Here is a 72,089-nt window from a genome sequence, read left to right as displayed (position 1 = left end):
TGTTGGCCATGCAAGAGGAGCTCAACAACTTCAAGAGAAATGAAGTTTGGACGCTGGTGCCTCGTCCCAAGCAAAATGTTGTGGGAACCAAGTGGGTGTTCCGCAACAAACAAGACGAGCACGTGGTGGTGACAAGGAACAAGTCACGACTTGTGGCAAAAGGTTTTGCCCAAGTCGCAGGTTTGGACTTTGAGGAGACTTTTGCTCCTATGGCTAGGCTAGAGTCAATTCACATATTGTTAGCCTATGCTACTCACCATTCTTTCAGGTTGTTCCAAATGGATGTGAAGAGCGCCTTCCTCAACGGGCTAATCAAGGAAGAGGTGTACGTGGAGCAACCCCCTGGCTTCGAGGATGAACGGTACCCCGACCACGTGTGTAAGCTCTCTAAGGCGCTTTATGGACTTAAGCAAGCCCCAAGAGCATGGTATGAATGCCTTAGAGACTTTTTAATTGCTAATGCTTTCAAGGTTGGGAAAGCCAATCCAACTCTGTTTACTAAGACTTGTGATGGTGATCTTTTTGTGTGCCAAATTTATGTCGATGACACAATATTTGGTTCTACTAACCAAAAGTCTTGTGAAGAGTTTAGCAGGGTGATGACTCAAAAGTTTGAGATGTCGATGATGGGCGAGTTAAGCTATTTCCTTAGGTTCCAAGTGAAGCAACTCAAGGATGGCACCTTCATCTCCCAAACGAAGTACACGCAAGACTTGATCAAGCGGTTTGGGATGACGGATGCCAAGCCCGCAAAGACTCCAATGGGAACCGACGGACACACCGACCTCAAAAAAGGAGGTAAGTCCGTTGATCAAAAGGCATGCCGGTCTATGATAGGGTCTTTACTTTATTTATGTGCTAGTAGACCGGATATTATGCTTAGCGTATGCATGTGTGCTAGATTTCAATCCGATCCAAGGGAGTGTCACTTAGTGGCTGTGAAGCGAATTCTTAGATATTTAGTCGCTACGCCTTGCTTCGGGATCTGGTATCCAAAGGGGTCTACCTTTGACTTGATTGGATATTCAGACTCCGATTATGCTGGATGTAAGGTAGATAGGAAGAGTACATCAGGGACATGCCAATTCTTAGGAAGGTCCCTGGTGTCGTGGAGTTCTAAGAAACAAACCTCTGTTGCCCTATCCACCACTGAGGCCGAGTATGTTGCTGCAGGACAATGTTGCGCGCAACTACTTTGGATGAGGCAAACCCTCAGGGACTTCGGCTACAATCTAAGCAAAATCCCACTCCTATGTGATAATGAGAGTGTTATTCGCATGGTGGATAATCCTGTTCAACACAGCCGCATAAAGCACATAGACATCTGGCATCACTTTTTGAGAGACCACCAGCAAAAGGGAGATATCGAAGTGTTTTATGTTAGCACCGAGAACCAGCTAGTCGATATCTTTACCAAGCCTCTAGATGAGTCGACCTTTTGCAAGCTGCGTAGTGAGCTAAATGTCTTAGATTCGCGGAACCTGGATTGATTTATAGCATACATGTGTTTTATGCCTTGATCATGTTCCTTAATGCATTTTGTTGTTTATTTATGGTGCTCCAGTTGTACAAGCACTCCCCGGACCTCACAAGTCCATTTGCAAGTGATGCACATGTTTACGGGGAGATGTGCTACAACTTGACCCTTTGAGACTAATTGTGTGCTTGAGTTTGCTTAATTTAGTCTTAAGGGAGGTTTGAAAGGGAAAATGTGAAATTGGACCATGCAAGACTTCCACTGCACTCCGATGAAAGAGTAACTGATTCCAAGTTCATCTTTGTACTCTTATTGCCTTTTGACTCTTAGTTGAAGATTTTGGTGAGGCAATGGGGTTAAAAGGCCACGATTGATCCCGTTTTGGTGCTTGATGCCAAAGGGGGAGAAAATAAGGCCAAAGCAACAAATGGATCAGCTACCACTTGAGAATTTTGAAAATAGTAGAATAGAGCTTTTGGTTTGTCAAAAATCTCTTATTGTCTCCTTTGTCAAAAGTTGGTCTCTTGTGGGGAGAGTATTTGATTATGGGAAGGAGTTTTTGAAAGCTTTGAATCAATTTGTCTTTGAACAATTCTCTTTATGCCTCAACAAGTGTGTTTGACTTAGAGATAGTGAATTGAGTTTTATTTGCAAAAACAAAACCAAGTGGTGGCAAAGGATGATCCAAATATGCCAAATTTGAAACAAAACAAATTTGTGTTTTCATTTGCATTGATGTTGCACTTCTTTTAGTTGCTTTTTGTTGTGTTGGCATAAATCACCAAAAAGGGGGAGATTGAAAGGGAAATGTGCCCTTGGACCATTTCTAAGTATTTTGGTGATTTAGTGTCCAACACAAGTGCTTAAGTGATAAATTATGCCAAATTGTGGATAAGGTGCAAATCAATACAAAGGTATGATTCTAGACTTAGTACATTGGTTTTTGTGTACTAACATGTTTGTCTAAGTGCTAGAATCAGAGAAAATTCAATTGGAAAAGCTTGGCTCGAAGCAGCCAAAAGTCTGCTCAGTCTGGGTGCATCGGACTGTCCGGTGGTGCACCGGACAGTGTCCGGTGCGCCAGGCTGGCGTCTGCGAACTAGCTGCTCTCGGGTCTTCGACGACGGTGTACGGCTATAATTCACCGGACTGTCCGGTGGTGCACCGGACTGTCCGGTGAGCCAACAGTCTGTCGGGCCAACGGTCGGCCACGTAATCCGCGTGCGACGCGTGGCAGAGCCAACGGTCAGAAGGGGGCACCGGACTGTCCGGTGTGCACCGGACAGTGTCCGGTGCGCCAACGGCTCTGAACCGCCAACGGTCGGCTTCGCCAAAGAAGGAAAGAAATCCGCACCGGACAGTGTCCGGTGGTGCACCGGACTGTCCGGTGCACCAGGCGACAAAAGGCAAGAATTGCCTTCCTGGAATGCTCTCAACGGCTCCTAGCTGCCTTGGGGCTATAAAAGGGACCCCTAGGCGCATGGAGGAGCACACCAAGCATTCTCCAAGCATTCTCTAAGCATTCCTAAGCACCAAGACTTCAATTCCGCGCATTCGATTCTTTGTGATAGCATCTAGAGCTCCATTTGAGTAGAGAACTCTTTGAGTTGTGTTGAGAGCTCGTGTTGTGACTTGTGTGCGTATTGTTGCTCTGATTTTGTGTCTTGTGTGCGTTGCTCATCCCTCCCTTACTCCGTGCTTCTTTGTGAACATCAAAGTGTAAGGGCGAGAGGCTCCAAGTTGTGGAGTTTCCTTGCGAGCGGGATAAAGTAAACAAAGCAAAACACCGTGGTATTCAAGTGGGTCTTTGGACCGCTTGAAAGGGGTTGATTGCAACCCTCGTCCGTTGGGACGCCACAACGTGGAGTAGGCAAGTGTTGAACTTGGCCGAACCACGGGATAAACCACTGTGTCTATCTGTGATTGATCTTCTTGTGGTTATTGTGTCTTGCGAGAACTTCTCTCTAGCCACTTGGCTTTATTGTGCTAACTCCTAATCAAGTTTTTGTGGCATTAAGTTTCAAGTTTTACAGGATCACCTATTCACCCCCCCCCCCCTCTAGGTGCTCTCAGATATAGCACCAGATAAAAATATGTTAGGCACCAGTCTAGTGAAGAAATATAGAGCCACCATTTAAATAAGTGAAACAGAGAAAGTTTTAGAAAATCATAGAAAAAGAATCCAGAGGTGAATAAACCCCAACTTTGAGAATGATTGTGCTTCTGCTAAGAAGTACTTAGGAAAATTACTAGTTCCGTTGTTTGATACTTTTCAAATAGCAAGTTAGTTGTAAGTACCCTTCTAGCCATAAACTTTAGAAAATCACTAATAAAATGCCTCTGAGTATCACCATGTCTAATTTGGTGTAAGTCCCTAATGTTACACCTAGATACAGGAAAAATACTCATTAGGGCCGTAGCCACTTCTAGATAAGAGGTGTAGTGTAATGTGCCCCCTCTGCCCTATAATTTGTTATTTTTGTCTAGAGTAGACCCAAATTAGTTTTGACCCCAAATTTCACTAACAAGCTCTAGTAATCGGTAGGAAGTCACTGTAATGTTTGCAAAAATTTTGGAATTTTCTAAAAGAATAAGTTGTAGTTCAAATCACCCTTTAAAAGCTTAATAGAAAAAGAAAAGAGAGGATTAAGGGATAACTAATGTTTAATTAAGTAACTTAAGCTAAACCCATCTGAACCTTAACCAAGTCTTAAGAGAATAGTTCAAGACAAAATCCACCCCTTTCCTATTGGTAAAACCTTAATCTGGACCCTTAAATGCAAAATACTATAAAGACTTATTCTAACAAGTATAAACCCTCACTTTGTGCTAAGTAACTTAGTGTTACTTCACAATGCATCATCAATAAACTTTTTTTTGTATATTATAGCATATATATATCTCATACATTGCATTCGTTGGATTGCAACCTCGCTGATGAAGAGTATGTGCTAATCCTGGAGCAAGGAGTTGATCAGAAGGAAACCCAAGAGCCTGCTCCCGAGCCTACCACACAGGATCTTCCTATAGCACCAGCACTTGAAGGCAAGTCCCGGTTTTATGCATAACCATTATATATGCTATGTTACTGCACTTATGGTTGTAGGTTTGTATTGTGCACTTAAGTGTAGAAGTTGTTTGAAACCCTAGATGGATGAACTCAGGTTCCTTTATGAATTGAATACTAGTATGCTCGAATAGTTGATGCTAATTAGGGATCTCGTAGAAGTCGAGTGTTTTTTCTAGCACTCCATATCGTTCATTCTCTCACTAGCTAGCTCTGATTTAGCTGTGTGGTGGCGGTAGACAGGTAGTAGTAGGTATTTTCTATATATTGCCTACTGGCTAGACCCCATAGGTACTACTATACTGCGCACCGCTCCCTCTGGAGATTCACCTGCGTCTTGTTTGGTTAATAATCCGTCTAGAGTTCCTTGATTATGAGAGATGTGCTGGCTCTGGCTACATGCTTCTGTTGCTTGCAACACAACTTCATGATGCTCTACACACTCAGCATTGTGGCTACTTCCTTGCACTAAATCAGTTGCCCCATTCATAACAAACCCTTGCTGCACCGGGCTAGACAGAAGCGACTGGATCTATTGGTACTCATGCATAGCCACCTGGACAGAGGCCGTCGATATTTCTGTGTCTTGTCTCCGATAAAACATCGGGACAACTACAACCATTGTTATCTAACACGCCAGCTGCAGTTTTGCTTGATGTTGGTTGTGTTGCTACCACATAAATTGGTCCTACCGCCAGCTGCACTCCAGCATCAGCACCAGAATCTGCTTTTGGCTCTGTTTCTGTCACTGCTGTCACAATGTTAACTCTGATAGGTTCACCAGTCGTAGATCATTACAACCAAAGTGATTCAGAGAGGGATAGCAGGTAGGAGGAGGAAGAGAGACGAGACTTGGGAAGGAAGAAGGTTCTGTGTATTTCTTACATGCCTCACGCGGCAGCCAATCCCTCCTGCATAAACCTCTCGGCGCCCACTAGTTAACCCATTCCGGCCCGTAGACGATGGCATTTTCCTTCCTGGGCCTTGACGAGCGACGCAGCCCAGCCGCACTGCTGACATCCCCTCCTGCTTTGAATGCTGGTTGTCCCCAAACAGCGGCATGCGGAAACTGTTGTTGCAAGGCCTGTTCATCCTCCCAGGTAGCCAACACCGGCGGCATATGGGACCATTGAATCAGCACCTGAGCACACGGAGTAGTTCCATGAGTCACGGTACGCCGTTGAAGGATCTTCTCTGGCACACTGAACTGGTAGTATGCAGTTGGTAATGAAGGAGATGCCAGACAACCAGTTCCCAATGCTTTTTTATGCTGCGAAACATGAATAACTGGATGAATTTTAGAAGTAGAAGGTAACAACAACTCATACGCAACCTCCCCCACGCGGCGGCTGATCTGAAATGGTCCAAAGAACTTGAAAGACAACTTCTGGCTAGAGCGTTGAGCGACGGATGACTGGACATATGTCTGCAACTTCAAGAAAACCCACTCTCCAACTGCAAATGAGCGTTCCGATCGTCCTTTGTCTGCTTGACGCTTCATCCGAAGTTTGGCTCGGTCCAAATGTTGTCTGACCAGATCAGATATGAGATGCCTGTGTTGTAACCATGAAGCGAGATCTGAGGACTGAATGACAGTATCTAGAGCAATCCCAAACTGCCGAGGCTTGCACCCGTATAAAGCTTCAAAAGGAGACACACCAATGGAAGAGTGTTGTGAAGAATTGTACCAAAACTGGGCAACCAAAGCCAATGGATCCACTGAGTAGGACAAGCGTGAACAAAACAGCGCAAAAAGGTCTCAAGACACTGATTCACACGCTCAGTCTGCCCGTCCGATTGGGGATGATACGCCGAACTCATACGCAGGCGGACATCAGCCAACCGAAATAGTTCTTGCCATAGCTGACTGAGGAAAATTTGTCACGATCTGATACGATCGATTTTGGAAGCCCATGATGTTTATAAATCTGATCATGAAACAGTCTAGCCACTGACAGAGCTATGAAAGGATGTTTCAGGGGTAGAAAATTAGCATATTTAGTAAAAGTGTCCACCACCACCAATATGCAGGTATAAGACTGAGAAGAGGGCAAGGCTTCAATAAAGTCCATGGATATAATCTCCCACAACGCAGTAGGGACCGGTAAAGGTTGTAATAACCCAGGCAACTTGGCCCGATCAGCTTTGGCCTGCTGACAGATCACACAGGAAGTCACCAAATCATGCACCGCTTGTTTCATTCGTTTCCAGGCGAACAATTGTTTCAGTCTCGCATATGTAACTGGCACACCAGAATGCCCTCCAACAGCCGATGAGTGAAAAGCAAGAATCAACTTATGCTGCAAATTGGGACTGTTACCCACAATAACTCGATTATTGTATCGAAGAATGCCATCCTACCAGGAATAAGGTGGTAGAGCCTGAGGATCCAAGGCCAACTTTGCAATCATATCCAACACTGTATGGTCATTGGCATATGAAGAAGCCACTTCAGTAACCCACTGTGGAATACAGGATGACAAAGCGCAGGAACCCGCTGAGCTAGCTGGACGACGCGATAACGCATCTGCTGCACCGTTATCCACACCTTTCTTGTGAACAATGCGATATTGCAACCCCAAAAGACGAGTAAATATTTTCTTTTGCCAGGGCGTATTCAGTCTTTGTTCATCCAACTGAACCAAGCTATGATGATAAGTATGGATATGGAACTCTTTCAATTGTAAATAGTGACGTCAATGATCCACAGCTACTAGGATAGCCAAAAATTCCTTCTCATATGTCGATAAGCCTTGCAACTTCGGCCCCAATGCCTTACTCAAGTATGCAATGGGGTGTCCAGCCTGCATAAGGACAACCCCGACTCCCAGTCCACTTGCATCAGTCTCCAAACAAAATGGCAGCGAAAAATTCGGTAAGGCCAGGACAGGTGCTGTTACCAGAGCTTGCTTGAGAGTCTGGAAAGAAACCTCATGATCTTGAGTCCAAATGAAAAGTGCCCCTTTCTTGAGTAAGGATGTAAGTGGTTTCGCTATAATACCAAAATGTCGAACAAACGCCTGTAGTACCCAGCCAACCCCAAAAAACTACACAACTCCTTCACATTGCTAGGTGTGGACCACTCGACCACTGCTTGAATTTTGCCAGGGTCCGTCGCCACACCCGCAGCCGAGATGACATGACCCAAATATGCCAGTTGAGGTTTAGCGAACGTGCACTTGGACCACTTGATGCACCACTGATCCTTGAGTAATAATTGCAACACCGCATACAAATGTTGAACATGGTCTTCAAGAGTTGCACTGTACACAAGAATATCATCAAAGAACACCAAGGCGCAACGACGCAACAAAGGGGCCAAAGTTGCATTCATCGCGCGCTGAAATGTTACTGGTGCCCCGGTCAACCCAAAAGCCATCACACGGAATTCATAATGACCAGAATGCGTTTGGAAGGCGGTTTTGTGAGTATCATCAGACTTCAACAAAATTTGATGGTACCCTGCAGTTAAATCCAAACTGGAAAACTAGGAAGCCTGACCGAGTTCATCCAACAATTCTTCAATCACCGGAACTGGAAATATGGACTTCACTGTTCGAGCATTCAAATGACGAAAATCCACACAAAACCGCCAGGAATTGTCCTTTTTCTTGACAAGCAATACAGAGGAAGAAAATGGGCTCGAACTCGGTTGAATCAACCCGGACTGCAACATCTCCCGAAGTTGGCGTTCGATTTCGTCTTTAATAGCTGGAGGATAGCGATATGGCCGCACATGAACTGGTGTCGCTCCCGGCAACAGGGGAATGGCGTGATCACAAGCCCTCGAAGGAGGCAGCCCTTTCGGTGGTGCAAATACCTCAGCAAATTCCTTCAACACTGACTGCACTGACACCGGTAAATTCAAGTCATCCAAAGAAGGAGTTACAGTACTCACCATGGCCACTTCAACCATTGACCCTGGCAACAAGGCTGCTGACAAGCCTTGGAGAAGCACTGGCAATTTGTGATAAGTGATAACCATCCACTTATGCAACCAATGCACCTTCATGGGGCTATGAAGTGCCAACCAATCCATACCAACAATCAAATCGTACGAAGATAACCCCAAGACATGAAAATCTGTGATAAAGGAGCACTGTTGGACAGACCAAGAAGCCCCCCAGCAACTGTTGTGAGCAGCGCAGACGACCCCCATCAGCCACTTGGACCATAGAAGGATTTGGCAATTCAGACAGACCAGATAATTGAGCAGCCAACTTAGAAGAGATAAAGGAATGTGAACTGCCCGAATCCACCAATACCAATACTTCCCTATTCTGAATAATTCCAGTGAACTTCATGGTATGCATTGCTTCAACGCCCTGAACCGCTGCTATAGAAACAACAACAAACACTTGATCTTTAGGCTGTTGTTCACCGTCAGGAATAGTAGCTGTCTCTTCATTTTGTAGCTGATAAAGGTCCCACAATTCTTGCAATGCATGTAACTAAACTGTGGCAGAACACTGATGATCCTTAGACCACTTTTCAGCACACCGATAACAGAGACCGCGAGCTCGCCTGTAAGCACGCAACGCCGCCAACTTGTCCTCCATGACGCGAGGACAGAACTGCTCCGCCTTGCGACCATCACCTTCTGGAATAGATTGTTTCTCCCCTCTTGGTGGTAAGGGTAGAGGGAAAGGGCCCTTGGCTGGCCCTTTGACCGGCCACGATGATTCCAGCCGACGAGCATCCCAGCGTTTGACCGGTACCGCCACTTCCTCCTGTAACAGAGCGAGCACACAAGCAGTATCCGAGGAAGTGGGACGTTGTACAATAACAACAACACGAATATCCTCCCGAAGCCCATCGACAAAACGCTGAATGAAATACATGGGATCAGTGTGACGCCCATAGGACACCAGATTGTCCACCAGCACATTGAACTGGTCGACGTACTCCGAAACAGACGTTGTTTGCTTAATGTGAAACAACTTACGTATGAATAGTTCGTACTCATCTTTCCCAAATCTCTCTAACACCATCCGAGAAAATGATGACCAACTCCAGGATTGAAAATTGTCATCCAAGGAGGACAACCAACGTGCTGCAGATCCAGTGAAATGCATCGACGCTACCTTGACCCACAAATGTGTTTCAACTGAATACATATCAAAGTAGTCATAACTACGCCTGATCCACAACTTCGGATGTTCACCATCAAAGACAGGAAAATTGAACTTGGGAAGACGACTACTGGAGGTGCCGCTCGCGTGACTCACGAATTGTGGTGCAGACACAGGAAACTCAGGCAGACGATGATCACCCCCCAACAGAGAAGGAGATGGTGGAATTTGCAGACACGTACCCTTGAACGGGGGATGGAGAAGGGTGGTGACCGACCCAAACCCATCCTCCCGGTTGCACATCTCGAAGCGGTGCCCATGGGGCGAGTTGGCTGTAGCTCCGGCCGATGGGCGCTCGGCAGCCGGAGGTGTCGGCGCGAGGACACCCATCATCGCCGTGGATTTGTCGACGACGTCCCGCTCCCAGTGTTTGGATACCTTGCCCACTTCGAGGCGCAGGTCGTCGACGACTCCTTCCATGCTCAGCCGCCATTCCTCAAATACCCCAGAGGCATTCTCCAACGCCTGAACACAGGTTTTCTGGTCCTTGGCAAAGTCCGTGAACGTCGCCGCCCAACGCGAGTCCTGCCCGGACAAGCGTCGATCCCACTTCGCCTCATGATCGGTGAAGCGTCGCGCGATCTCGTCGAGGATGACTTGCGTGTCGGGGTTCATCAACACTTGCTGACGCCGCAAACGAGTAAAATGAAGGTGATGAGCCGGTGGCTCCAGATCTACGGCCCCAAACAAAATCCGCCGAGGATCGTAGGCTCTGGATACCAATTGTTAACTCTGATAGGTTCACCAGTCGTAGATCATTACAACCAAAGTGATTCAGAGAGGGATAGCAGGTAGGAGGAGGAAGAGAGACGAGACTTGGGAAGGAAGAAGGTTCTGTGTATTTCTTACATGCCTCACGCGGCAGCCAATCCCTCCTACATAAACCTCTCGGCGCCCACTAGTTAACCCATTCCGGCCCGTAGACGATGGCATTTTCCTTCCTGGGCCTTGACGAGCGACGCAGCCCAGCCGCACTGCTGACACACAAGCGCCACTTGTGCTTCAGGCATGGTCACCTGTTCTTGCTCACAGCTTGTAACCACTTCCCTACTTGAAAGTTCAGGTACATCAGCCTGTAGGTCTTGATCAATTTCTAGCGCAACTTTGCGGCTTATCTCGTCAAGAAAAGATTATAGTGCCATATCAATGGCACTTTTCACCAGTGCTACTTGATCTAATGGTGAGAACTTGGAACTGCCATGGTTGCCATTGCTTGAATTGCTTTCTCTGTTTTTGTTTTATGTTTTATGGGATGACTCTTTCTGTTTCTTCCCTTGGAGCATTTGTTGTTTCATCATGAAGGCCGACATCTCTCATCTCATGATCCTCTCCTTCATAATCTAGATGATGATCATCATCGAGGTTCAGGTCCTTGCCCTTCTTGTCCAAGTCACCTTCACTTACGATCTCATCAATATTGAAAAAGATCTCATACATGCAATCACAGTAAACTATGTCTGCATCATTTGGGATTTCTTGAGCGTCGAGAACCACCACTAGCAATCTGACAACTCATGTCTGCTTCAAATAAGCCATATCCACCCTAAACCCTAAAATAGAGCCAATAGCCCATAGAGATAAAAAAAATTCTCATCTCATACGGGACACCATAAACATGTACCCAGACCTTGTGCGATTTTTCTTTGGTTTTATCTCTTGATTCCATTCTTCAAATGCCATAACTCCTTCATTGTTATCTGTGGGAACCATTTTATGTAATTCCACAGGATAGGGGAGGGGACTATGTATGCATTGTCGCCATGTGGCTGGACTATTAGAATCTAATATAGGTGAATTGTCCATCTCCTTTTATCAACTTAAGTTTTTGGTCTGAACTAGTTGGTGCATGCAACTTAATATGGTATCAAAGCCATAGGTCTCGAATTCGAATCCTGATTAGCGCAATTAAATTAAATAATTGTTGCTCGCACCTATATTCCACGTCAAATACCAAAAAGAGGCTCGACGTGATGGGGAGTGTTATAATATAATATAATTGAATTGTTCACCTCCTTCTATCAACTTATGCTTTCGAGTTAAAATGGTTGATGCATGCAACTTAATATGGTATTACAGCCAGAGATCTCGAGTTCGAATCCTGGTTAGCATAATTAAATAAAATAATTATTGTTCGCTCTTATATTCCACCATAGAACCAAATTCTTATTAGAGCAGTCCTGACACTCTTGAGGTGTGGCTTGCTACTGAGCTTTGCCTAAGAACTGATATGTTGAAAACCCCAAGACCCTCACCTGCCAGACCACAAAACTGCGCTGATGGCATGTAGAAGTGGACACTGATTTGTGAAATGATCCTCATCACAGACGAGACAACACAGAGTCTTCTTCTTTTTGGCAACAGGATCAATAATCACTACCGGAATCCAAGGCTTTGCCGAGTGTTGAAATCTTTGCCGAGTGCCTTTTGTCGGGCACTCGGCAAACAAGCTTTGTCGAGTGCCGCACTCGGTAAAGCTATACTCTCGGCAACGAGGCTCTTTACCGAGCGCTGGACACTCGGCACAGGCCGACACTCGGCAAAGACTAGTTTGCCGAGTGTCAAACACTCGGCAAAGGGGGCTCTCGGCAAAGGGCCGTCAGCGGCCGTCCCAAAGCTGACGGCCGTCAGTCTTTGCCGAGAGCCAGCGGCTGGCACTCGGCAAAGAGTATTCTTTGCCGAGTGTCACACATCTAGCTCTCGGCAAAGACCTCTTTGCCGAGTGTCATCCATAGACACTCGGCAAAGTATATTTTTATTTTTTTGATTTTGTCTCCCAAACTTTCTATGGTATGTTCCTACACTATGTAGACCTACATGTATCATTTGTGGACAATTATAACAGAGTTTCAATCGTTAGTAGATTTAGTTCGTTTATTTGAATTTCTTCGGAAAATTCAAATTTGAACTGCAGGTCACTCAAAACTTGGAAAACCGTGCATGAAAAAATGATATTCATGGTACTTAGCATAAGTTACGACCGATTTCAGAAGCGTACCGGAAACTTCGAGCAACATGCTCACTAAACATGGCCGTGAACTTGGCATCCACGTGTTTAAAAATTGTATAAAACACAAATAAAGTCAGAAAATCATGAAACTTGTCCCTGTGTCATGATATCATATGTATAGGCTGTGATAAAAATTTTAGAGTATTTGAAGAAAGTTGTGAGACACTATGTGTAGAAACCTAAGAGGACTACACATGAAATCATAGAGTTTCAATGTGGATCTCTTAGGTTTCTACACATAGTGTCTCACAACTTTCTCCAAACAGTCTAAAATTTTTATCACAGTCTATACATATGATATCATGACACGGGGACAAGTTTCATGATTTTCTGACTTTGTTTGTGTTTTATACAATTTTTAAACACGTGGATGCCAAGTTCACGGCCATGTTTAGTGAGCATGTTGCTCGAAGTTTCCGGTACGCTTCTGAAATCGGTCGTAACTTATGCTAAGTACCATGAATATCATTTTTTCATGCACGGTTTTCCAAGTTTCGAGTGACCTGCAGTTCAAATTTGAATTTTCCGAAGAAATTCAAATAAACGAACTAAATCTACTAACAATTGAAACTCTGTTATAATTGTCCACAAATGATACATGTAGGTCTACATAGTGTAGGAACATACCACAAAAAGTTTGGGAGACAAAACAAAAAAAATTAAAAAGTACTTTGCCGAGTGTCAGTAGGTTGACACTCGGCAGAAGAGGCTTTGCCGAGTGCCCACTTGGTGACACTCGGCAAAGAAGTGTACGTTAGACTTTGCCGAGTGTCAGCTCGTCGGCACTCGGCAAAGGCTCCTTTACCGAGTGTCCCCGATCTGGCACTCGGCAAAGCTTATTTTAAAATAAAAAAAAATCTTTGCCGAGTGTCAGATCACGGGCACTCGGCAAAGCGCGTTTACATAGCGCTGGTTTCTTCTTCTTTCTCTCTCACTCTCTCACTCACTCATCGCGCCGCCGCCGCCGCCGTAAATCGCCGACGCGACCCCGCCGCCGCGCCGCGACCCTGCCACGCCGCCGCGACGCCGCCGCGCCCTACCCCGCCCATGGCGCGCGCGCCCACGCCCACGCCACGAGGCCCTTGCCGCCGCAGCAGCGACCGCGCCGTGCCCTCGTCGTGCCCCCACCGTGCCCCCGCCGTGTCCCCGCCGTGCTTTCCCTCGTCGTGCCCTCACCGTGCCCCCGTCGCGTCCCCGCCGTGCGTGCCCTCGTCGTGCCCTCGCTGTGCCCTTGCCGTGCCCCCGCCGCCTCGCCCCGCGACCCGCCGACTCGTCCGCGACCCGTCGATTCGTCTGCGACCCGTCGTCCCGCCCGTTGGGTATGATTAAGTTTAATATTGCGTTGATTAGATTAATATTTAGTTTTCTTGTGTTAAATTTATGTACGTGTATGATTAGGTTAATATTGAGTATTGATGATTGCCGGCCATCGTGCCGTTGAATTATGTGTGGATGTCAGCCATCGTGCTGAAAATTTAATTTGCAGGATTTCGAAACCTCCCCGTGCAGGGGAGGTGCTGCCGAAATTTCCTGTTATAGGATGGAGGACCGTGAGTGGATGTACACGGGCCGTAGAGGAAGAAACGATGTCACCACTGAATGGATTAGAAAGACCGATGATTTCGTGGAACGGGCATACGGCGAAGCTGCTAAAGGAGCGAGTCTAGTCCCATGCCCGTGCAGCAATTGTGACAACCGGAAAAGAAAACCAAAGAAGACCATGGTAGAACATATTTGGAAGAATGGATTTACGCCGGGCTATACTTGGTGGATATTTCATGGTGAAGCGCATCGTACGAGAGAGGAGGTGCTGAGACAACGTGTCGAGGATTATGACGCGGATGCGGGGGTAGCGGATATGTTGAACGACTATCAGGAGGCACAGTACACGGGAGGATGTATGGATGACGAGCCAGAGCCGACTGCAAAGGCGTTCTACGACATGTTCGACGCGGCACAAAAGCCCCTTCACGGCCAGACAAAGGTTTCTCAACTGGATGCCATTGGGCGTGTAGTGGCGTTCAAGTCGCAGTACAGCATGAGTAGAGACGCATTCGATGGCTTGTTGACGGTTATTGGGAGTCTGCTTCCGGATGATCACGTTCTGCCAAAGAGCATGTACGAGGCACAAAAACTACTTCGTGCACTCAAGATGACGTATGAGCAGATTCATGCTTGTCCGAAGGGCTGCGTGCTATTTAGGAAAGAATACGCGGAGGCAAAGTACTGTCCCAAGTGTAATGCGTCTAGGTTTATGGAGGTAAACTCTGGTGATGGACAGAAGAGGCAGCTCGACATCCCCTTGACAATCCTACGACACCTTCCGTTCATACCGAGGATCCAGCGTCTGTACATGACAGAGGAATCCGCGAAACAGATGACATGGCACAAAAATGGAAAACGATACAATCCTGACAAGATGGTGCACGCATCAGATGGTGAAGCATGGAAACACTTTGATGACATTCACCGTGACAAAGCCGAAGAGGCTCGTAATGTACGTGTTGCGTTGGCCACAGATGGGTTCAATCCCTATGGAATGAGCGCTGCCCCGTACACATGTTGGCCCGTGTTTGTTATCCCAATCAATCTCCCCCCTGGTGTGTGCTTTCAAAGGCAGAATATATTCGTGTCGTTGATAATTCCCGGACACCCGGGGAACAAAATGGGTGTGTACATGGAGCCTTTGATCGATGAATTGGTACGTGCCTGGGAGGAAGGGGTATGGACGTTTGACCGAGCTACGAAGACAAACTTCAGAATGCATGTTTGGTACCAGTACTCCATGCATGACTTACCGGCCTATGGGCTATTCTGTGCCTGGTGTGTTCACGGTAAGTTCCCATGCCCAGTTTGCAAGGAAGCTCTCAGGTTCATTTGGTTGAAAAAGGGTGGCAAATATTCGTCCTTCGATAAACATCGACAATTTCTTCATGCTGACCATCCATTCCGCCTAGACATCAAGAACTTTACGAAAGGTGTCGTAGTGACAGACCGCCCACCTGCAACGATGACTGGTGCCGAAATTCGTCAACAGATAGATGGGCTCGTGGCCAATACAGAAGGTGGTTTTGTGGGATATGGTGAGCAGCATATGTGGACACATAAGTCTGGCTTGACTCGGCTCCCCTATTATGACGACCTGCTCCTTCCACACAACATTGACGTGATGCACACTGAAAAAATGTTGCCGAGGCACTGTGGGCAACAATTATGGACATTCCTGATAAGTCAAAGGATAATGTGAAGGCAAGAGTGGATCTGGCAGCGTTATGTGATAGACCAAAACTAGAGATGAAGCCGCCAAGTGGCGGAAAGACATGGAGAAGGCCTAAGGCCGATTTCGTCCTAAGCAGGGCCCAGAGGAAGGAAGTACTTCAGTGGATCAAGATGTTGATGTTCCCTGATGGGTATGCAGCTAACCTGAGTAGGGGGGTGAACTTATCTACTATGCAAGTCTTAGGGATGAAGAGTCATGACTTCCACATATGGATTGAACGGATTCTTCCTGCGATGGTTCGAGGCTATGTCCCTGAGCATGTCTGGCTAACGCTTTCAGAGTTGAGCTATTTCTTCCGTCAGCTTTGTGCAAAAGAGTTATCTCGGACCGTGGTTGCAGACTTGGAAAGATTGGCCCCCGTGTTACTGTGTAAGCTTGAGAAGATATTTCTACCCGGCTTCTTCAATCCAATGCAGCATTTGATTCTTCATCTCCCCTATGAGGCACGAATGGGGGGCCCCGTGCAGGGACGTTGGTGCTATCCAATCGAGAGATGTCTAAAGACTATTCGAAAGAAATGTAGAAATAAATGCAAAATCGAGGCTTCCATTGCAGAGGCATACATTCTAGAGGAGGTCTCAAACTTCACAACAACTTATTATGGTGACAAACTGCCGAGCGTGCATAATCCACCCCCTCGTTACAATGATGGCGACAATGAATCGAACCTTAGCATATTTCGAGGCCAACTCGGAAGCGCAAGTGGCTCGACCACGAAGACCTTGACACATGAAGAGTGGCGACATATCATGCTATACGTATTGACCAACCTTGAAGAGGTGACACCATACATGGAACAATTTCTTCATGAATTCTGGCGTCGATCAAGGGACCCCACTCCACAGGAATATGACGCTCTTCTTAGAAAGGGTGCGAGAAATGGGTTGCCCGATTTCATTTCCTGGTTCAAACGTAAGGTACGTGCTTAGTTTGTAAAAGAGATACGTCTTTGAACTCAATTTAGCGTCTTTTAACTTGCGAATACTTGCAGGGCCAAAGAGATCAGTCTATGAGTGCCGAGTTGAGACAAGTAGCCAACGACTTTGCTTATAGGGTCAAGAAATATTCTGGGTATGACGTCAATGGATACCGTTTTCGCACAACACACTACGACCAAAGTCGGCCCAATCGGAAAACAACGTGTTCTGGAGTCTTTACGCCGGGCCTTGACAATGTCGATTATTTTGGACGAATTGAAGAAATATATGAGCTCAATTTTTATGGTTCCAAACCTCTTACTCCAGTGATATTCAAATGTCATTGGTTTGACCCTCAAGTGACGAGACGGACACATTCTAATCTTGGGATAGTCGAAATTCGACAAGATTCCACCTTAGCAGGAGACGATGTCTATATCGTGGCCCAACAGGCCACACAAGTGTATTATCTCCCATATGCGTGTCAAACGAAAGAACATCTTAAGGGTTGGGATGTTGTGTATAAGGTATCGCCGCATGGGAGGTTACCTGTTCCTAACGATGAAGATTACAACTTAGACCCGGACACATATGATGGAGAGTTCTTCCAAGAAGATGGGCTAGAAGGGCGATTTGAGATAGACTTAAGTGAAGCTATCGGAATGGACGTAGATATTGAAATGGTTGTTGATGAGGAGGATGATGAGGTGCAAAATGATAATGACTTAGTAATCCTTGAAGGCAATGATGAGGTTGCGTCTTCCGATGGTGTTGAGATTGAAATGCTTGATAGTGATGATGAGAGTTATGATCCGGCTAACCCCGACACATATGAAGATTATTTTTAATCGATGTAATGCTATATGACTTTTTATTTCGCACCTGTTTTTAAATACATCTTTTTATATGTGCTTATTTGTTTACTCTTAATTGCAAGTTGTTGGACAAATATGGTGGGCGGTTTCCTGAGGAGGAGGAGGGGAGGAGGAGTAGGACGGCGGACGATGCAGAGCAGGCAGCGCAGCAGCACGAGGCAGAGCAGGCAGCACAGCAGCAGGCGGCGCCTCAGGACGACGACGACCAGCAGCAGGACGACGACGACCAGCAGCAGGACGCCTCAGGTTCAGGCGGCTCTAGTTCGAGGAGCATCTACCTGCGAGGCCCCGCGAGTCTCCCGCCGCGTCCCATACTTCGGGACAGACGGTCGTTGATTCGGCCGGAAGGGGAGAGGTATGTAACTTTATGTTCTTCATTCTTGTTCATATTATGTGTTCAAAATCATAATATAAACTAATACTTTTTATTTATCACTTGGACAGGTCTTGGACGGTTTTGGATTATGCTGGGGGTCATCGTCGCCCCCAACAACATCCTCGGCCTGCTGTGCGGGGAACACTTCCCTGGACTTGTGGAGTACGCCGGAGTGACGGGCCCAGCCTTCACCTTCGACCACTACGCCGTCGCCCCCGATGCAGTAGACCGGGACGGCAGGGAATTCAATAACAAGGCGGAGCGGGTGAAGCAAGAGCTGTGGGTAAGTCTTAGTATAATATAAAATATGTCGCATTCGTTGCAAATTCTTGAAATAATGTATGGATACATCGTTTTTGTATGCAGGATTTCTTCAGATGCGATGCTGGATACGAGGCTAGGGCGGATGTGGTGGCCACCACGTGCTGTAAGAAGCTCGTCGTGGACATGCACTATGAGGCCCGCATCTAGGCCATCATCACCTACCACGGCTCCGTCCTTGGGGAGAAGGTGACCAAACCTCAAGCCCGAACCATGTCGTTGACCAGGGAGCAGTACCTGCAGGTAAAGTCATGCATGTTTGGTACCAGTACTCCATGCATGAATTTTATTTTATCTTCTGATATGCACTTTATGTGTTTACTTTGCAGGTGATTCCACATTGGTGCGTCGCACATCCTTTGTGCTGGGAGCAGATGGTGGACAGGTGGTGTTCGGCTGAGTGGGACGAGGCGCACACAGCTAGCCGGGAACGGCGTTTGCAGATGCAAGGCCCCTCGCACCACCAAGGCAGCCGGAGCCTGGGCCAATATGCCGAAGCATGGGTACGCCACCTTTTTTATTTAGATATATAGCACTAAGTTAGATATTATTTCTAACTATCTCGTTGGTTTTCGTTGCAGTCGGCGTCACATGGTGGCAGGCCTTGTTCCACCTTCTCGGCCTATGCTATGGCCCATAAGGGTAAGGCGACGTCCGACGTCACCTACAACCCGGATGACGGGCCCGAGGCCTACACCAACCCCGTCGTCTACAGCCGCCTCCATGACTACACCACCATGGCGCAGGAGGTCCATGACCCAGACTATGATCCGAGCACCGAGCCTATCGACCCCGATGTGCTGATGAGGGTCGGAGGAGGCAAGAGACATGGGCGGTACTGGATTGCCGACGGGGCAATCGACTCGTCCTCCACTCCCACTCTGTCTCAGGTGAGAGCAAGGAGCACGGGCTCGAGCCCAGCCATTCGACCTCGGCACGACAGCTCACAACATCGCATACAGCAACTCGAGGTTAGTGCTTCTGTAACTCGTCCTTCCTTTAGTTATATACCTAGTCTTTGAGTTACTATAACGTTGGCTTGTAATATTACAGACCCAACTAGAAGAAGAGAGGAGGGAACGTCAAGAGATGGAGGCGAGGATAATGGCGGAGCGGGCGGCGGCTGATCAGAGGATGGCGGAGATGTTCCAGTACATGCAGAGCCTTGGCGCCGCACAGGGCATCGCTCCGCCACCTCCATTGTTCCCCCCAGTTGACCCTACTCTCTTCCACACTCCTGTGAGTATCAAAATTGTAGTTAGATGTTTGTAATGCATCTGGTATAACACATGCTATCTCTTCTCTGTGCAGGGCCAATCTGGGGCGGCATCCAACAACCCTCCGGAAGGGTTCAGCCCAACGCAGCCCCGGCCAAACCGCCCACCTCCATGAGTGTTGTGTTTTCATTGTTTTAGACTTCAGAACTTATGTATAATACTTATGTTTCTGTTTGATACTTATGTGAGAGCTTGCGACGTTTGAGACTTATGTTTGTGTTTAATACTTGTGTTGAACACTTATGTTTGTGATGGATATTTATGTTTGTGGTGACGGTTTTATGTTTGTGTTGGCTATTTATGTCTGTGATGATATCTGTGATGTATATATGTGATATATATGTGATATCTTCTGTTTGTGTGGATGGAAAACAAAAAACAAATAAAAAAGGTATATACTGGTCACTTTGCCGAGTGTAACACTCGGCAAAGAGCACAGACCTAGGCACCGGCTTAGGGTCTTTGCCGAGTGTTATGTCTCTGGCACTCGGCAAAGAGGTCGGCTTTGCCGAGTGCCACTTGGGACACTCGGCAAAGAGCCTGACATGGGGACCCTCCCTGGCGGTCTCTTTGCCGAGTGTCCCAACTGGCACTCGGCAAAGAAGGCGGCTTTGCCGAGTGCTGCCAGGAAGGCACTCGGCACAGATATCTTCGTTGCCGAGTGTCACGTTGACACTCGGCAAAGCCGCCGTCTCCGTCACCCGGCGCCGTAACGGTCGCTTTTCATTGCCGAGTGCTCCCTGGCACTCGGCAAAGAAATTTGCCGAGTGCCCGAGAAAAAGTACTCGGCAAAGAAGTCTTTGCCGATGCACTGTTTGCCGAGCCTTCTTTGCCGAGTGTTACACTCGGCAAAGCCTTTGCCGAGTGTTTTTAAGGCTTCGCCGAGTGCTTCAGGCACTCGGCGAAGCGATTGATTCCGGTAGTGAATCATAGGACCCTCGTGCTTAGCGTTGCTAGTATTCGAGGAATTACGTTGCTCTAGGTTCTGGCCATCACCATCAGCACTTGCTGGTTGGTTTGTCACCTCTCATCGTCCACCAGAAATGCCACGACTTCCTGTGAGGACTGGCGGCAGCATATCATTTCCAGGAACACGCCCTTCAGCAGTCTGGCCACAGAACGGATTGAGCGCTTAATTCATCTCAATTGAAATGCTCATTTTCAGTATTTAGTAGCAAAATTGGATTGACTCCCGTTCACTCTCACTCTGATCGCCTTACCGGTCCTTCGATATAATCATTGTGCACTAAAATTTTATCGAATATTTTATATACCGTTGTAATTTACGGGTAGTAAATCCTATGTAGGTAGGCTTAGCAACCAATCCCGCCTCTATGAGTACTAGGCTCTAGATATTTTTTTGAAGGAGGTTTTACTCAGCTTTTAAGAAAGCAATAACAGAGGTAGCTACATAGAGCACACCCCACAACGTTGAACTGGGAATACCAGTTAACCAGGGAAGCTCCACACTGACGCCCCATGACCACAAAAAAAAACGGTCCCTCCACTAAACTAAAGACTAACTCACCAAAGCTCCACGTTGATAGCATCAACCTGACAAAGTTCAAATATCATCAACCAGAAAGCTTCACTCGATTAAACAACCTAACAGAGCTAGAAACAAGCTAAGCACAACAAAAAAGAACCCTCATATGACATCCATATCAGCAGCACCAACTCCACGCCTGGGATAAAAAGAAGGGACATCTTCCACTTCAGATCACTCCAATGTCACTGCAATTTTCCTCAACCGAATGATGTTCCCCAGTATATCTTCCAACATCGCCTGTTCCCTTGTCTTGAGTAGCACGCTCCAGCTCTGCAAGAAAGACATGGTCTCATATATGATCGCTGTCGTATTGTTAGGGAATTCTTTCATAATCGCCATCTTATTTCTGTTACACCAAAGGGACCAAACCAGCCCGGCAACAATAAAGAGATGGAAAGAACAAGCAGCATGGCAGGATCCCACTCCCCAATTGCTAAACAGACTAGCTATAGACCTGGGGACACGGTCCCAACCATCAATATTTTTCATTCTTCCCCAAACATATTTCGGAAGGACACAGTGAATAAAGATGTGATCAACTGTCTCTTTGTCCCCATACAGAGAACACAACGTTCTATCCTTCTACCTTTTTTTTCTAGCACTACGGCCGCTTGGATTTTCTCATTGTAAATTTGCCAAAGAAAAACCTTGATCTTCAAAAGCACCTTGCAATTCCAAATTTTTATACATGGGGGTTTTGACACCACCATCGGTCCTAAATCTGTAAAGGGATTTCGCAGTGAATCTGCGAGAGTTGTCCAGAGCCCAAAACACTAGGCTCTAGATATTAGTGGAATCAAAGATATTGAGAGTGATTTATTATTAACCATACGTTATATTTATATATGGCATCGGTCAGTTTGAAGCGCAGTTGAAGCCGTTAAATCATTTGCAAGTTAAAATCCTTTTCAATTTCTTCTTCCAATACTCAATAGGCAGGGGACGGGATTATTAACCAAACAAGACGCTGCTACTATTACCACCACCACAATACCTAGTACCTGTGGGTCCAGCCAGTAGGCAATATATAGAAAAGACCTACTACTACTGCTACTATCACCAACACCACAACACCCACCCAGCTACATCAGAGCTAGCTAGTGAGAATGAACGGTATGAAGGCCGCCGCCGGAGCTGTGGTGACCGAAGCCACGGGTGCCTTTGGGCCCGTCCTGGCGAAGCTCACGGCCTTGCTGACCCCTGATCAGGATGGGGACGACGTGGAGGATTCCATCATGTCCCAGCTGGAGCGCGTGCAGTCGCTCCTCCTCAGGATATGGGAGAGGCAGGATCTTGAGGCAGCATGCGAAGATTGGATGGCGGAGGCACGGAAGGTGTCCTACGACATCCAGGACGACATCGACGGCTTCGAGCTCGGCTTGGAGCATCATGGTGGTGGTTCATCATCAGCTACCAAGAGCCTCCTCGAGAGGATCAAGGCAAAGGTCAAGGGCCTGATGCTGGATAGCCAGAGCGGCTATAAGGAGTGCTGCAGGGCCATTGGCGAGCTGTCTTCGGCGACAGCCCTGCTAGTTGACCATCGATCTCGCTTCTTTCACAAGGATGCGTCCGAGCTTGTGGGGACGATGGAGGAGAAGAAGGCTGAGGTTACCAAGTTGCTCCAAGAGCACGAGGTGGTGTGCATCCATGGTTCTGCAGGGATGGGCAAGACAACTCTTGCTGACTTGGCGTACCAGGCGATGTCGATAGGAGACGACGGACTCAAATGCCGTGCGTTCGTGTCGGTCTCCCCTAGCGCAACCATGGTGCAGATGCTGAAAACCATTCTAAGTCAACTAAGCCGCCGCCACCATTTGCTGTATGGTGGTAGCAATGAAACGTCGTCAGACGAAACGGCTGACGACAAAAGGTAATACTCTATGCCGCCTGAACATCCATCCATATAGCCAAGGAACAGTAATGGATCTTTGTTTCTTTCTTTCTATATATTCCACCTAACACTCTCAGAATTGTATCTGAGGTCGCACGACATGCGGACACGGATATAGCCAAGGAACAGTATCTCATCGAGAGCATATCAAACTTACTCGTGAACAAAAGGTACGCGCCAACATATGTTCTTGCTTCGCAATCAATTATTCATGCATGGTACACTTGTGAGTTACGTGTCTGTTCTTTTTATTTGTTGTTTTTTTAGTTTAAAAATAAACTAGCAGACCACAAATATTCGTGGGAACTTCTCACTCTTCTTTAGTGGAACTAATTTGTTGTAATACCAAAGGTGCAAAAGTTTTGAACTTGAATTAAGCTTGGATCACCTCTAGTCCTATAGCCAATCCCTGATCCCAGCATAAACAAGGGAGTATCAATCTTCGAGGCATACAATATTTGTATGGGGAGGAGAGAAATGAGAGAGAAAGAGAGAGAGAGAGAGTACTGTTAAGATATTATGCAAACAAATTTGGCACATGGGGCCCTGAGCTGTTTTGGCACGGTAACCCGAGATTTGATTCCTCTGAATTGCATTGACCACCTGTGGATATAGTGTTCGATCGTAAGCCAGTTTTCAAAATACCGTGACATTGCACGCCTCCTCACAGGACCTAACTGCATGTATATACACCGTTGTACGTTTTTTTTCAATGAAATTAAACTAGAGAAATTTTGTATTAAAATGTGACCTAGTAGTACCGTATATGCATAATACCTACAACTAATTTTGGTTCATATCTCAAAGTTTTTGAAATTAAACACTTGTGCAAAATTGTTACCATTATAATTCATTAAAATAAAACCATACAATCTTGCGCCATGTCTACCGATCAGGGTGTTCCAAAGAGCCAGCACAAACGTTGTCCAAAAATGTTTAATAACAAAATTTCCAATATAATAGCACTCCCTTCTTTCCGAGAAAATTGTATTCTATTGTTCAAATCCTGTCTCAGAAATAATGCAATAATGTAGCTTACTACCTACTATCTCCATTCTTTTTTATATGTCGTCCGGCAATGTAATTTTGTGTTGATTGGCGTCATATAAAAAATCCCAAGGAAGTATCTTTTTTAAGGTGTATGCACATTTAGGTTGAATCTTGCCAAGAATCAACTTTTTTATATGTCGTCTGGCAATGTAATAACAAGCGAACAAGGCCCAAGAACAGATCGATCAGCTCTCACTCAAAAACCACGAGAGGGGAGAGAGAGAGGAAAATCTAATGAATCTTACCAAGAATGAAAAAAAATACTCATAAGAAGCAGTGCGTGAGGAAGAGGAGGGGCTTTGGTGCTCTGCGTGAGGAAGATGAGGTTGCCGCGCGTGAGCTGAAGAGGCTGTCGTCCGCAAGGAAGAGGAGGGAACTTCGATGCTTGGTGCGAAGAGGAGGAAGCCACCGTTCATGAGCTGAGGAAGCCGCCGGGCGCGAGGAAGAGTAGGGGCTGTGGTGCTCTACGCAAGGAAGAGGAGGGGCCGAGCGACGGTGGGTGCGCGAGTGAAAGGGAGGAGGCGGTGGGAGGCGATGGATTCGACAGGGAGACGGGGAGGCGGTGGCTTAGCGAGAATAGAGACAAGGAAACCCTTTCCGACCCTCGGAGGCCGGGGGCAAAATCTCCGTGCTGCCTCATGGATCGGGTTGAGGTGTGTGGTCACTAAATGAAAACGTTTCTTTGCCGAGTGTATTCTTTTCGACACTCGGCAAAGAGCTTTTTTGTCAAGTGCCTTTTTCCAACACTAGAAAAAATGTTTTTTGTCGAGTGTTTTTTTTTCCGATTGTAACACTTGTCAAAGGTTTTGCCGAGTGTGTGGGACACTAGGCAAAGAAGGCAAGTCCAGTAGTATCTGCTAGAGATAGCTTTAAGGTGAGATATATGTGAAAACTACAAAAGAGCCCCTATTTTTAATATATTTTGATAATATAGCCATATTAGTACATATAAATAGTATGTCTATCTACAATGTATGTATGTATGTATGTATGTATAACTCTGATCCATTCTTCTTATATATATTTCAGGTACCTCGTCGTAGTAGATGATGTGTGGCACTGGGAGCAATGGGAAATCATAAGGAAATCCCTTCCGAAGAATAATCTGGGAAGTAGGATAATAACTTGCACTCGTGTTGAAGCAGTAGCCATGAAATTTATGATGGAGAGTGATGCGTGTCTCTACGAAATGGCTGGCCTTTCTATGGATGCCGCCGCAGCTTTGTCGAGGAGGATATTTGAGGATGGCAGCGTGCGTGCAACATCGGAACTGCATAACTCTTGGTCTGCTTCTATAGCAAAAATGTCCGGTGGCATGCCGTTGGCAGTAATTTGTATGTCGTTGGCAGTCGCGCGCGCGCAGCTGACACCAGAGGAGGCAGTTGAAAGATTGACAAATATTCCTTGCTTGAGGCCATTGGTAGAGAGCTTGAGCCTCGGGTACCATGGCCTTCCGCTGCATCTGAAGACTTGCCTGCTGCATTGCAGCATGTATCCTCCCCAGCACATCTTGGACAGAGATGGCCTTGCCAGGATGTGGATCGCTGAAGGGTTTGTCTATGAGGAGGAGGAAGCTCGAAGCTACGTTGACCAGCTTTTCAAAATGGGGTTGATTCGGCGGTGCTCTTCTGCTCTTGTGCCGTCTCCAAAGTTTCAGATCGACGCCATGATGCTTTATTTCCTTAGGTGTAGATCACAAGAAACATTTTACTATTTGGGTTGCGGTCGTCGTCGGAATGGCGCCGGACGACGGGTGCATCATCGGCTATCTATCATCTCTGCCCAGAAGAACGGGCCGGCGGGGGGTACTTCAACACTGCCACACGTCGACGTCGTCTCGAATAATAATACTCGCTCCCTGTATGTTTTCGACCGCTCATGGAGGGTCCCTTTCAACGAGTTTGAACGGCTGCGGGTGCTGCACCTTCACTGCAGCTCCAGGAACGCTGATCTGGTGGATATATGCGGGCTGGTGTGGCTGAGATGCCTCAGTCTCAGTGGGTCACCGATCACCATGCTCCCAAAGCAAATTGGGAGGCTGCAGCTTCTAAGGACTCTGGATGTAAGCAGCACAGGAATCCTGTGTGTACCAGGTGAGATTGGGGCGCTGCAGCAATTGGAGATTCTTGACGTGAGCGACACGATGGTCCAGAAGCTTCCGGCGGAAATAGGGCAGCTGAGGCGCTTGAAGGCTCTGTACGCAAGGAACTCCAGCCTCAGAGAGCTGCACACTAGCCAGATCAGAGAGCTGCAGCTACTGGAGACGCTTGATGTAAGCAACACGGTGCTTGCTGAGGGTGGTGGTCTCATGATGTTAATTGGAGATGATGAGAACTTGAAGGTCGTGGACGCCGCAGGTGGTGGTGGAATGCTGATGATGGCCGAGGGGGGAGGGTCAACTGCGACCGTAGCCACTGGTGCCCTGGGCCCCGTCCTAGCAAAGCTGCGCAAGAACGCGGCGGACGACGACGGCGGGCGATATCTTGGCGACATAGAGTTCATCATATCAGAGCTCGAGTCCCTGCACTCCTTCCTCACAAGGATGTGGGAGAGTAGTGAGGGCGGCGGCATTGACGAGAATGCGGCATGCCAGAGCTGGATGGCGGAGGCACGAGAGCTGTCCTACCACATTGAGGACGACATCGATCGCTTTATGCTCGATTTGGAGCATGGCGGCGACAGGACGACGACGACGGCACCTTTTAGGAGAATCAAGCTACGTATCAAGGGGCTGGTGGACCGGTACCAAGAGGAATGGAGGATGGCTGCTGATTGCCGTATCAAGGCGCCCCAACTTGGTCCTCCGTCCCGGTACTACTCTCGCAAGGATGCCTCCGAGTTGTTGGAGATCGACGACAAGGAAACTGAGGTCAAGGAATTGCTTCAAGAGCATGAGCTGTTATGCATCTTCGGATTTGCAGGAATGGGTAAGACGACTCTAGCCAACCAAGTGTACCAAGCAATAGGAAAGCAATTCGAATGCCAGGCCTTCATGTCCATCTCCCCACGCATGGACGCGTCGCAGATCCTGACAACTTTTTATGCCCAAGTAACGGCTCAACAAAGGTACTACGTACGTACAACATATGCATCTCTATTCTATCTATACGTTGTTGATTAATCCTAATACCAATTAATTGTCGCTCCACAGAGAAATAATAGCCGCGAGTGATTCATTGTCGGACCAACAATTTATGATCGACAGCATCTCAAAATTCCTCTTCAACAAAAGGTATGTTTAATTGGCGCCCCTGCAACTCCTCATTGCTAAGTCCTGCCCAAAAAAGTTATCAAAGCACATAAAAGCTAGATCACCTCCGACGGATAGTGTATCGGTTAATTTCTTTTCAAAACAAGCTTTGTTTTCTTGCTTTCCATACCTAGTAGTGTCCAACATATATACATACAACTGATACTCCAAGTATATATATGCACTCTTTTCCCTTGTGGCATTATTTTGGATAACCACTCTTCTCAAGGAATGGTGAGGCAAATTTTGCTGCTAAAAACTGAAATTGAACACTTCACTTCAATTGAGATAAATAAAGCGCTCCAACCAAAACCGTATTAGCAAACCAATGATCTCATGATTTTAAAATGTTACTAATACTCACACAAGACCACCAAAATGAACAGATCGCAACTCTGACACCGAAAAGTCCGGTCGCTCCAATACCGTGTTGCAAACTATTGCTGATTTCAGTAGCTCGAAATTTAGTTTTCAAATGCGAAACTGAACCAAACCGACTCAGATTGAGTTGAAATTTTATACACAACTTGAAAAATATGTTTCCAAGGTCTCCACAAATTTTGAGCTCAATCGGACTTGTAAATCAATCACAGATCAGAAAACACAGATTATACTGGGTTTTGTTGGGGTTTTCAAAACAAGTTCAGATCGAATCACAACTAAAATCTGCTTGAACCAGATGTTCGTAGAGGTCTAAAGAGGGATATTCACTCCAAGGCAATCCACAACACAAGAACTCAAAGATCCTCACAAAATCCACCAAAAGAAGAAAGGGAAGAACTCAAGAACCAAAGGACTAAAATTTAAATTTCAGCAAGACACAAACTGTGATTGAAGCCAACCAAAAGCTGTGGGCAGAACCAGCCACTCTTTCTCGGATTACACGGTGAAGCTTACAAATCACAAACGCAAAGGTTTCAAGTGTTGTGGATCCCTGGCGACAAAACTAGAGTCTAGGTAATGGAAAACCATAAGTGCTAAAACCCTAAGCCAAAGAGATGGTTGTAACAACCTACCATTCTATTTATAGAGGGTTATTACTACTTCCTAAACTACCCATATGTACATAGAGCCTTTTCACTCGGCCAGGGGAAAAATGGACCAACTCCTGGATATTGATTTGAGTACAATTTTTGTTATGGATCCTAGTTCATAACGGGATAAACAACGAGAAGATAGCCGGTCGGAGTTGGCTTGGGGAGACTAGAGTATTAGAGAGAACTAGGATTAATTCTTCTTCATCGATTGATTCCCCCTTAAGGAGCTACAACCCATCATTATATAGATATGAAGCCTTATCTAATATAATCCCAAGTGACTAACTCAATCTTATCTAATTTAATCCCAAGTAACTAACTCGATCTTATCTAATCTCTATCCACTAATCCTAACCCTGAGCCTATCCCTATTGCCTCCATGCTCTGGGCTGCCGCCCCATGACATTCCCCCACCCTTGAAAGACAGCTCGTCCTCGAGATGTAATGGGGTGCTGGTAACAACCTTGGTGTCTAACTTGGTCTGCACATGAAAGTGCAACCCTAACTAGAAGCCTTTTACATCTCGGCTTTAATTTATTTGCAAATAAAATAAAGAACCTAATATATGCCAAGGTTGGTCCCTTGGATCCCATGGGAACAACCTCATCTAGGCTACAAAGGCCAAGACATGGCAGATGTAACACCCCGTCCACTCCCGGACTCGTGGTATTTACTCCTGGCATCCATCAAGGACCATATATCATCCCCACAAACCAACATGAGTTTTTTTGTGCACACTTTGTACTCACTCATGCGCACCCGAGAAGACTTCCCGGTCGATTACCCATCCAAGATTGCTCTAGGTCAAGCACGCCTAACCCCCGAGCTACTTTCGAGACAGGCTTCCGAAAAAGATGCACCTTGTTGATATGAGTACTCTATTAATTCTATTAAGCCTTGGGCCAGGATATCACACAATCTAGTGAGGCCAGGATATCACAGCAGCTCACTAGTCCTACGGTCGGAGCTGACGCGAGTTCCAGTGGAGACAGCACCACCCAACTTGGCATGTTCTCGTTGTACACATAGCTATGGACCAGGACGTTGAACTAGAGTGGAGGATCAGCCAACCCTGCTGAAGGCCTTGCCTTCCCATGTGTCGTTGTTGTTCAACGCGCGATATAGCTGCAAGTCGCTATGCCAGGGAACGAGGGACCACAGCCAGCAGCTGCGTCGTTGCTTGTCATGCTTGACGTCGTGCCAGTAAGCCACATGCCAAAGCCTGAAGACGGCAAGTCGCTGCCTACAGTCATGCCGCTACTTGTCGTGCTTGACACCGCGCCAGAAAGTCGCGTAACGCAGCAAGAACACGACAAGTCGTTGCATGCAGCCGCGTCGCTACCACAACTTACTGCACTGGACGCTATGTCAGGAAGCCACGTGCAGTCGCCAGCAGTCACGTTGCCATCGCTGATCGGCGGTCAGACTCCACCTTTGTCGCGAGTAGATCATGGAGCTGGAGGATATCAGATCAGGCCTACTACAGATTTGCCCTGGCACGAGCGAGATCCTCGCGCCAGTTGTGTACATCATCCACAACAACAATCATGGGAAAGGATCTATGACTCACGATACTAGATGTTATGGATCCTAGTTCATAATGGGATAAACAACGTCGAGAATATATTCAGGCGGAGTTGACTTGGGGGAGACTAGAGTATTAGAAAGATCTAGGACTAATTCTTCTTCATTGTTTCATTCCTCCTTAAGGAGGTACAACCATCCTTATATAGATAGGGAGACTTGGACCCCCAAGTAACTAACTCAATCTTATCTAATCTAATCCCAAGTAACTAACTCAATCTTTTCTAACCTAATCCCAAGTAATGAACTCAATCCTATCTAATCTTTATCCACTAATCCTAACACTGAGCATATCCCTATGGCTTCCATGCTGAGAGCACCTAGAGGGGGGTGAATAGGTGATCCTGTAAAACACTTGAAACTTAATTCACAAAACTTGATTAGGAGTTAGCACAATTAAGCCAAGTGGCTAGAGAGGAGAACTTGCACAACACGATAACCACAAAGAGATCAACACAGAGATGGCGCAGTGGTTTATCCCGTGGTTCGGCCAAGTCCAACACTTGTCTACTCCACGTTGTGGCGTCCCAACGGACGAGGGTCGCAATCAACCCCTTTCAAGCGGTCCAAAGACCCACTTGAATACCACGGTGTTTTGCTTTCACTTTACTATGTCCCGTTTGCGAGGAATCTCCACAACTTGGAGCCTCTCGCCCTTACACTTTGATGTTCACAAAGAAGCACGGAGTAAGGAAGGGATGAGCAACACACACAAGACACGAAATCAGAGTACTAACACGCACACAAGTCACAACAAGAGCTCACAACACAACCCGACCAGTTCACAACTCAAATGAAGCTCTAGTTGCTATCACAAAGAATCAAATGCGCGGAATCGAAGTCTTGGTGCTTAGGAATGCTTAGTTTCCTCCTCCATGCGCCTAGGGGTCCCTTTTATAGCCCTAAGGCAGCTAGGAGCCGTTGAGAGCATTCCAGGAAGGCAATTCTTGCCTTCTGTCGCCTGGCGCATCGGACAGTCCGGTGCACCACCGGACACTGTCCGGTGTGGATCTCTTTCCTTATTTGGCGATGCCGACGTTGCAGTCTTAGAGCCATTGGTGCACCGGACACTGTCCGGTGCACACCGGACAGTCTGGTGCCCCTTCCGACCGTTGGCACTTGCCACGCGTCGCGCGCGGATTCCGCGGCTGACCGTTGGCCCGGCTGACTGTTGGCTCACCGGACAGTCCGGTGCACCACCGGACAGTCCGGTGATTTATAGCCGTACGCCGCCGACGAAGTCCCGAGAGCAGCTAGTTGACGAATGCCAGCCTGGCGCACCGGACACTGTCCGGTGCACCCAGACTGAGCAGACTCTTGGCTGCTTCGAGCCACTCTTTTTCAATTGCATTTTCTCTGATTCTAACACTTAGACAAACATGTTAGTACACAAAAACCAATGTACTAAGTCTAGAATCATACCTTTTTATTGATTTGCACCTTATCCATCATTTGACATAGTTCATCACTTAAGCACTTGTGTTGGACACTAAATCACCAAAATACTTAGAAATGGCCCATGGGCACATTTCCCTTTCACATGCTCTCGGTAGCCGTCCCATGACATTCCCCCACCCTTCAAAGATAGCTCGTCCTCAAACTGTAATGGGGTGCATGGCAACAACCTTGGTGTCTAACTTCATCTGCACGTGAAAGTGCAACCCTAACTAGAAGCCTTTTACATCTCGGCTTTAATGTATTTGCAAATAAAATAAATAATCTAACATATGCCAAGGTTGGTCCCCTTGCAACCCATGGGAACAACCTCGTCCAGGCTGCAAAGGCTAAGACGTGGCAGCTGTAACACCCGTCCACTCCCGGACCGGGAGTACTTACTCCTGGCAGCCCTATAGGATCATATATCATCCGCAAAGACCAACACGAGTCTTTTTGTGCACACTTTGTCCTCACTCATGCGCACCCGAGAAGACTTCCCGATTGGTCACCCATCCCAATATTGTTGTAGCCCAAGCACGCCTAACCCTGAGGTTCTTTCGAGACAGGCTTCCGAAAAAGATGCACCTTGTTGATATGAGTACTCCATTAATTCGATTAAACCTTGGGCTAGAATATCACACAATCCATTGGAGCCAAGATATCTCAACAGCTCACAAGTCCTACGACCGGAGTTGCTGCGAGTTCCAGTGGAGACAGCACCACTCAACCAGGCGTGTTCTTGCTGTCCACATGGCTATGGGTCGGGACAATTAACTAGAGTGGAGGATCGGCCAACCCTGCTGAAGGCCTTGCCTCCCCATGTGTCGCGTATTGTTCAACACACAATATCGATGCAAGTCACTTTGCGAGGGAACGACACATCGCAGCCTACAGTAGCGCCGCCACTTGTCATGCTTGACGCCGCGCCAGGAAGCCACATGCCGAAGCCTGAAGATGGCAAGCCACTGCATGCAGCCGCATCGCTGCTTGCCGTGCTGGACGCCGCACTAGAAAGCCGCGTGGCATAGCCTGAAGACGGCAAGCCGGTGCCTGAAGTCGTGCCACTGCCGCACTGGATGCCGCGTCAGGAAGCCACGTGCAGTCGTCAGCAGTCGCATTGCCGCCACTGATCGGCGGTCAGACTCCACCTTTGCCGCGAGTAGATCACGGAGCTGGAGGATATCCGATCGGGTCTGTTCTAGATCTGCCCTGGCACGAGCGAGCTCCTCGCGTCATGTGCGTACATCGTTTGCAGTAGAAGTCATGGAAAAGGATCTATGACTCATGATACCAGATGTTATGGATCCTACTTTATAACGGGATAACAGAGCCAAGAAGATAGCCATGCGGAGTCTGCTTGGGGGGAGACTAGAGTATTAGAGAGATCGGGGACTAATTTTTCTTTATTGATTGATTTCTCCTTCAGATGGTGTAACCCATCCTTATATAAATAGGAAGAATTGCCCCCTAAGTAACTAACTCAATCTTATCTAATCTAATCACAAGTAACTAACTTAGACCATGTTTGGTTTCTTTAGTCTAGGGACTAAAGTTTAGTTAGGGGACTAAAGTTTAGTCCCTAACATGTTTGATTCTAGGGGCTAAAAATAGTAAGAATATACTAAATGACTGATAAGAAGACTAAAATGGCCTTTAACATTCTCCTGCTATTAGTACAATTGAACTAAATGAGGGGTAAATGTGGAATTTTTAATATGGTTTAGTCCCTTTTAGCACATATGTGAAAGACTAAAGACTAAATCATTTTAGTCCTAGTGTTTGACAAAAAAAAGGACTAAATGAGACTAAAAACTAAAGACTAATATTTAGTCCCTCTAACCAAACACCCCCTTACTCTTATCTAATACCAAGTAACAAACTTAATATTATCTAATCTTTATCCGCTAATCCTAACCCGAAGCCTATCTCTATCTCTATGGCCTCCATGCTCTGGGCTGCCGCTCCATGTCATCTTTAGTGTCATGCGTGCAAGTAAGGCCGTACTGGCAAAATCCGAATATCTGTTCCAAAATACGAGGCCGAGGCCGATTTACGTAAAAGATATAATTTTGATAATTGCCTAGTTGTATCTTGAAACCTAGTCTAGACAGATTTATAGATTGTCATGAATACAGAAGATGATCATATCAATATTGCGAAATTAATGACCTTGCAAAAAAAAATTGTCAACTTATCATAGGAAGAAAGGGTAACAGGGATATAATTAAATTGCCGGTTTGTCATCTGTGGCATATGCGAGGGACATGCCGGTTTGTCAACTTATATACACATTTTAGCTATATATATATACATATCTGCATACATACATATATAACGACCGCTGTGAACTTCCAGGTGCCTCATCATAGTCAATGACGTCTGGCACTGGGAACAATGGGAAGTGATAAGAAAGTCCCTTCCGAAGAATAATCTGGGCAGTAGAATAATTACGAGCACTTGTGTTCATGCAGTGGCAATGAGATTTGTAGAGGACAATGGTGTCTTTCTCTACAAAATTGCGGGTCTTTCTATGGATGCCTCAGTATCTTTATGTGAAAGGATATTTAAGGAGTCCTGTAAGGATGGCGGCACCGTCGTTTCATCCGGCCTGTGCAGTTCTATAGCGAAAATGGCTGGTGGCATGCCGTTGGCAGTAATTTGTTTGTCGTCGGCAGTTGCAGCGCAGGCGCAGCTAGCAACAGAAGAAGACGTCGGGCGAGTGCATGACCCGCCGGATTGGTTTCGTATGGCAGAAGCTCGGGCACTAGCAGGACTGACAAATATTCCATGCTTGAAGCCATTGGCAGATAGCTTGTGCCTCGCCTACAATCAACTTTCAGTCCATCTCAAGACTTGCTTGCTGCACTGCAGCAGCCTGTGTCCTCCCTATCACATATTTGGGACGGATGATCTCGTCAGGCTGTGGATAGCTGAAAGGTTTGTATACGATGAGGGAGATGCTCGAAGCTATGTGGATCAGCTTGTCAGCACGGGAATGATTTCAGTACAATCTTGCTCCTCGGATCTGTTGATTGGCCCGAAGAAAGTTCAGATGAACACCATGATGCTGCACTTCCTTAGGTGCATTGCATCACATGAAGGTTATTGCATTGCTTCTTCGGATTGTGGATCTGGCATGTCATCTCTGCTCGTTGGACCAATCCGGCGGCTATCTATCCAGAGCTGCAAGAACAAGGTGGAGATTTCAAGGTTACATGCTTCGGATATTCGCTCCCTTTATGTTTTTGACCGCACGTGGACAACCCTGTTCAAGAACTTGACAAACCTTCGAGTGTTGCAGCTTCTGGGCAACAATCTTAGGAATGAAGATCTGACGGCTATATGTGGGCTGCCCCACCTTACTTACCTGAATCTGAGCGGGACACTGGTGAATCTGCTCCCAGAGGAACTAGGGAGACTGAAGCTTCTCAAGACTCTGATTGTAAGAGGCACTGGAATCCTGCGTCTACCAGTGGGAATTGGGGAGCTGATGCAATTGGAGACTCTTGATCTAGGTGACACCATGGTCGTGGAGCTACCGAGCCAAATAGTGAAGCTGCATAACTTGAGGACACTGGACCTAAGAAACTCAAGCTTGTGTGAGCTCCCCAACGAAATCGGCGACCTACTGCTCTTGGAGACTCTTGATGTAGGTGACACCATGGTCGCGGAGCTACCGAGCCAAATAGGGAAGCTGCAGCGTTTGAGGGCTCTGGGCATAAGCGGCACAGGTATCGAGAAGCTTCCAGCGGAGATTGGAGAGCTGGAGCATTTGGAAATTCTTGATGTAAGTTGCACAACGGTCGCCGAGCTACCACTACCGACAGCCGGAGGATCGATGGCGATGCTGCAGCAACTGAACATTTGCAACACAGAGATCCGAGAGCTACCTTGGGAATCAGGGCGGCGCTCGGTCCGTGTGCTGTGTGGTGACAGCGACGCTCCTCATGTGTGCAACCTGGCTGACCTTTCTGAGGGCCTTTTGCAACCATCTGTCGTCGTCGTTCTGTTTGATCGTTTCGGTTCGATCTGGGTACCTGTGCCTTTCCCGAGAATTAAGGTTCCTGGGAAGCATAGGAGTGTCCCTCAGTTTGTCGCGTCGATTTGTTACCTGGAAATCAGTCTGTGGAAGCTGGAGGAGGATTCCCTCAAGTCTCTGCGGGAGATGCCCAACCTTCGAGGTCTAGCACTACGGGTTGATGTTCTCCCCACAAAGCCTGCTATATCCATCCTAGGGTTCCGAAAGCTGGAGAGCCTCTGTATCGATTGCCGTGTGCCAAGGATAACCTTCGAGAAAGAAGCAATGCCAGAGCTCACATATCTCGAGTTCAAGTTCTATGCCTGCCGGCCGACAACTGAACACAACATGGGCATCGCTAACCTCCAGAGACTCCAAAGAGTTGTTTTCCGGAGCGCCTCTTGGTACACAAGCGACCCTTCGGCGGGCATTCATGCAGTTATTAACAGAGTGAGAGAAGAAGCAAGGGAGCACCCCAACACAATCATCCTAAGCGTCAATGGCAACGTCGAATCTTACCATGAGAAGAAAGCTGCGGCAGCAGCAGCACAAGGGATCAAGCCAAGCCTTTCCGGTGATGTTTCTCGGCGCAGCGATTCCCGAGCTCGTACAATCCGCAGAATAAAAACCTATGCGGGAGAATCATCAGCCTATAACTAGCAAGCTGCTGGCTGCAACAACCCATTATTTTACCTGTATTACTACTACCTGCACTGAGGCTTGGAACTTTAGAGCGTTGAACTTTAAGGCCTTGTTCAGTTATTCCCAATACACATGGATTGGATGGGATTGGAAAAAATTCTTAAGAAGTTTGACTTGTTTGGGATTCAAACCCATCCAATCCCACTCAATCCACATGGATTGAGAGCTAACCGAACAAGCCCTAATAGGGATTGTTGGCTGGCTCATGTTACTAGGGTTTCCTATGGATTATTGTGGCCAAGAACACATTCAAAATGCTATTGGATCTTTTGGGATCTAACCTCACTAGGTTACTTGTAAGAGCAAGAGTGACATCTCTAGAAGATCAGTTGTTCAATTTTTCGTGTTTAGTGTTGCACAAGGTTTCCATGGAGTCTCTTGGATAGTTCAATGTGAAATCATACAACATAATATGCTGAGAGCCCAACATGAAGATAAGGAGGAAGTACTACGCTACCCACATATATAATGGAGGAACTCCCCTTTGAATTTTTTGGTCTAGGACAGTCGGCTGCTCCTGCTGGGTTTGATCTGAATGTCCCTACTGCTGATAACGACAATAATGTTGTTGCCGATGACTGGGATGCATGACCTCAGCACTACCGGATCACGTTTTTTGCCGAGTGTCTAAGACATTCGGCAAAACTATTTTACATTCGGAAAAGCTTTTGTCGAGTGTAACACTTGACAAATATTTCATCGGCAAAGGGTTCTTTACCGAGTACTTTTTTCGGACACTCGACAAAGACTTTGCCGAATGTCAAAAAGCACTCGGCAAAGAAAAATACTCGGCAAATTAAGAATCGAAAAAATTAAAAAACAGCAAAACATTTTTTAAATTCTAAGAACAACTCTCCAACCCTACCCTATATTATTACCTTACCCATTGCCCTGTCATTTTCACTATTATTTTAATTTAAATCAAATTTATATGTTTTATAAATGGTAAGATTCGAACTCACAACCTCTCTCTCACGCATACCCTCCTATACCACTACAATACTACACCAATTATGTCTATATTACGTTTTCATTCCCCATGTACTATAATAAATCGAGAGTAATTTGATTATTTAAGACATTAAATGAGTTCATTTGAAAATGTGACCAACTATAAAGTTGCATAACTTTTTGAGATCTGCAAGTTTTATTTTAATAGTTTCTACGGTCTCAAAATTTGAATTTTAAATTTGAAAACTTCACACAAATTTTTCAATGATAAGAAGATTTCAAATCAAAAAAATTGTCAACTACAAAGTTTCATTACATTTCAAGACCTACAACTTTTATTTTGGTGGTTTTTCCATCCGAGATAGTTTGAAAAATTCAAATTTCAAAATTCAAACATAGTTTTGCATAACAAGATGATTTTAAACCAAAACATTGTCAACTACAAAGTTTCATAACTCTTCAATACCTACAACTTTCATGTTGGTGGTTTTTTCTTTCGAAGTCGTTTTCAAAATTCAAATTTTAAATTTTTTAAATTTAGACGTACTTTTCGTTGACAATATGACTTCAAATGAAAAAGTTATCAACTATAAACTTCTATAACTTCTTAAGATCTACAAAGTTTATTTTGGTTGTTTGGTCATTTGTTTATCTCACATGATGGTTTTAACAATATGCACAAATTCTATACGTCTCTCTCGTAGTTTCATAAACTGAGAGAGATATAGGTTTTATGAACAAATTTATTTTTATTTTGTCATATGAAGAAATGTTCACTATATAAATTATACATCATGATGAGTTATATAAATTTGTAGTTAAAAACTTTTTCATTTGAATTAATTTACTACTTTAAAATGTGATTTTTAAATTGTATTTGCCTAGTGTTGGAGAAAAAACACTCGACAAAGAGCTCTTTGCCGAGTGTTGTATTTGTGACACTCGGCAAAGAGCATTTTGTCGAGTGTCAAAAAAAGACACCCGACAAAGAAACTCTTTGCCGAGTGTCAAAAATAAAACACTCGGCAAAAAGCTTCTCCGTCGAGTGTTTTCTTTTACCGAGGGTTTTTTCGTGGCACTCGGGAAAGAGCTTATTTGCCGAGTGCCCGAAAAAAAACACTCGGCAAATAATATGGCACTCGTCAAAGAGCCAAATTCTGGTAGTGCAGGAGGAGGAGTCTTTTCCTGGAGAGGATGGAGATGAAGCACCTAATATAGGCCAGCAGCTGGCCTTGTAGCGACTTCAGATCCTTCAACCCCTCAGGTGGCAGTATCTTCCAGGATGGCTTTGATTTTCTTTAGCTTGATCTTGATCCCTCAATGTCAAATGATGAAGCTAAGGAAAATTCTTAACTGGATAGTGAAGGCACACTTGCACGGATCCATCTTCAGTTGATGTTGTCGTCGCCTTTTTAACACTTGCACACTTGCACGAGTCATCCTAATGGTCTTTATGATCCCTAGTCTTGCCGATCCAACTAGGTGGTGAATCAAGCCATCGAGGATGCATGTCATGGCATACTGATTGGTGTCGCCTGCGTTCTTCAATCTGAAGGGCATCATGATATAGTAGAAATTGCCCTTGGTTTTCCTAAACACGGTGTTGAAGGCATCTTATCGGTCCATCTTGATCTGGTTGTAGCCACACGACCCATCCATGAAGGATAGGGTGCCATAATAAATGGTCACGTCCACCACCAGCTCAGTGATGGGCAAGGGGAAGTCATCATTGCAGCAAGCTTTGTTTAGGTCGCGGAAGCGTTGGGAGACCCAAATCTTGCCATTCTTTTTGTCGGCGGTGATGATATATGTGAGCTGTTGAAGACCCAAATTAATATTTAATAATAGTCAATGCTAAAGGCACACTTTAATGCTACGGTGTACTAGTACTTTGGTAACATACCGAAAGTTCAAGTGTCAATTCAATTAACTTAAATAGGTGGACCATTGGTGCATCAATTGAGAAGCTGGGAAAATGATGAAGGATTGCTACGCGCGCGCCGCCGGCCGGGCCAGACGCCTAGAGTGATGACCGTCCATTACTGTCGTACGTCACTGACCGCTTAGCTATTAACTGACGTCACTGATGGCATCATTTTCTGGCTGGCTGTAAGCCTGTAACGGTAGCTCTGATGGTGACTGTTACTGTCCGTTGACCTCCCTCTACGAGTGTATATATACGGAGTAGGTGGGACTTCTTCTGGTTACGACGACAGTACGCACACACAGTCTCAGACGCGTTGCACACAGCCATTCCCGTCCCACCTTCTGCGAGCACAGAGAGTGTGGGAGAGCAGGTAAATATGTATAGGGAATCTGTAAAATGTCAGATCTTAATTATTAATCTTAGTTATTAACTAGTTCTAAATTGGAAGTTCCACTTAGATAGAAAAAATACTAGAATTTCATAAAGATAAAGTTAGCTTGATATGCTTAACTAAATGATATTCTTAAATAGGATTATAGAATTTATTGAACTTTCTTTTTATTTCTCTAATTCGCAAATGGATTTTTTAATAGAATCTATTCCAAATTCTATATTGAATTTGATTTCAGAAATTTTCAATTTGATATGGCTCGGAGAATAATCTAATACATAGAAAAGAAGAAAAAGAAGAATATATATGAATAATATAATAAAGAGAAAATGCCAAGAGATTGGCATTTTCATTTGATCATTATATACATTTTTGAGATATTTTGTTTTTTTTATTTGTTAATAATTTAAGGATAAATAGTTCACTAAGGAGAAGATAGAATCATAGCAAATGAAATTTCTAATTCAGTTTAGAAAAAAAGAATGAATATCAAGCGTTATAGTATGATTTGGAATACTCTAAAAAAGGAAGGAGGGAGGCGGGAGAGAGAAAAACTTTTGCGACTGCTCGCTCCGTCCGACCGACCAACGCTGATCAAGTTCCTCGTTGTCGGCGCCGTTCGAGGGACTACACTGCTTATGCACATACATGTCGTCACATACATCACCGTGATTTTCTGGATTAAATTAAAACTGAAAATGCCAATTTCCTTAACAAAACAAAAACTTGATATCAGACATTTTTTGTTAGTGATTTTGCTGCTGCGTTAAACCCAAGTGAACCTTTTGATGGGACATTTTTATAAGAGGTGGCGTAATAAGATGATACTGTGGTTGAGTGCAACGAACTGCTATCACGCCGCATAGGGGAAACCCAAACAGTTCAGTCCTGAAGAGGAGAGAATGTTCGACGTTGTCGATAACCTGTTTCGAGGCGTCGTGATTGGTGCTCTTGCCAACAAGTATGTTGATTCTTATCTAACGTGTGCATCTACAAAAGAGTTATGGGATGCATTAGATGAGAAGTTCGGTGTTTCTGATGCTGGTAGCGAGCTGTACATCTGTCACACCCGGTTTTAAGGAACAAAGTCGGGTGCATCTCATACATGCGCCAAAGAAGACAACATATATAATAACAGAGTGTATAGAGATAAATGTCATGATAATCAGAGTATTTATAACATAGCGGAAGACTTACAAAAATAAAAGATGAATAAAGCAGGAACTAAAATCTATCCTTGGCGCTAGAAAGCTGACTGGGAGACGCCACCTAGATCAAGTCGAATGCCTCAGTGTTAGGTGACTCCTCTTCGACCATCTGTTCTTCTCTTGTGGGGGGTGTGAGACAGCAAGAGTGAGCTCACATACGTTCATAGCTCAACAAGTTATGGGGAATAATGTGCATGAACTCACCAAAGGTGGGAGTTCATGTGAAGTGTAAGACTAATCAACAAAATAGAGGCTGAGGCTGAGCATTGCTTTTATAAGTTGGTCAAAATTTTATTAGCAATTACTAAGTGTAAGTAAATACCAAACCTTAATAAAAATAAAGAAAAGTAATAGTAAAATAATCCCAAATGCGATGCAAATGTCCAATTAAATTTATGTTCCATAAATTAATCATGTGAGGGTCCGAGCTACTCATGCCCGTGAGCACGGCTAGTATACCAGTTTTACACTCTGCAGAGGTTGCACATCTTTACCCACAAGTCATGTTACCCATCTGCCAAGAGACGGCTAATCCTATACACCTCTACCGAGGAGGCGAGGCAGGGTAACACTACGAGGCCTTTACAAAGTTCCACTAGCTTCAAAAATCCCGCTACAGTTTATAGGAAGCTCCAGTGCAGGAATCCCTCGCCTGACCGCCATCGCAGCAAAATCAACCCAAGGACCTCCCTACACTGACCACTCCCCTACTGCCCTTGCCCCTTTCAGGTAAGGAAGACATCCACTAGCTTTCCTAGTTAATCAGCCAAGGGCGTCCCATTAAACCCTTGTGGTAGCACTGTTTTCTCGGGTGGTCGCTCCATGTTCCCATTAACATAATGATCTTATCATGAACAATAATAATAAAAAGATAATAAAAGAGTAATCATGAATAGTGTATCTCCATACCCAAATCCACATAAAGCAATAGCAGATACTACCCAAAAATGTTTTAGTGGTGAACAAGGTATAAAGATAACCAAAACTGGGGTAACATCTTGGATCCCATCAAAATTAACCTATGCAGATCATTATAATTAATAAGAACATGGCTAGGAAAAAGTAAGTGATCAAGGGCACAACTTGCCTTCTACGAGCTCCTGCTCAGCAGTCTCTACCAGCTGAACCTCATGATCTTCTGTACCTTGCTCGTCTACTCGCATCAACACAATACATACATAGTATAGCGAAAATTAACATCACACAAAATATATAAATAAAATACACAAGAATAATCTAGACATTAAAATAAGATCCTAGGAACTAGAATCATTAAATTTGGAGTTATATATTTTAAGATATGAATTTTCTAATGTTTTATGTGCTTAATACAAGATTAAGTAATAGATAAATTTTAATTTGTCTTTTATGTCAAAACAATGGCACTAATGGTTAGACAATAATATTACAAAAATTTAGGAACTAGAATGGACCAATTTAGAGTTCATATGCATTTTCTACAAATTAAACAAGTTCTATACATTAAAAATTTATTTCTATTTTATTTTTATCTGCTTTTCGAGTTTTCTCGACTGGGCCTCAATAACCAGAAAAGACAGGAGTCTCAGGGAAATATTTCTAAGACTCAGAGAATCCCTCAAGGGACGGCGGGTTCTATTTCTGTTTTAGTCAGGGGCTCATATGAAAATGCGTACCAGCTAAGGGGTACGCGCCGATCTGGATCGTCAGATTGAAAACCGACGCATTGGATTAGATTTCCGTTTATAAAATAAGTAACTCGCCCTGACCGTCCGATTTACATTCAAGTGCTCCGATCTAACTGGCCCGAATCGGTACGCCAGAGTTAATCGTGGCCGCAAGCGCCCGATCCAACGGTGCACGTCCTTCACCCTCATCCCTTCCACTGCGACAGCGGCGCGAGACCCACCCGCGGTGGACACCCACCGGCGAAGTACCATCCAGCGCCCGAGTGCCTGACTACCTAATTCCGATGATGCTACCCCATGCTTGGAGCACCCCGAATCACCCGGTTGAGCACACACCGACAATAGAGGCTTAGGGTCCCGTGCCCGCGTGGGTCAGCGCACCGCGGCGGAGGTACTGCTCCGACGAGCGATTGCCGGCGGCAAAACAAATATTGTTGAATAATTCTAGGCGTGAACGGAAGAGAAGGAACAGGGTAGACTCAAGATGGGACTCACGACGATTAGAGCGACGAATTTGACCTTCCACGCTTCCCCGGCGGCAATCCTCTCCGATGGTCGCCCCTCTCGGTTTTCCCACGGTGTTGGTGCTCGGGCGTTGGTGTGCACAAAAGGGGCGCGGGGCACTGCACTTTATGGCTCGCGGTATGAGCCGCATACCAGGGCAGCGACGGTTGAAACGGCCGCCCGAGAACTCCGGCAATGGGGGGAAGAAGGCGAGATCTGCGCGCAGCTCGCAACAACCTGAGGAAGAGACGATGCTAACGATGCGGGTCCCACACGGCGGTGACTGAAAGCACAGGAGCACACGTGGTTCGGTTTCGAGGGGATCACGGGGAGTCTTCTGCCAAGGAGGACCCACCAGTCGGCGACGGTGAGACACCCCTCAGGCCCACATGCTAGTGAACCGCGCGCGGGTGTTACAACGACTGACAAGGGATCCCATCCATGAGCGAGTACCGGGGTGAGCGCGAGCACGTGAGGGTGAAAGGTGGGCCCAGATGGCAGCACTGGTGGTAGAGTGGGCTATCTGGGCGCGCGGTATAAAGGTAAGGTGGGCCGAATTTGGGAGAGTGAGCCCAGTTGGGGTTCTTTTCTTTTTCTTTTGAATTTTTATTTTTTCTGTTTCCTTTTATGCTTAATCCTTTTGAATCTACATTTTTGAATTCAACTTAAGTGCAAATTTTTGAAGTCATATTAAATATGCACTTTGTTCATACCCTCATGTGATAAAATTATTTTAGTTATAATATTATTTGATATGGAGCAATATTTCTTTCTCTCTTCCATTCTCATGAATTTTGCTTCCAATTTAGAGGTTAAATTCCATTTGTCCATTAATATTAATATGTTGTTAATGACACATTTGTTTTTATTATCCACATATGCACAATCAAATAAAACTCAGCATGATGTACATATTAATTTAATTGTCATTAGTCAATTAATGACTTTTGGAAGTGTTGATTCACCTATTATAATTAACAGAGGCAAAAATATGTGTGTAAATCAACTATGTTTTAAATTTTTACATTTTGAGTATTACAAATCCTACCCCCTTAACAAGAATCTCTTCCTCGAGATTTAGGAAGGACTAGGGAAAAGATGGGGAAAATCTATGCGAAGCTCTTCTTCTCTCTCCTAAGTAGCTTCATCTTCTCCATGGTGACTCCATTGCACTTGCGCATCTTTATCACCTTATTTATTTTAACTCGAGTCAAAGTGTCAAGAAACTTGATGGGATACTCCGTGTAAGTCAAATCACCCTGAACACTGAGCTCTTCCATTGGTAACTGTTCCTCAGGGACACATAGACACTTCTTATGTTGTGACACATAAAATACATTATGCACATCAGATAGATTATCAGGTAGCTCGAGTTGATAGGCCATCTCTCCAACTCGCCTAAAAACTCTGAATGGTCCAATAAAACGAGGGGACAATTTGCCCTTGACTTTAAATCTCTTCATTCCACGAAGTTGTGACACCTTGAGGTACACATGATCACCTTCCTCAAACTCCAATGGTCTCCTTCTATTATCAGCATAGCTCCTTTATCTGGTCTGAGCTACCCTCAAATTCTCCCAAATTATACGGACTTGTTCTTCTGCCTCTTGAATAAGTTTAGGTCCAAAGAACTGTCTTCCTCTAGTCTGGTCCAAAATAGGGGAGTCCTGCATTTCCTGTCATAGAGAGTCTCGAACGGTGACATCTTCAAACTGGCCTGATAGCTATTATTGTATGAGAACTCCGCATACGGTAGACTCTTATCCCAACTACCACCATGCTTAAGGGCACAAGCTCTTAACATATATTCCAGCACTTGGTTGGTCCTCTTAGTCTGCCCATCAGTCTGGGGATGGTAAGCCGAACTAAAATTCAATCTTGTATCCAAGGACTCATGCAACTTCTTCCAATATCGAGAAGTAAACTATGATCCCCGGTCTGACACAATCTTCTTTGGCACACCATGTAGGCATACAATCCGCGCCATGTACAATTCTGCTAACTTGGCTGCTGAATATGTGGTCTTCACTGGAATAAAGTGGGCTACTTTAGTTAGCCTGTCCACAATCATACATATAGAATCATACCCAGCAGATGTGCGGGGTAATCCAACAATGAAGTCCATGCCAATTTCTTCCCATTTCCACTCCGGTATCTTAAGCGGGTGCAGTAAACCAGCAGGTCTTTGACGTTCCGCTTTCACCCTCTAGCAAACATCACAAAGTGCAAATGTGAAGCAACATCCTTCTTTAGTCCATACCACCAATACTTCTGCTTCAGGTCCTGGTACATCTTAGTACTACCAGGGTGGATAGAATAAACTGAGTCATGTGCCTCCTTCAATATGGTTTCCCGAAGACTATCGATATCAGGAACACAGATCCGATTCTTGAACCACACCATGCCTTGCTCATCCTCCGTGAAATCTGGGCCTCTACCTTCTGTTATCAGATCCTTAATCTCCTAAATTTTAGCATCACCAACCTGACCTTTACGAATTTATTGCTCCAAGGTAGGTTCCAATTCAATAGTAACTCCTTCCGTATGTGTAACAATTCCCAGGTTGAGCCTCTCAAAATCTTTTGCTAATTCATCGGGTAGCTGGACAACAATAGCGGAATGAACGTGCTCCTTGCGACTCAAGGCATCTGCAACCAAATTTGCCTTGCTTGGGTGGTAGTGAATCTCTAAATCATAATCCTTAATAAGCTCCAACCAACGGCGTTGCCTAAGGTTGAGATCCTTCTGAGTGAATATATACTTCAAACTCTTATGATCCGTGTATATTTGACACTTAGTCCCCATGATATAATGTCTCCAAATCTTGAGCGCATGCACAACGGCTGCCAGTTCTAAGTCATGAGTGGGGTAGTTCAATTCATATTTCCGCAATTGACAAGACATGTAGGCAATCACATGTCCTTCTTACATAAGCACACATCCAAAGCCTTAACCACATGCATCACAATAAATGTCAAATCCCTTCTGTAGATCTGGCATAACCAACACTGGGGCGACATCAATCTCTTCTTTAATTGATCAAAGCTTTCTTATCACTTCTCGTCCCACTTAAACTCTCTTTCCTTCTCCATAAGTGAGGTCATGGGCTTAGCAATCTTAAAAATCCTTCAATAAATCTCCGATAGTATCCTACAAGCCCCAAGAAGCTCCGAATCTCCGTAACTGTAGTGGGTATGCTCCACGCCACTATCTCCTTGACTTTAGCAGGATCCACTAATATCCCTCCATTAGAAATGATATGTCTAAGGAATGACACCTCGCCAATCCAAAACTCGCATTTGCTATACTTGGCGTAGAGTTGATTATCCCTTAGCTTTTGTAGCACCAATCTCAGATGTTCCTCATGATCACTATCACTCTTGGAATAATAAAAAAATATCGTCGATGAAAACCACGACGAATTTGTCTAGATCATGAACACCTTATTCTTCAGATCCATAAAATAGGCTAGTGCATTAGTTAGTCCAAATGACATAATAGTGAACTCATATAAACCATATCGGGTCGAGAAATCCGTCTTGGGAATATCTGATGGCCTAATCTTCATTTGATGGTAACCCGATCGGAGATCAATCTTTGAGAATACCCTTGCACCTCTCATCTGAATAAATCCTCAATGCAGAGTAATGGACACTTGTTCTTCACACTGACATCGTTAAGGGACCTATAATCCACGCACATCCCATGCAATCCTTCTTTTGTACAATTAGAACCGGTGCTCCACAAGGTGAAGAATTCGGACGAATATACCCAGCCTCTTGTAACTCTGTTAATTGCTTCTTAAGTTCCTTTAGTTCTTCTATGACATCCTGTATGGCCGTTTAGAAATAGGAGCAGTCCCAGGTAAGAGATCAATGACCAACTCAACTTCCATATCTAGTGGCATCCCTAATAACTCCTCTAGAAAGACATCCAGAAAATCCCTAACTGCACGAATGTTGTCACCCACAAACTTCTCATCTACTAAGAATGTCGCTAGTCTGATGGTGGTAGTTACTGCAACTTCAACTTCAAATCTTTGTCCTTTGGAACTGGTGAGTTCTACGGTTCCCTTAGCACAGTGTATAAACTGCCTTTGCCTTTCTTAACCATGACATACCAAGGATCACGTCTATAGTGCTCTCTTCTAACACTATAGGGGTAGCCCATCTGGGTTAGAAACACAGGGTACAAGAGAAAGGATTGTAGACAAGGCAGTGATTACGAAGCATGTTACTTTGGGGGATTTATTAGCTAAGTGTGTTGCTTACTAAAGCAATTCATTACCTTATGGTGGTACATGTTAAGATGTCCATATATAATATTTCAATCAATCAAAGAAGCAAATCAAGCATTGATCATCAGAACAATCAACCAACATTTTTAATAAGAAAAATAATTTTAATTTTGTCTTAGGTTTCCTATCTCTTAAAAAGTTCATGATTGTAGGATTCCAAGGTGTGAAATCCATCTTGTCTCAGAGTAGAAAATGGTAAGAATGATTAGAGTAGAACAGTAGAAGGTGAGACAGGATCAAGATAAGTATAGAGAGAATCAGAGTAAGGTAAGTATAGAATGAATCAGAAGAAGGTAAGTAGGTAAGTGTCGGCGTTTCAGACCCCGGGGGACCCTCAACCGGACCGACCAGTGAATTTTATCGTTGCGTGCCCCTGCCCAGATGGGTTGGCGCAAGATGGAACACAAGGGGAAAATACGGCTCGTGTTATCTCGCACCGGGGGGGTGCTCGTAGTAGGGGTTACAAGCGTTCGCGAGAGAGAGAGTGAGCCTGTTCGTTTGCTCGTCTCTCCGCGCGACCCTCCCGCAAGAAGGCCCTGGACCTCCCTTTTATAGATGCAAGGAGAGGGTCCAGGTGTACAATGGGGGGTGTAGCCATGCGCTAACGTGTCTGGCAGAGAGGTGCCTGAGCCCTGTGTACATGCCAACGTGGCTGTCGGAGAAGTGCTTGAGCCCTGTGCACGCGATAACGTGGCCATCGGAGAAGTGCCTGAGCCCTGTAGAAGCACAGCTGGCGGTGCGGCTAGGATCCTGCTGACGTCTCCTTGCTTCCGTAGGGGCTGAGAACCACCGACGTCATGGATGCACACGTGGAACCATCATTACCTGTTGCCGGGACGAGCCAGATGGGACGCCGGTCTTGTTCCCTCATAGCCTGATCTAGCTAGGGGTAGGGTAATGATGTATCCCCTGTGGCGCGGTCGGTCCGAGCCCAAGGTCGGGCGAGGCGGAGACTTCTCCCGAGGCCGAGGCCGGGGTTGGGCGAGGATGCGATTCCTCCCGAGGCCGAGGCTGAGGCTGAGTCTTGGGGTCGGGCGAGGCGGAGACCTCCTCCCGAGGCTGAGGCCTAAGGTCGGGCGAGGCGGAGCTTCCTGTTGCGCCCGAGGCTGAACTCGTCTGTTGTCAGCCTTACCCGGGTGGTTGGCACAGCAGTCGGAGCGGTGTGAGCAGCGATGTTTTCCTGTCAGATCGGACAGTAAAGGGGCGAAGTGACTGCGGTCACTTCGACCTTGCCGACTGCAACGCGCATGTCAGGATGAGATGCCAGGCGATCTTCGCATTGAATGCGCCTACGATACGATCGGTTGGTGAGGCGATTTGGCCAAGGTTGCTTCTCGACGAAGCCTGCCCGAGCTGGGCTTCGGGCGAGCCGAGGGTGCGCCCACCGCCTGAGGAGGCCCTCGGGCGAGGCGTGAATTCGTTCGAGACTACTGTTCCCACCCGAGGCCGGGCTCGGGCGAGGCGAGATTGCGTCCCTTGGTAGACGAGGTCTTGACCTGAACCGTGCCCATCAGTCTTTGCAATTTGTGCTGAGGGTGGTTACCAGCCGTGTTTAGGAGTGTTGGGGGTACCCCTAATTACGGTACCCGACAGTAGCCCCCGAGCCTCGAAGGGAGTGTTGGTACTCGCTTGGAGGCTTTGCCGCATTTCTTTGTGAGGGGACATGCCTTTCTCGGTTATACTTTGTTCCGGTGGGTGCGTGCGAGCGCACCCGCCGGGTGTAGCCCCCGAGGCCTCGGAGGAGTGGTTTGACTCCTCTGAGGTCTTAATGCTTTTCGTGATGCTTCGGTCGGCCTTGTTGTTCCCTCATGCGATCTGGCCGTAGCCCAGGTGCATGGTCAGGTTCCGAGTTTTTAGCCTGGTTTGTTGACGTTATCAACATTTTGGCCGTAGCCGGGTTGCGGGAGCAGCCCCCGAGCCTCTGCACGGAGCGAGGGGACGATCAAGGACAGTCTCGACTTTCATTATACGCCCCTTCGTCGCCTTTCCGCAAGGAGGAAGGGGGGGGGGAAAGCACCATGTTGCCCTCGGAGGGCGCCGAACATGGTGTTTCCAATGAGTTTCTAATGGGTGATCCGAGTGGACGCCCGTGCACCGTTCGATAAGGGTCGGCTAGTGGCCCAGAGGCGTGCTCCAAAAGTACCTGCAGGTGATTTGCTGGACCCGGACCCATTCGATAGGGTCCGAGGGCTCGATGCCTCCCTCTGGTGGGATTCCGTTACAAAATCGCTCCTGCTGGTCTCGAAAATGTCCTATGGTACTTCGGGAGCGTAGCCCGAGCCTCGGCCATGTAACAGACGTACCCAGAGTCATCCCTCACTCTGCATGCTCTGGGGCGGCTGTCGAACCCTTCCGAGGGGCCAGCATTCGAACCCCTGATCAGTAAAGGGCGCGGAGCCCGAGTGCTCTAAGGCGGCTGTCGAACCCTTTCGAGGGGCCAGCCTTCGAACCCCTGATCAGTAATGGGCTCGTAGCATGATTCCTTCGCTGAGAAGGATCCTTTTCGAAATATCCCCTTTCCTGGTCCCTATAGCAAGAGAGAGAAAGAGGAAGAGGAAAAGGATATGAATTTAAATAAGGCGGCGCACCTTTTTTGACGCGGTTATCGTGGCGGAGGCGAAACGACGCCCACCTTGCCTGCCAGAGATGTCGCTTGCCCTGCCGAGGAGTTAATGCGGTGGGACGGGCGATTCGCGGGGCGGCCGTTGCGCGTGCGCGAGTCGTTCGAGGAACGGAATACGGGCGCGTCGTCTTCATGCCGTGGGAGAGGGCTCTCCTGCCGCTTCAGGAGGGGACGCGAGCCTGCAGGCGATTTGACCGCTGCTTCCGCTCGTTTGCTGCTGCAATTACTGCCGGCCCACTTTTGGCCATATCAACCGCCGTGCCTCCTCCCGCGGCTGACTGACCCGTGATCTTTGCACTCCGTTGGCACTGTTGGGTCACGCGTAGGGCTGCCTCGAGTCGCGGCACTGGTTCCGCAATCGAGAAGACACGACATTGGCGCGAGTGGCGATGCAGTTTCCTTGCACGCAGTAACTGTTGCGTCGGGTGCATGACATGCGGGCCCGGGCCTTCACGCTGACCCACCGGATGCGATGAAGCCGAAAGGGTGCACAACCGTGGTGCGGTTGCACGCCTCTTGCATAGCGGCCTGCCCTTTCGCCCGTTGGTTTCGGCGAGGATGGGGGAACGCTTATAACCGCAGGGCGGTTACCTGCTTCGCGTGCAACGGTTTGGCTTCTTCTGTTTCCGGTCTGCTCGCATGACGTGTGGGACCCAGCCCCCGCGTCGGAGGGTGGGAACCCTGGAGCTCGTCGGTGGAGACTTTGCTCGTGACGCTTGGAATGCGAGTGGGGAGAGCCGCCTTTAAAAAGGGATCGATCCCCCGGGCAGTAGACATGCCTCCGCACTCTCTTCATGCATTGCGCCCTTCCACCTTCCGAGCCCCCAGATGGGGTGCACCCGCGTTGCCTTCTTCTTGCTGCTGTTGGAGGAGTGCGACCTCGTGGGGGTTGGTGCTCCTCAGCCACCGCTCGGCTTCAAGGATTTTCATCACGCAGCCCGGTTGCAGTCCCCCGCCGGCGGTCACCCAGGATGATGACCGTAGGCCTCGTGGTGGGGAGAAGCAAACCGGGCTGCGGCCTCTGCCCCGCCCTCAGCTTCAAGGATGTTCATCATCCTCGCTGTGGCGGAGGGCGAGCTGAGCCGGGGCCTGCCTCCGCGCGGGTAGCGGCCCGCTCCTTCCCTCAGTGATTGGGGGAGAAGGGCGTTCGCCGCCTATGGCGCTAGCAGCTCTGCGGAGGAGGCGTCCTCCAGCCATGCGGGGGAAGGCGAACTGCTGCTTCCTAGCCAGGGTGCAGCTATCCGTCCTCCATCCGGGCAGCGGTCGTGCCATGCACAGGCGGCTGTTGTCGCCGGTGCTGAAGCGGCGGCCGCCGTTGGTGAGGCTTCCCACCGCAGCGGTGGTTTCTTCCGTCGACGAGACCGTTAGTGCCACCTGCGCTCCGGACCTCCGGCTCTTTAGCTTTAATGGCTGGTTCTCGTCCCCCGTGAGGGGACGTGAACGAGGGCTTTTCAGCAGCAGCGTTTGCCCTGAGGCCATCGCTGCAGCTGTCTTGCCGCCCGAGACAGAGGTCGTTGTCGCTGACGGTGGAGCGGTCGCCGACAAGCCACCTAGAGTTTGTTATCCCGCAGGCCCTCTGGTGTGGAGGTTGTTCATACCCGCGGGAGTAGAACCAGAGTCCCGTTTGCAATGGTACCTTGAGTATGGGAGTTTGTTCATTGTGGCCGCTGAGGCCTGAACATTCGGGCATTTGAGCGTAATGTCGTGTTTCTTCCTCATTTCGAGCGCTAGGACTCGCCTGTCGACTAGCTGAACCACTTAACCGAGCGTGAGTTGCCTTGGGCGGAAGGTGACGAGTGAGGTATCTGTATCCCAGAGGCGTAGGAGTCCCTCGGCTCGGTCGGCCTTGCCACTCAAGGCTTCTCTTGCTCAGTTTTAGAAACTTCGGCCGCTCTGCGATGAGCTGAAGCCAGAGGCAGCGGTGTTGGCGTGGACAGAGGCGGAGTCGGCTCGAAAAGAGGCTTCGTCGGCCCGGGAGCATGTGGCTTCCCAGGCCGAGGAGGTGCGAAAGCGGCGGCTGGAGCTTGGCCAGGTCGTCCGCGAGCGGGACCAATCCCGGAGTCACGCCGCCGAAGCCGTGAGCCAGGCTGAGGTCCTCGGGGGACAGCTGGCTGAGGCTACGGAGCGGCTAGCCGATGCGTTCGCTCGGGCCGGAACCCTGGCCGTGAGGGCCCAAGCACGGTGCCGGCGTCCTCCTTCGGGGTAGAGATCCTTCCGCCCGTGTCGCCGTCTGAGGCCGGGCCAGATTCCACTGAGGGTGGAAATGACGCCGAGGGTGCTGCTCCTCCCCCTGCCGATGTCTGAACCTGCAGGAACAGTTTGTCTGAAGCTTGTGTATGTTTTTTGCGGCCGCTGAGGCCTAAACATTTTGACACCGGATTATAAAGTTGTGTTTTCTTTCCTCTTGTTTCGTGTGTTAGGACTTGTTTGGTAGCAGAATCCCTCGTCCGAGCGTGAGTTACTTTTCACGGAAGGTGATGAGTGAGGTATCCGTATCCCGGAGGCGTAGGAGTCCCTCAGCTCGGTCGGCCTTGCCGCTTACGTGTACTCTCGTCGTTTTTAGGGTTCTGCTATCGAAGCAGTCGAAACGGCACGAAAGTCGTTTTGGCAGAAAAGTTTTCGAGCGTTAGGACTTGTTCGGTAGCAGAATCGCTTATCCGAGCGTGAGTTACTTTTCGCGGAAGGTGATGAGTGAGGTATCCGTATCCCGGAGGCGTAGGAGTCCCTCGGCTTGGTCGGCCTTGTCGCTTATGTGTACTCTCGTCGTTTTTAGGACCCTGCTATCGAAGCGGTCGAAAAGCGCGAAAGACGTTCTGGCAAAAGACTTTTCTGAGGAAAATTTTGACACGGAGGGGGTTCCCCCCTTCTAGCCCCCGAGGGAGGGTTGGGCTTTGCCGAGGCAAGGCTGATCCTTCCTTGATGGTTAGACTTTATTTACGCATATAAAGAAAACGAGGTATATGAACGACTTGAAACATCTTAAGGGTAGAAGCGACGTAGCTGTTGGATGTTCCAAGCGTTGCCGTAGACCTCGCGTTGATCGTTGGCCAGCTTGTATGTTCCGGGCTTCAAAATCTTGGCGATGATGAACGACCCTTCCCAGGGAGGAGTAAGCTTGTGGCGCCCTCAGGCGTCTTGTCGGAGCTGAAGTACCAAGTCTCCCACCTAGAAGCCTCGGGGCCGAACCCTTCGAGCATGGTAGCGTCGCAGAGACTGCTGATACCGCGCCGAGTGTAGTAAGGCCACGTCCCGAGCTTCTTCGAGTTGGTCCAGTGAATCTTCTCGGCTGGTCTGGTTGCTTCGGTCGTCGTACGCGTTTGTCCTCGGGGAACTGTATTCTAAGTCCGTGGGTAAGATAGCCTCGGCCCCATAGACTAGAAAGAACGACGAGAAACCCGTGGATCGGCTCGGCGTCGTCCTCAGACTCCAGACCACCGAGTGTAGCTCTTTCATCCATCGCTTGCCAAACTTGTTGAGGTCGTTGTAGATCCTCGGTTTTAGTCCCTGCAAAATCATACCGTTGGCACGCTCCACCTGCCCATTCGTCATGGGGTGAGCTACGGCGGCCCAGTCCACATGGATGTGGTGGTCCTCACAGAAGTCCAGGAACTTCTTCCCAGTGAACTGCGTGCCATTGTCAGTGATGATGGAGTTCGGGACCCCAAAGCGATGGATGATGTTTGTGAAGAACGCCACCGCCTGCTCGGACCTGATGTTGGTTAAGGGTCGGACCTCGATCCACTTGGAGAATTTGTCGATGGCGACCAGCAGGTGCGAGAAGCCCCCGGGTGCCTTCTGCAAGGGACCGACGAGGTCCAGACCCCACACGACAAACGACCAGGTGATGGGTATTGTCTGCAGGGCCTGAGTGGGCAGGTGCGTCTATCTTGCGTAGAATTGACACCCTTGGCAAGAGCGTACAATTCTAGTGGCGTCGGCCACCGCGGTCGGCCAGTAGAAACCTTGTCGGAAGGCGTTTCCCACGAGGGCTCGAGGTGCTGCGTGATGACCGCAAGCCCCCGAGTGTATTTCTTGCAACAGCTCTTGTCCTTCTACGTCAGATATGCATCGTTGGAGAATGCCTGAGGGGCTGCGGTGGTAGAGCTCCTTTTCATCACCTAGTAAAACGAATGACTTGGTGCGCCGAGCCAGTCCCCGAGCTTCGGCCTTGTCAAGGGGTAGCTCTCCTCGGTGGAGATATTGCAGGTACGGGGTCTTCCAGTTCGGGTTTGGCGTGACCCCATTCCGCTCCCCCTCGATGCGCAGGGCCTCACCCTTGGCGGCCGAGGGTACCTCGGGCTGGGCCGAGGTCTTGTCGGGCTCGGGCGCGTCGTCGAGTTTCACGGATGGTTGATGTATGTCCCTGCAGAAGACGTTCGGGGGAACCGTCGTCCGCCCCGAGGCTATTTTAGCCAGCTCATCCGCAGTCTCGTTGTACCGTCGAGCGATATGGTTGAGCTCCAGCCCGTAGAACTTGTCTTCCAGGTGCCAAACTTCGTCGCAGTAGGCCTCCATCTTCCGGTCACGGCAGTGGGAGTTCTTCACTTGGTCAATGACAAGCTACGAGTCGCCACGAGCATCGAGGCGCCAAACCCCTAGCTCGACGGTGATGCACAGCCCGTTAACCAAAGCCTCGTACTCGACCACGTTGTTTGATGCCGGAAAATGGAGGCGCAACACGTAGCGCACATGTTTCCCGAGGGGTGAGATGAAGAGCAGGCCCGCACCTGCTCCTGTTTTCATCAGCGACCCATCGAAGTACATGGTCCAAAGTTTGGGTTGGATCGGAGTTGTTGGCAATTGGGTGTCGACCCATTTAGCCAGGAAGTCCGCCAAGGCTTGAGATTTTATGGCCTTCCGAGGAGCGAATGAAATTGTCTCGCCCATGAGTTCCACCGCCCACTTTGCTATCCTACCCGAGGCATCTCGGCACTGGATGATCTCCCCCAGGGGGAAAGATGACACCACAGTCACCGGATGAGACTCGAAGTAGTGTCGCAATTTTCGCCGTGTCAGAATTACTGCATACAGTAGCTTCTGGATTTGTGGGTAGCGGATCTTGGTCTCGGATAGAACCTCGCTGATGAAGTAGACCGGCCTCTGGACAAGCAGTGCATGCCCTTCTTCTCGTCTCTCGACTACGATCGCGGCGCTGACCACCTGAGTGGTTGTGGCTACGTAGATCAAGAGGGCTTCTCCCGCAGCGGGGGGCACCAAGATGGGCGCATTAGTAAGGAGCGCCTTTAAGTTTCCGAGGGCTTCCTCGGCCTCGGGGGTCCAAGTGAAGCGCTCGGCCTTCCTTAAGAGGCGGTACAAGGGTAATCCTTTCTCGCCGAGGCGCGAGATGAAGCGGCTCAGAGCCGCAAGGCATCCCATGACCCTTTGTACTCCTTTCAAATCTTTGATAGGCCCCATGTTGGTGATGGACGCGATTTTCTCCGGGTTGGCCTTGATGCCCCGCTCGGAGACGATGAACCCCAGGAGCATGCCTCGGGGGACTCCGAAGACACACTTCTCGAGATTGAGTTTCACGTCTTTCGCTCTCAGACACTTGAATGTCGTTTCAAGGTCGGAGAGGAGGTCGGAGGCTTTCCTCATCTTGACCATGATGTCATCGACGTAAGCCTCGACTGTTCGGCCGATGTGCTCTCCGAACACGTGGTTCATGCACCTTTGGTATGTTGCACCTGCATTCCTCAAGCCAAATGGCATGGTAGTATAACAATACATGTCAAAAGGTGTGATGAAAGAAGTCGCGAGCTGGTCGGACTCTTTCATCTTGATTTGGTGATAACCTGAATAAGCGTCGAGGAATGACAGGGTTTCGCACCCAGCAGTGGAGTCCACAATTTGATCGATGCGAGGCAGAGGGTAGGGAACCTTTAGACATGCTTTGTTTAGACCAGTGTAGTCTACGCACATCCTCCACTTCCCACCTTTTTTCTTTACAAGCACAGGGTTAGCTAACCATTCGGGATGGAATACCTCTTTGATGAACCCTGCAGCCATCAGCTTGTGGATCTCCTCGCCTATGGCTCTGCGCTTTTCTTCGTCGAAATGGCGCAGGTGCTGCTTCACAGGTCGGGCACCGGCTCGGATGTCCAGTGAGTGCTCGGTGACATCCCTCGGTATGTCGGGCATGTCCGAGGGACTCCACGCAAAAGTTTCGGCGTTTGCATGGAGAAAGTCTATGAGCACTGCTTCCTATTTGGGGTCGAGCTCGGAGCCGATCCGGACTTGCTTGCAGGCATCGTTGCTGGGGTCGAGGGCGACGGACTTAACCGCCTCAGCCGGTTCGAAGTTGCCGGCGTGGCGCTTCACATCAGGCACCTCCTTGGAGAGGCACTCTAGGTCGGCGATGAGGGCCTTGGACTCGGAGAGGGCCTCAGCGTACTCCATGCACTCCACGTCGCATTCGTACGCGTGTCGGTACGTGGATCCGACGGTGATGACCCCGTTGGGGCCTAGCATCTTGAGCTTGAGGTACGTGTAGTTGGGGACGGCCATGAACTTGGCGTAGCACGGTCTTCCCAGCACCGCGTGGTAGGTCCCTCAGAACCCGACCACCTCGAACGTGAGGGTTTCCCCACGGAAGTTGGAGGGAGTTCCGAAGCAGACAGGCAAATCGAGTTGTCCAAGGGGCAGGACGCGCTTTCCGGGGACGATCCCGTGAAAGGGTGCCGCACCGGCCTGGATCGATCCCCAAGAGCCCAAGGGTCTCGGCGTAGATGATGTTGAGGCTGCTGCCTCCGTCCATGAGGACCTTGGTGAGCCTGACGTTGCCGATGACGGGGTCGACAACGAGCGGGTACCTTCCTGGGCTCGGCACGCGGTCGGGGTGATCGCCTTGGTCGAAGGTGATGGGCTTGTCGGACCAGTCTAGGTAGACTGGCGCCGCCACCTTCACCGAGCAGACCTCCCGGCGCTCCTGCTTGCGGTGCCGAGTCGAGGCGTTCGCCACTTGCCCATCGTAGATCATGAAGCAGTCGTGGACCTCCGGGAACTCCTCTGCCTTGTCGCCCTCCTTGTTGTTGTCTTGGCCTTTGCCATCTCCCACCGGGGACCCGACTTTATGGAAGTAGCGCCGAAGCATGACGCATTCCTCAAGGGTGTGCTTGACGGGACCCTGGTGATAGGGGCACGACTCCTTGAGCATCTTGTCGAACATGTTGGCCCCCTCCGAGAGGCTTCCGTGGGTTCCTGTGCTCGGCAGCAGCGACAAGATCCGCGTCAGCGGCGTCGCGCTTTGCTTGCGCCTTCTTCTTCATGCCCCGCTGGGCGGACGCCTCGGGGACGTCTTCCTGTTGGAGTCCCTGAGGCTGCTTGTCCTTCTAGAAGATGGCTTCGACCGCCTCCTGACCAGAGGCGAACTTGGTGGCGATGTCCATCAATTCGCTCGCCTTGTTGGGAGTCTTGCGCCCCAGTTTGCTCACCAGGTCTCGGCACGTGGTGCCGGCGAGGAACGCGCCGATGACGTCCGAGTCGGTGATGTTGGGCAGCTCGGTGCGTTGCTTTGAAAATCGTTGGATGTACTCTCGCAGGGATTCCCCTAGCTGTTGGCGGCAGCTTCGGAGATCCCATGAGTTCCTAGGGCGCACGTACGTGCCCTGGAAATTTCCAGTGAAGGCCTTGACCAGGTCGTCCCAGTTGGAGATCTACGCGGGAGGCAGATGCTCCAGCCAGGCCCGGGCAGCGTCGGAGAGGAACAGGGGGAGGTTGCGGATGATGAGGTTGTAATCGTCCGTCCCTCCCAGCTGGCATGCCAGCCGGTAGTCCGCAAGCCACAACTCCGGACTTGTCTTTCCCGAGTACTTGGTGATGGTAGTCGGGGCCCAGAACCGAGCCGGGAACGACGCCCGTCGTATGGCCCAACTGAAGGCTTGCAGACCTGGTGGTTTGGGCGAGGGACTCCGATCCTCCTCACTGTTGTAGCGTCCTCCGCGCCTGGGGTGGTAGCCTCGGCGCACCCTCTCGTCGAGGCGGGCTCGACGGTTGCGAAGGTGTCGCTCGTCGTCGAGGCGATCCAGGGCTGCAGGCGTCCCGTCCCACGTGCGCCCGGTGCGGACCGAGGCCTCCCACATGAGTCGGGAAGTCGTTGTGCGATGCCCCGGGGGGCACCCTTGCCTTCGGGAGACAGAGCTTTCGGCCCGTCGGACTGCATCATCCTCCAGGAGATTCTTGAGTTCGCCCTGGATACGCCGCCCCTCGGTGGTGGATGGCTCCGGCATTGCTCGGAGTAGCATTGCTGCTGCAGCTAGATTTTGGCCGACCCCGCTGGAGGCCGGGGGCAGCCTTGCCCTGGCATCGTCAACGATACGGCGTTGGACGTCCCGGGCCCGATGACGCTCTTCTCCGGCGAGTGCTCGGCATGCCCACTCCTGCTCGATGTTTTGCCGGAGCTGCACAAGTCGCCCTGCTTCCTCGTCGAGCTTGGCCTGCATCTCGCGGATTTGCTCGAGCTGTGTGTCCTGACCCCCCGCAGGGACTGGGACCACAGCTAGCTCCTGCGGGATGTCAACGTGAGAAGCAGGCACAGGGGGACCGTCATCCTCCGGCATACCGAGGTGGTTGCCTTCGTCGCGATCCCCCAGATCGACGTGGAAACATTCGCGACTTGGGTCACAACCTTCATCGTCTAGGCTGTGGCCATCATCAGAGCAACCGGAGAGGCAGTAGTCACATGCGGACATGAAGTCTCGCATGGCACTGGGATCACGGAGCCCAGAGAAATCCCAACCGGAGTCGGGGTCGTCTTCTTCCTCGTAACCCGGGGGCCCGTAGGTTGAGACGGCCGTCAGTCGGTCCTAGGATGACCACATATGGTACCCCGGAAGGTTAGGATATGCCTTTACGAATGCGCTCATCGAAGCGGGGTCGCTTGGTGGATCGAAGCTGAATCTAAAAGGCACAGGGTGGAAAACGGACGGTACCTCTTGGTCGATGGACGGTGGCGAAGTCGCGTCGGGGACGGACTGCACCGTCATCTCAGGTACGAGGTTGACGTCGAGCAAGTCCTTCGTGAGAGTGCTGGCGTCATCAGTCCGCTCGGGGATGGCACGTTGCGAGGAAACGACATCCGTCGTTGTCTCAGGTGCGAGGACAACGCCCGACACATCCCCCGCTGGGGTGCTGGCGTCGTCGACTCGCTCTAGACAGACAGCCGACGAGGTGCCGCCTCCTGCCCGGCCACGGTTGCCCCATCTCCTCCTCCTGCGGCGAGGAAGGTGGCGGGGCAAACCCGGATGCTCCTCTTCCTCCACGGGGGGAAGACGTCGTCGAGTTCGCCGCCGCCGGGCGAGCTGACGACCGTCGTTGTTGCTGTCGCGCCGCGGGGGGAGGAGTATCATGTCGTAGCTGCCGTCGAGGGACATGAACTCGAGACTCCCGAAGTGGGGCAGCGTCCCGGGCTGAAGAGGTTGCTGAAGACTACCCATCTGGAACTCAACGGGAAGGTGTTCGTTAACACGCAGCAGGCCCCTACCTGGCGCGCCAATTGTTGGCGTTTCGGACCCCAGGGGACCCTCAACCGGGCCGACCAGTGAATTTTATCGCTGCGTGCCCCTGCCCAGATGGGTTGGCGCAAGATGGAACACAAGGGGAAAATACGGCTCGTGTTATCTCGCACCGGGGGGTGCTCGTAGTAGGGGTTACAAGCGTTCGCGAGAGAGAGAGTGAGCCTGTTCGTTTGCTCGTCCCTCCGCGCGACTCTCCCACAAGAAGGCCCTAGACCTCCCTTTTATAGATGCAAGGAGAGGGTCCAGGTGTACAATGGGGGTGTAGCCATGCGCTAACGTGTCTGGCAGAGAGGTGCCTGAGCCCTGTGTACATGCCAACGTGGCTGTCGGATAAGTGCTTGAGCCCTGTGTACGCGATAACGTGGCCGTCGGAGAAGTGCCTGAGCCCTGTAGAAGCACAGCTGGCGGTGCGGCTGGGATCCTGCTGACGTCTCCTTGCATCTGTAGGGGGCTGAGAACCACCAACGTCATGGACGCACGCGGGGAACCATCATTACCTATTACCGGGACGAGCCAGATGGGACGCCGGTCTTGTTCCCTCGTAGCCTGAGCTAGCTAGGGGTAGGGTAATGATGTATCCCCTGTGGCGCGATCGGTCTGAGCCCAAGATCGGGCGAGGCGGAGACTTCTCCCGAGGCCGAGGCCAGGGTCGGCCGAGGACGCGATTCCTCCCAAGGCTGAGGCTAAGGCTGAGTCTTGGGGTCGGGCAAGGCGGAGACCTCCTCCCCAGGCCGAGGCCTAAGGTCGGGCGAGGCGGTGCTTCCTGTTGCGCCCCAGGCTGAACTCGGCTGTTGTTAGCCTTACCCGGGTGGTTGCACAGCAGTCGGAGCGGTGTGAGCAGCGTTGTTTTCCTGTCAGATCGGACAGTAAAGGGGCGAAGTGACTGCGGTCACTTCGACCTTGCCGACTGCGGCATGCGTGTCAGGATGAGATGCTAGGCAATCTTTGTATTGAATGCGCCTGCAATACGGTCGGTTGGTGAGGCGATTTGGCCAAGGTTGCTTCTCGACGAAGCCTGCCCGAGTTGGGCTTCGGGCGAGCCGAGGGTGCGCCCACCGCCTGAGGAGGCCCTCGGGCGAGGCGTGAATTCGTTCGAGACTACTGTTCCCGCCCAAGGCCGGGCTCGAGCGAGGCGAGATTGCGTCCCTTGGTAGACGAGGTCTTGACCTGAACCGTGCCCATCAGTCTTTGCAGTTTGTGCTGAAGGTGGTAACCAGCCGTGTTTAGGAGTGTTCGGGGTACCCCTAATTACGGTACCCGGCAGTAAGGGTTTTGTCCATTTCTATCTAGGTTTCGTACTACAGTCAACATTTCCTTTGATACCACTTCTGTCACACCCGGTTTTAAGGAACAAAGCTGGGTGCATCTCATACATGCGCCAAAGAAGAAAACATATATAATAACAGAGTGTATAGAGATAAATGTCACGATAATCAGAGTATTTATTACATAGCGGAAGACTTACAAAAATAAAAGATGAATAAACCAGGAACTAAAATCTATCCTTGGCGCCAGAAAGCTGACTAGGAGACGCCACCTAGATCAAGTCGAATGCCTCAGTGTTAGGCGACTCCTCTTCGACCACCTGTTCTTCTCCTATGGAGGGTGTGAGACAGCAAGAGTGAGCTCACATACGTTCATAGCTCAACAAGTCGTGGGGAATAATGTGCATGAACTCACCAAAGGTGAGAGTTCATGTGAAGTGTAAGGCCGATCAACAAAATAGAGGCTGAGGCTGAGCATTGCTTTTATAAGTTGGTCAAAATTTTATTAGCAATTACTAAGTGTAAGTAAATACCAAACCTTAATAAAAATAAAGAAAAGTAATAGTAAAATAATCCCAAATTCGATGCAAATGTCCAATTAAATTTAAGTTCCATAAATTAATCATGTGAGTGTTCGAGCTGCTCATGACCGTGAGCACGGCTAGTATACCAGTTTTACACTCTGCAGAGGTTGCACATCTTTACCCACAAGTCATGTTACCCATCTGCCAAGAGACGGCCAATCCCATACACCTCTACCGAGGAGGCGAGGCAGGGTAACACTACGAGGCCTTTACAAAGTTCCACTAGCTTCAGAAAATCCCGCTACAGTTTATAGGAAGCTCCAGTGCAGGAATCCCTCGCCTGACCGCCATCGCAGCAAAATCAACCCAAGGACCTCCCTACACTGACCACTCCCCTACTGCCCTTGCCCCTTTTGGGTAAGGAAGACATCCACTAGCTTTCCTAGTTAATCAGCCAAGGGCGTCCGATTAAACCCTTGTGGTAGCACTGTTTTCCCGGGCGGTCGCTCCATGTTCCCATTAACATAATAATCTTATCATGAACAGTAATAATAAAAAGATAATAAAAGAGTAATCATGAATAGTGTATCTCCATACCCAAATCCACATAAAGCAATAGCAGATACTACCCAAAAATGTTTCAGTGGTGAACAAGGTATAAAGATAACCAAAACTGGGGTAACATATTGGATCCCATCAAAATTAACCTATGCAGATCATTATAATTAATAGGAACATGGCTGGGAAAAAGTAAGTGATCAAGGGCACAACTTGCCTTCAACGAGCTCCTGCTCAGCAGTCTCTACCAGCTGAACCTCAGGATCCTCTGTTGCTTGCTCGTCTACTCACATCAACACAATACATACATAGTATAGCAAAAATTAACATCACACAAAATATGTAAATAAAATACACAATAATAATCTAGACATTAAAATAAGATCATAGGAACTGGAATCATTAAATTTGGAGTTATATATTTTAAGATATGAATTTTCTAATGTTTTATGTGCTTAATACAAGATTAAGTAATAGATAAATTTTAATTTGTCTTTTATGTCAAAACAGTGGCACTAATGGTTAGACAATAATATTACAAAAATTTAGGAACTAGAATGGACTAATTTGGAGTTCATATGCATTTTCTACAAATTAAACAAGTTCTATACATTAAAAATCTATTTCTATTTTATTTTAATCTGCTTTTCGAGTTTTCTGGACTGGGCCTCAATAACCAGAAAAGACAGGAGTCTCAGGGCAATATTTTTAAGACTCAGAGAATCCCTCAACGAACGACGGGTTCTATTTCTGTTTTAGTCAGGGGCTCATATGAAAATGTGTACCGGCTAAGGGGTACGCGCCGATCTGGATCGTCAGATTGAAAACCGACGCATCAGATTAGATTGGCGTTTATAAAATAAGTAACTCGCCCCGACCGTCCGATCTACATTGAAGCGCTCCGATCTAACTGGCCCGAATCGGTACGCCAGATTTAATCGCGGCCGTAGGCGCCCGATCCAACGGTGCACGTCCTTCACCCTCATCCCTTCCACTGCGACGGCGGCGCGAGACCCACCCGCGGCGAACGCCCACCGGCGAAGTACCATCCAGCGCCCGAGTGCCCGACTACCTAATTCCGATGATGCTACCCCATGCTTGGAGCACCCGGAATCACCCGGTTGAGCACACGCCGGCAATAGAGGCTTAGGGTCCCGTGCCCGCGTGGGTCAGCGCACCGCGGCGGAGGTACTGCTCCGACGAGCGATTGCCGGCGGCAAAACAACTATCGTTGAATAATTCTAGGCGCGAACGAAAGAGAAGGAACATGGTAGACTCAAGACGGGACTCACGACGATCGGAGCGATGAATTTGACCTTCCACGCTTCCCCGGCGGCAATCCTCTCCGATGGCCGCCCCTCTCGGTTTTCCCACGGTGTTGGTGCTCGGGCGTTGGTGTGCGCAAAAGGGGCGCGGGGCACTGCACTTTATGGCTCGCGGTATGAGCCGCATACTAGGGCAGCGACGGTTGAAACGGCCACCCGAGAACTCAGGCAATGGGGGGAAGAAGGCGAGATCTGCGCGCAGCTCGCAACAAGTTGAGGAAGAGACGATGCTAACGATTACGGGTCCCACACGGCGGTGACTGAAAGCACAGGAGCACACACGGTTCGGTTTCGAGGGGATCACAGGGAGTCTTCTGCCAAGGAGGACCCACCAGTCGGCGACGGTGAGACACCCCTCAGGCCCACATGCTAGTGAACCGCGCGCGGGTGTTACAGCGACTGACAAGGGATCCCATCCGTCAGCGAGTACCGGGGTGAGCGCGAGCACGTGAGGATGAAAGGCGGGCCCAGATGGCAGCGCTGGCGGTAGAGTGGGCTGTCTGGGCGCACGGTATAAAGGTAAGGTGGGCCGAATTTGGGAGAGTGAGCCCAGTTGGGGTTCTTTTCTTTTTCTTTTGAATTTTTATTTTTTCTGTTTTCTTTTATGCTTAATCCTTTTGAATCTACATTTTTGAATTCAACTTAAGTGCAAATTTTTGAAGTCATATTAAATATGCACTTTGTTCATACCCTCATGTGATAAAATTATTTTAGTTATAATATTATTTGATATGGAGCAATATTTCTTTCTCTCTTCCATTCTCATGAATTTTGCTTCCAATTTAGAGGTTAAATTCCATTTGTCCATTAATATTAATATGTTGTTAATGACACATTTGTTTTTATTATCCACATATGCACAATCAAATAAAACTCAGCATGATGCACATATTAATTTAATTGTCATTAGTCAATTAATGACTTTTGAAAGTGTTGATTCACCTATTATAATTAACAGAGGCAAAAATATGTGTGTAAATCAACTATGTTTTAAATTTTTACATTTTGAGCATTACAAATCCTACCCCCCTTAACAAGAATCTTGTCCTCGAGATTTAGGAAGGACTAGGGAAAAGATGGGGAAAATCTATGCGAAGCTCTTCTTCTCTCTCCCAAGTAGCTTCATCTTCTCTATGGTGACTCCATTGCACTTGCACATCTTTATCACCTTATTTCTTTTAGCTCGAGTCAAAGTGTCAAGAAACTTGATGGGATACTCCGTGTAAGTCAAATCACCCTGAACACTGAGCTCTTCCATTAGTAACTGTTCCTCAGGGACACATAGACACTTCTTAAGTTGTGACACATGAAATACATTATGCACATTAGATAGATTATCAGGTAGCTCGAGTTTATAGGCCATCTCTCCAACTCGCCTTGAGGTCTTATGGACTAATCAGTCTGAGCGCGAGGCTACTTGGGAGCTTGAGGAGCTGATGCGGCAGAAGTATCCGGAACTTTTTGCTGTGGGTGAGTATTATTGATTCATTAATCTTTTCTTTTGTCGTTCCGATAGAAGCGTCAGAATTCGAGGTCGAATTCTTTTTAAGGGGAGTAGACTGTGATACCCAGTTTGCAAAGAGGAGAAGTTGGAGGTCATTTTTGCTTTGTTTTCTTTTGTTGTTTCTCTCTCGGGTGGTGCGTTTTTGGGGTTTGGAATTTTTGGGAAGCATTGACCAGTAAAATAGTAGAATGAGGTTTAGTCTAATGCGCTGGGGTCGGGAGCTAGCATGTGAACGAGTTGGGCCGTGGTTCGTGATCCGGCCCACTAGTTTCCCCTAACCCTAGCCGCCCTCCCCTAATCCCTTGGGATTTTTTCAGCCGCCCCCTCCCTTATCTCTTATGCAGCCGTCCCACCCCTCTCTCTAGCCTTGGACGCCACCCCCTCTCGCTCCTCCACCCATTTGCAGCCGCCACCCACCCCCCATCAAACCCTAGCCGCCCCTCCTCAAGCCCTTCTCTCCAAGGTGCCATTCCTTTCCCGCTCGGATCTACGTCGCGTTGGTGCAAGTCTCCCATTGGTTTTGGTGGAGGGAAGAAGAAGGGAGGAAAGGGGGAGGATTCAAGGTGATTTTTGTGTTTTTATCTTGTTTAATTGTGCTGCAATTCAATCGATTATATGTTTATCTATGCGAATCGGTAGAGGTGCTGTCCAGAAATTTTGTGGGTGGGCGAACAACAGTAGTTCTAGGGATTTCTGGGAATTATTCGTGAGAAATTAGTGGGGATCAGTAGGAGAATCATGTATAGATTTGTCATACCTTTCCAACGAGTACTTATGCGCTTGATTCGGAATTATATTTTAAAAGATATCGCTGTTTGAATTCGAGTATGTTGCTGTCCAAAAAAACAGATTTCTGCAGGTGGGCGAACAACAGTAGTAGTAGCAGTTTCTGGGGATTTTTCGTGGGAAATTAGTGGTAATAAATATGAGAATCATGTAGAGCTTTGCCATACCTTTCCAACGAGTACTTATGCGCTCGATTTGGAATTATATTTTAAAAGATATCGCTGTTTGAATCCGGGTATGTCGCTGCCCAAAAAAAACAGATTGCATGGTTTATCTCGTGGACTGTTTTGGGCTAATTAGATGTTGGAATTAAATTATAAATTATATACAAAACTTGTGGGGAATTTTATGTAGATGCCTCTGGAGCTTTTGTTTGTCACCATTGCTGTCATAATTTGAAAGATATGAAATGGTTAAGCAGCGCCACTGCAGTGGGGGATGTGGGGAGAGTTGTTACCCGCGGCGGGGTTCAAAGTTGTGCGTAGGTACGGCATCGTTTATGAGCGTTGTTATGTAAAATTTGTGCACTAAGTTGTGTGTCAAAAACAGGTGGTGGACTTCCGGACTGTACTTAGGGATTTGTCCAAACTTCCGGTGAAGGCAAGTAAAATAGTGATGGTTATTCCGTCAGTCGATTAAAGTGTCTCATACTTGATTATGTTTGTGCTATTTGTGTTCGTATTCATATTCCTAAATGGGTACCATCGTTTGAAGATATTCATGTTTTATTGTTTACATATGTTGGAGTTGTGGTTTGATCATGTTTCCCATGTTGTTTACTACTTGGACTGGGCGAAAGTATATGTTTGGCACATTTTATTTGGGAAGGACTCATGTTGTTGACATGCATAATGCATTCATCATTCATTGCATGAAAGTTTCGTCGCGATCTTATGGTCCGACCGTATCGGTACAATGAGCATCATATGTTGCCCGAGAAGGGGTATGATGCAGCTTCATATCCTTAGTGGTATGAAGGCAGAAGCCATTACTGCATTTGTAGCCATGTGCATTCAGAGGTGAAGTGTGGAACCTATTATGTGGATGTGGATAGTGTAGATCTTTACCTTGTGATTCATCTTGGAACTAAGTAATTAGTTACATGTTTACTTGCTGCAAATTACTATTCAAGAAGGAAGTTGTGAACTACGTGGTTGTTTAAGCATGGTTTGTTTACATTGTCCAGTTGTTGTTTGCTCTTTTTTACTTGCTGAGATGTGTCATATCACTCTTGCATTATCTGATGCAGGCACATGATCTTTGCTTTGAGAAAAGAAGGGATGTAGCAGCACGACCACTACACCTTTAAATTAAGGAACCACTGCTTAATAATGATGTTAAACAGGGAGGGTCTAGTCTGAGGGATTAATATGTTTTAGCCTTTCTTGGTAGTTAAACAGATTTTGTTTGGGGTGGGTTGAGTTACCTATCTTTTTATTTGGTCATGAATGTTCATTACTACCTTTGCATTTTTATTATACTATGTGAATTAGCTTACTTTTATATTTAGTATAAACTTTATGTTCCCCTCGTTATGCTTCTTTCAAAGGAGGTGCTGCCGGATTTTGCAATACTTTCTTTCTCTAGTTCTTTTATTATGTTGTATAAATTTTGTGGGAAGGGTATTTGGTAACATTCATTGTATGGGAGCAGTGGGGTGTTACAGTTGGTATCAGAGGAATAGGTTGTAGGTCCTAGCAAGTGAAATAATAATAAATTGACACACTGCACATGTAGGATGGGTTTCCTGTTTTACTATTGATATCTTATGTTATTGTCAGTGCTGGATTGACATTGTTTGATGAAGTGCTATGCCAATCTTATTTACTTACTCCTGTGGCTGCAGTTATGCCACCTCGTAGGGCTCATGGCAGCCCGCAAGCCCCTAGTGGGAATTCTATGAGTCCGGCGGCAATGTTAGCCGCGATGCAGGCCATGCAGTAGGAGTTGGCCATTCTGATGCAGGCTATTCCTATTGCTCCTGCGGGTGTTGCTTAGGGTGCTGGTGGTGTAGGTGTGCCCGGGGGCGCTTTTCCCGCGGGTGTTGCTTCAGGTGGCGGGGCTGAGGTGCCTCTTCCCGTCAGTGGTCTTTCTCTGATGCAGTGGATGGGCTTGAAGTTGGACACTTTTGATGGCAGTGGCACTCCGGTCGAGGCGGTAGATTGACTAACTTACGTGGAGGATAAGACGAATGTCTTCGAGATTGTGTATGGGGATCGTGTTCGCTTTGGCACACAGCTGCTGAAGGAAGAGGCTCAGATTTGGTGGAGAGGCGTGCAGGCAGCTCACTCCTATTCACCAGGAGTTCTGTCCTGGGATGTTTTCATCAGGCAGTTTGAGAGGAGGTTCTACCCGGTCACCTTCCTGGAGAAAATGAAGATTGATATGCAGTCCTACAAGCAAGAGAAGAAGTCCGTCACAGAGTATGAAGTGGGCTTCAACAAGATGGTCCGCTTTGTTCCTCATGTGGCTTGCAATGAGTTGGAGAAGGCGAGCCAATTCCATCAGGGCCTGAAACCTTCTATTAGGCATGCCTTGGGAGCCTTTTCGTTGGTGGATTTCCGTACTACAGTGGAGCAGACATTGGGTGTGGATATGCAACACCAGTACACCATGGAGTCACAGAAGTCTTTGGGTGTTGATCAGCCTCGTGGCCAGGACGTGAGGAGGGGCAACACTGGAGGTCCAGCCCACATCAGAGCACCTAGAGGGGGGGGGGTGAATAGGTGATCCTGTAAAACTTGAAACTTAATGCCACAAAACTTGATTAGAAGTTAGCACAATAAAGCCAAGTGGCTAGAGAGGAGTTCTAGCAAGACACGATAACCATAAGAAGATCAACACAGATAGACACAGTGGTTTATCCCGTGGTTCGGCCAAGTTCAACACTTGCCTACTCCACGTTGTGGCATCCCAACGGACGAGGGTTGCAATCAACCCCTCTCAAACGGTCCAAAGACCCACTTGAATACCACGGTGTTTTGCTTTGCTTTACTATATCCCGCTGCGAGGAATCTCCACAACTTGGAGCCTCTCGCCCTTACAATTTGATGTTCACAAAGAAGCACGGAAGTAAGGCTGGGATGAGAAACGCACACAAGACACAAAATCAGAGCACAACCACGCACACAAGTCACAACTCGAGCTCACAACACAACATAAAGAGTTCTCTACTCAAATGGAGCTCTAGTTGCTATCACAAAGAATCGAATGTGCGGAATTGGAGTCTTGGTGCTTAGGAATGCTTAGAGAATGCTTGGTGTGCTCCTCCACGCGCCTAGGGGTCCCTTTTATAGCCCCAAGACAGCTAGGAGCCGTTGAGAGCATTCCAGGAAGGCAATTCTTGCCTTCAGTCGCCTGGCGCACCGGACAGTCCGGTGCACCACCGGACACTGTCCGGTGCGGATTTCTTTCCTTCTTTGGCGAAGCCGACCGGTGGAGATTCAGAGCCATTGGCGCATCGGACACTGTCCGGTGCACACCAGACAGTCTGGTGCCCCCTTCTGACCGTTGGCTCTGCCACGCGTCGCGCGCGGATTACGCGGCCGACCGTTGGCTGGGCTGACTGTTGGCTCACCGGACAGTCCGGTGCACCACCGGACAGTCCGGTGATTTATAGCCGTACACCGCCGTCGAAGTCTCGAGAGCAGCCAGTTGACAGACGCCAGCCTGGCGCACCGGACACTGTCCGGTGCACCACCGGACACTGTCCGGTGCACCCAGACCGAGCAGCCTTTTTGGCTGTACACAGCCAACTTCTCCGTAATTGTTTCTCCTGTTTCTAGCACTTAGACACAATACATTAGTCTTCAAAACAATTTACTAAGTCTAGAAACATACCTTTAATCTTGATTTGCACTTCTTGAGTCCTTGGCACAATTTAACACTTAGGCACTTGTGTTGGACACTTAATCACCAAAATACTTAGAAATGGCCCAAGGGCACATTTCCCTTTCAAGTCCTACAAGCAAGAGAAGAAGTCCGTCACAGAGTATGAAGTGGGCTTCAACAAGATGGTCCGCTTTGTTCCTCATGTGGCTTACAATGAGTTGGAGAAGGCGAGCCAATTCCATCAGGGCCTGAAACCTTCTATTAGGCATGCCTTGGGAGCCTTTTCGTTGGTGGATTTCCGTACTACAGTGGAGCAGGCATTGGGTGTGGATATGCAACACCAGTACACCATGGAGTCACAAAAGTCTTTGGGTGTTGATCAGCCTCGTGGCCAGGACGTGAGGAGGGGCAACACTGGAGGTCCAGCCCACAAGAGGGGCAAGTCTCAGCACCAGCGCCACCATCCCTACCGTGGCAAATCCTCTGAATCGGGTACTTCGGGAGGAAGTACTAAGAGGTTTCGGGCTGTCCCTAAGCCCGGGCTGGGGCTAGTGTGTTTCCGTTGTGGTGATGCGCATCATCGTGCAGAGTGCTAGTGGAGTGGCAGGTGTTCTATCTGCAGCCAAGACCATAAGGATGTGGTGTGTAGGAGGAATCCCAATGGGAAGCTTAGATGGGAGCCAGTGACTTCCTCCTCTTCTCAGGGCACTGTTGTAACATCCGAAAATCCCAACCCAGGTTTTAAACCCTAACCCCCCTAATCCACCCTTCCCTTTTTTATTCCTCTCCCATAACTCTACCCCTAGGTCACCCAATCATATGCATGCACTTAAAATGATTTGAAGCACCTCACATAGACCATATTTATCACCAAGTTCATTTAGAGAATTTTTTTGTTAAGAGAAAAAGGAGCAAAAAGTCACAAAAGTAGAAAAGAAAAAGAAATAGAATAAGAAAAGAAAAAGGAAATCCCCTTCCCCTCCCTCGGCTGGGCCGGATTCCAGCCCAGCTCACCGCGCCCGCATTCCCCCCCTCTCTTCCGGCCCAGGCGGCCCAAACTGCGCGCCGCTCCCGCCCACTGACCTCCGGGCCCCGCCCGTCAGCGCCTCACCGCTCTCTCTCTCGCGCGGACCTCTCTCACTGGCAGCCCAACCCCACCTGTCAGCTCCTTCTCCCTCGCCCATCCCTCACCGGCGCGATCGCCGCCGAGCGCCCCTCGCCTCGTCGCCTCGCCATTAATGCTCGCCAGCCTCCACGACAACCCCGCCACTGTGCTTGAGCCGACCTCTCACCCCCAGCCTGCCCGAGCCGTCCCAATCGGCGTTAGCGCCATTCCCGTATCCATGGCGAGCTCGCCGCTGCTCGCCGTATCCCCCATCCCCCTCCCTCCCCCGAGCGCCTATAAAAGAGCCCGCTCGAGCCCCGTCTTCGCCACACAACTCCAGCCATCCTCACTGCCCTCCTCCCCGAGCCGTTCAAGCAAGCGCCACCGTGCCCCCTGCCTTGCTCCGGTGAGCTCCCTTCCCCCTCTCTAGCATCTCTCTGTTCAATTAAGCTATGGCCGAAGCTCCGCCACACGCTCGCGATCACTAGACACCACTTTGCCTCCCCTGTCGTGGCCGAAAACCTCACCGGCGGCTTCGCCGCCGCGGGCACCCGCCACTACGCCGTGGACCGGCCGCCATAGGCCCCCGCAGGCCAAATTCGCCCCACCATCGTGACCCACTCCAACCGCCCGTGCTTCGCCACCCCTTCCCCGCCAGAGAACCGGACCGACGGCGGAAAACCGCCGCGGAGTTCGCCGCCGACCGGCCCCGGTCGAGCCCCTTTCCCCTCCGTTGCCGAGTAGCGCCGTCAGCCCCCCCTCTCTCCTAGCTGGTGGGCCCGCGCTACGGCGCCGTCCCCGCCGCCGTTCCCTCGCAGCTGGGCCGGCTGGGCCGCAAGTGCGCCCGCGCCCGCGCGCCATGTGGGCCAAAATCCCCCCCGGCCCAGTTGGATGGAGAATCCCTTTTCCTTTTCTTTTCCTATTTTCTTTTCTCATTTTCAAATATATATTTAGATACTAATATTTTATGCACCAAAAATTGTCTAAATAAATTATTAGGGCACAAAAATAATAAAGTATAACAATTTGCACACCCCACAAAGGTCACTATGTTTGATGTATTGTTATTGTCTATGTTTAATTAGCGGAAGAGGGATCCGATCCTCCGGAACTCTTAGCTCCGGAAGAAGGGCAAGAACCCGACCCCTCCGAGATTAACCTCTTGTGCCAGGAAAGCTTCGACGAAGGCAAGTCCATCTTTCCCTTGATGCATTATTTACCTATCTCTCTCTACCACTGCGTAAGCCTGGATTATGGGATGGGAATCGAATTGCATGGTAAGCATGAGAGAGCCCGCATTAACTATTACTTCGATTAAAAGATATGGGACAAGTGAAAAGGGGTATAAGTGGAATGTTTTCCAAAATAGTGCGATGAAGGGTACTCACCCTCATCACCTGGTGAAGTAGGATGATCAGGGACTCCCTGGTTTAGGGGAGGGCCTAAGGTGTTGGCTCAGCTGGTTTAGGCGTGAGCAGAAGGATCGTCCTCTCATATAAGGACCGGTTTGTCATCTTTCATTACCTGTACTCTCAAAAGTACAACCACTCGAGGCTGTGTGGGCAGCCACTCAATCTAAACTCGTACGGTCCAACCCCAGGGTTATGAAGGCTGGGGTAGCACCGGGAGGATAAGGAGGGGGAATGTTTTGTCCGGTTTGGACATGGCGGTGGCCTGACTCCTTCCGGTATAACCGTTAAGGTTCGGACGTACAAGGAAGGAAAGAGTTTCGGATTCGGGTCTCATTGGCCATGAGATTGCAGAGCCGGACTAGTGGGTAAAGTGTACCCCTCTGCGCAGAGTCTAAACCTATTTGAATAGTCCGTGTCCACTGGTATGGACGAGTCTGGTATGGTATGAC

The 72,089-nt window shown here is 48.3% G+C and overlaps 1 protein-coding gene across 1 annotated transcript; it reads left to right on the top strand.

Moving 5' to 3' along the window:
* The first annotated feature begins 22,383 nt into the window (after positions 1-22,383).
* Positions 22,384-36,584, top strand: LOC109942872 (disease resistance protein Pik-1). The gene is made up of 4 exons (XM_035963451.1): positions 22,384-23,339; positions 25,249-27,285; positions 27,371-27,451; positions 33,883-36,584. Exons 2-4 carry the CDS (start codon positions 25,370-25,372, stop codon positions 36,203-36,205), a joined length of 4,320 nt encoding a protein of 1,439 aa, XP_035819344.1. The 5' UTR covers positions 22,384-23,339; positions 25,249-25,369; the 3' UTR covers positions 36,206-36,584.
* Positions 36,585-72,089: the final 35,505 nt, after the last annotated feature.

Source organism: Zea mays, chromosome 10, assembly GCF_902167145.1.
Source record: "Zea mays cultivar B73 chromosome 10, Zm-B73-REFERENCE-NAM-5.0, whole genome shotgun sequence".
In the NCBI taxonomy this organism is placed as follows: domain Eukaryota; kingdom Viridiplantae; phylum Streptophyta; class Magnoliopsida; order Poales; family Poaceae; genus Zea; species Zea mays.
Note: the sequence above shows the minus strand (reverse complement) of the source record. Positions and strands in the feature narration are given on the sequence as shown.

What these genes read in the sequence shown, in the direction of transcription:
- LOC109942872 (XM_035963451.1), top strand. Translation starts at nt 25,370, where the DNA reads ATGAAATTTATGATGGAGAGTGATGCGTGTCTCTACGAAATGGCTGGC. An exon ending in CAAGTAACGGCTCAACAAAG is followed by an intron (nt 27,286 to 27,370) that starts GTACTACGTACG and finishes GTCGCTCCACAG; the next exon opens with AGAAATAATAGCCGCGAGTG. An exon ending in AAATTCCTCTTCAACAAAAG is followed by an intron (nt 27,452 to 33,882) that starts GTATGTTTAATT and finishes GTGAACTTCCAG; the next exon opens with GTGCCTCATCATAGTCAATG.